Genomic DNA, 72,089 nt, shown 5'->3' on the forward strand with positions numbered 1-72,089 from the left:
CATCATCTGGAACTAGCTATTTTCCCCTTCAGCATTTCTGTACCAGTCAGTGTGTGTGCTCTAGAAAAACAGAACCAACAAGAATAACATGCACTTCAAAAGGAGAACTCATGGATTAGCTTACAAGATACAGGATGGGCAGTGCAAACATAGCTGTCTGCAAGCTAGAGCATTGGAGAACCAGGTAGCTTCTCTGTCCGTGATATAGGCTGGGTTCACATGTCCTCAGAGGACAGCCAAACAGTAGATTCACGTGCAAGCCAGTGAGCAGCAAGAGGAGCCTGGCAGAAAGCATGCACCAGAGAACAGCATGAGCAACCAGACAAAAGGAAAAAAAATAAAATCTCTGGATTTTCCTTGAGTTTTCATTTTCTTTTTCAAATTTTTGTTTATTTTTATTTATTTATTTGAGAGTGACAGACAGAGAGCAAAAGGGGGAGAGAGAGAGAGAATGGTCACACCAAGGCATCCAGCCACTGCAAATGAACTCCAGATGAATGCACCACCTAGTGCATCTGGCTTATGTGGGAACTGAGGAATTGAGCCTCGAACCGGGGTCCTTAGACTTCACAGGCAAGGGTTTAACTGCTAAGCCATCTCTCCAGCCCTCTCCTTGAGTTTTCTTATATACAGTCTCCCACCAAAAAGGCCACTCATGCTGGAGTAAGGACCTCCTCACTTCTTTAATCCTTCCTGGAAACACTCTGACAGAGAGCTGCCTGAGACATGAAGCTCTCACTTGATTCCTAGTCTGATGAAGTTGAAAATGGAGGCTAACCATCACAGCTTCCTTTGAACAAAACAAACTTTCACTCTGTGGAATTTTCTAATTCTAGTAACATCATGTTGGCGGTCACAGAATTTCAAATTTAAGAGCACTTTAAGTTTCAAAATTTGAGATTAGGCATGTCACATCGCTTCCCTGCATGTGCTATAGTGAGAATCGGAGGAACATACGACCAACATTCACGGCAGGAAAGAGGTTAATCTGTGCACTAGGGACATTCACACTGCCACCAGAGCCCCTTCGGGTGATGCCCAGGGCTGAGAAAGCCCCTGTCCCCTCATCTGTTAATGTTATTCCCTGCCTATGGCAATGTCCGGACAACCTTCTCAGGGCTCTGAGAGGCCCTGCTTCTGACAACACACTGGTCAGATGCCATCTGGGGTTTCCTGGGGCACTATCAGGAGACGCACCAGCTGAGAAGCAGATGCTGGGTGTGCCCATGTAAGACTTTCCTGGTAGTCAAGCAGAGTCCCTCTTGGAGCACTAAGACTTGGTAGGCTGATACCAGAAGGTTCCATATGATATCCAGAGAAGGAGCCAGCTGCTCTGAGGAAGACAGGTCATTTCATTTCACCATGTTGCTTCATTGCAAGTGACAATGGGCTATAGTTGGCAGAAGATGACACGATCCAGTCCCTGGAGGCCTGAGCATCTTGTATGGCTGTGGTGGTAGCTTCCTTGGAGGCAGACTCTGGCATTCTAAGAGGCTCTTAAAAGTTTTCTGTCCCTTGCTGGAATCCCATGGAACCTCGTCTCTCTCTGCATTAGCGCTCAGCTTCTTAAACTGTGCACGGAGATCCCATAAAGGGTCATGTAACTGAACATGAGGGAGGGTTGCCAAAAGTTGAGCACTGGGGATATGGCTCAGAGGGTCAGAGTGTTTGCTGTGAAAGCATGAGGACCTGAGTTCAATCCACAGCAGCCACATAAAAAGGTGGGCACGGCTGTGTATGCCTGTAACCCAAGGGCTGCCAGGCGTGGAGATGGGAGGCTGATCAAGGCTCCCTGGTCAGCCAGTCTAACTGAAGGACAGTGAGCTCCTAATCTTTCAGTAGTTGAGGGTGTGTTCTTGAAGGTGAGGGGGGACGCCAGCCTCCTCTGGCCTCTGTTATGTTTCTTGGCTATGGACGAGTAGTTTTGCTCTTCCATGCCTCTTCCACAGTGATGTGTTGTCATCGTCCTAAAAGCAAGAAGGTATGGACTAGAATGTCCAAAATCCTGAGCTGAAAGAAAACCTTTCTCTCTGAGAAGTCGATTATCTCACGGATTATGCTACAGTGACAGAAGACTACCTAGCACGGGGAATTTATCTAATAGGGAGGCATCTATCAGAACAGCCATTCAGTTGCTACACAGTGACCATAAAGGACCAGAGGTTCCGGTTTTCCAGGTGTATTTTACTTGGATGGACAATCAGAGCTGTGCCCATCCACTGGGCAAGTGGGAACTCCGACACTGCACTCAGTTGGATATGGGATGGAGGTGTGATTTGGGGTATAGGACAGCTGGATGCTAAGATGGGGATGGATTCCTTGCTTAAAGGATTCCCTAACTTTCACTCTCAGAAAAGAGGTATATGGAGGTACGGAAAGAATTCCTGGGCTTCTTCTATACACCAAGTGCCCTAACTTCTTAATGACACTCAAACATGTAGGCACCCAGTTAATAACCCTGAGGGATAGATACTATTGCTGATCATTCTAGAGGTAAAAAAAACTGGGGGTCCAAGAGGTTCTTTTGCCCTGTGTGGGATCCCCAAGATCATTGTGTTTCCACTGTTGCGTCTTGTCACTCCTGGAGTATGTGGGAAGACGTTCCAAAGTTACTCAACTGAAGCTGTGATGCTGGAAGCCTCCCAGCTTTCCCTGAGTCGTTTCTTTGCTTGCTGGTGGGTGGACCTCCTTTATCCTGGGTCTCTGTCTTTGTGGAACAGAGAATCTCATAGCCTTGGTATGTTCTCCATGAAGTTCAGGGCCAAAGCCCATCAGCATTGGTAATTCTCCCCATAAAGTTCAAAGCCAGGCTGTGCTCAGGTTTTCCTCCCACATCAGGATTCAACTGTCCTGCGAAGACCACTCTTGGGGAAGGAGATGTTTCTGAGTGACAGATCCCTTTAGCTGCACATCTAAGTCCACGTTATCTCACCAGCACTGCTTGTAGTAGAGGTGGCATCTTAACATTAATCACGAGTCTCCTGCTTTTACCTCCTGATGGAAACCTAAGAGAAGTGTTATGTTGAGTCTTCAAAAGCCCCACATTTAAGTTTGCATATTTGTCTAAGACTTTCACCCAAACTCTTACGTGCAAACTTGACAGATTGTCCGGGGACCCATGGGAGATGGTGAACTACTCTCTCAGGAGAGAGGAGCCCAATGTGTCAAAGATGGTGAGGGTCTTGTGAGAGGTCAGAGAAAACAGGTTGACAGCCAAAGCCTGCCTGCTACTCCGAGAAATGAGAGACCCAAAAGCCAGTGAGATTGCTCAGCAAGGCAAGGGTTTGGGATTTTCTTCCCCAGAAATTATAAGGGGAGGCAACAGGAGATCTGTTTCTTTCCTTAAGATATATCCTGTCCAGGGCTGGAGAGATGGCTTAGCAGTTAAGCTCTTGCCTGTGAAGTCTAAGGACCCCAGTTCCAGGCTCGGTTCCCCAGGACCCATGTAAGCTAGATGCACAAGGGTGCGTGCATCTGGAGGTTGTTTGCTGTGGCTGGAGGCCCTGGCGCGCCCATTCTCTCTTTCTATCTGCTTCTTTCTCTGTCTGTCACTCTCAAATAAATAAGTAAAAATAAAATTTAAGAAAAAAAAAAAAGATATCCTGTCTATAGGGTCTCTGGCTGGAGCCAGGAAGAATTCTCTCCTTCCCCTTCCCTCCTTCTGGCCCCAGAGAGTCCTGAATCAAAGGCGACCTCAGGCCTAGCTTGTACTTCTCTTGATTGGTGTCCCCTCCCGCCATCAGGTTTCCCTCTTTGTATTTTCAGAGCTGGGGCTTTAGGTTAATCTGAAAGTCTGCTGGAGACTCACTGCCTTCCCTTAAACATGCTGCTCACCTTTCAGACCAGAGCCTCCTCTATGCCTGGGAAGCCTGCGAGGTCCGTCCTCACCCAGCTGGCTAACGAGCCCTCACATCGGTGGCTCTTTCACAAATGTCCAAGCCAGAAGGCTCTGCCAGCCCCCAGCGCTCCCTCCGCACTCCACTAAGACCACTCTCCACAGGCCCGGAAGTGAGGGTCGAAGGTGAGGAAGTGGCAGAAGTAACAAATTCAACAGCTGCGTGGCTGGAGGATGGGCACAGGGTACCCAGAATGCTCCAGACCTCAGAGTGCTGGGCATGGGGCGCCCACAGGTACGACTCAAAGATGGTCTGGGAGCAAGAGTGTGCGTGGAGTGGAGGAGGGAGGAGTTCAGAGCTCAGTGTGCAAGACTCCAGGCATCAACTACAGAGGAAGTCATCCCCTCAGGGGAGAGCGATCAGTCAGTCATCATCTGAAGTCACTGCGCTTATTACCTGTTACTGTCCCTCAATGGAACCTGTGAAGGACCCTTACATTGTGTGATGGCTAAGTTGTCAGCTTGATCTTGTTTGGTAATCCACAGACATCCATTTCAGGTGGGTCTCCGAGGTTGCTTCCAAGAAGGGGGTAACTGAAGGAGGAAGTCCTTTCCCCAGAGCAGGCGGCCCTTCTCAGAGGGGGACTTCATATAAGGAAGCTCTGGGTGAAAAGAGCCCCTTCCTTCCACCAGGCTGCCAGAGCTGCTTGCTGCCTTCCAGTGTGGACTGAAAACCAGCCGGGACTGAAGACCCATGTACACTGAAAATCAGGAAGCCTCCAGGCCTTCAGTGCGGGACTGGGGCTGCTGAGCTTCTGGCCATGTGAACTGAGCAGCTACCAGGTTCCTTGATTCTCGGGCCTGCAACCACTATTGGACTGCTGTAAGATAATCCAATAAATTCCCTTTTAATATAATTCATTCTATCAGCTCTGTTCCTCTAGAAAACCCCGACACACTGAGAATGATTCGGAGCTTACCTTCATGTCACAAAGCAACACTTGCTTATAATTTCTCCCCATTTGGCCCCTTTGATGGGTCTTGTTCCTGGTTGTCACGCACCTGTAGCTAGAGGTCACCCTGAGCCTGGGCAGGTGTTATGGGCTCAGCTGTCAAAGGAAGAAGGGACAACTCCTAATTTCTTACACATCGCCTAGACCGGGCCCTTTGAGGGGCACCATGCATTTCCCACATGTGGTGGCCCATGGAGGGTGCTGGTGCTCAGGGCATAAGGGGCGCTCTCTGAAGGACTGACGTGAGCAATAGGAGTGATGGAAATGGCTGTCACTCCAGAAGCTCCCGTAGGACACTTCTCCAGAGTCAGAGCACGGGAGGGGGCTCATGAAGTGGAGGGCCTGATTCTTAGCACTGAGCTCTTAGAGAGCTACCGAATCACTGGCGGAGGAAGGAAAAGAGAGACCTAAAGTCTAAAGATGAGAAGGTGCACCATGGGGCAGTCTTGGAGAAAGGTGGTTTGAAGATGACCTCTGAGCGGTTCAGTGTCGAGTGTCCCTGGAGCGAGCAGCTGAGGGAGAAAGGACCTCCACCCATCATCAAGGATGTGAGGATGAGACGCTCTGTTGAGATCATTAATGATGGAATGACTACCTCTGGATTGTGCAGGCCTAACTGCTCCTGAAGAGACCCATGTGGGAAAAGACAAGGGAAGCAAGAGCAGAGCAGGGAGAGCTAGTGAGGTCAGGGGCCACCAGGATGTGAGGAATTGGTGAGGCAGGGTTGACTGCAGCAGTGCTCTGAGAAAAAGCATCTTCCCAAAGAACAGACGTGACTAGGACAGGGCCAGGGAGAAGGGTGGGGAAAAGAAGCCTGAGGAAACTCACTCCCTGCACAGGATTTAACAGCGAATTGCAGCTCCAGAGAAATGTGCATTAGAGACAGTCACATGGGCATGGATTCCAAACTCTGCTCGTAAGCCTTAAGTTCACTGATTACCCATCTTTCTCATGGCTATCCAGTGCATCGTTACAGGCTTGGCCTCAGGTAACATTTGTTTTCTCACTCATTTCTAACATTCAGAAATCCAAAATTAACCTGTGAACTGGGTTTTGATTCTTTTAGAGGTTCAAAGGGAGAATCCATCCCGTTCTCAGCCTCAAGGTAACTGCCAGCATTCCTTGGTCTGTGGCTACATGCCTCATTTCTGTCTCTGTGGTGCGCTCCCTTGTCTGTTTTCAGTCCTCTGCATCTGAACAATCTAGAACAATCCCCTACCTCAAAAATCTCTAACATAATAATGCCTGGAACAATAGTTTTGCATATAAATTAACACAAGCTCACTGGTCTGTTTTCAGTCATCTGCATCTGAATAATCTAGAACGATCCTCTACCTCAAAATCCCTAACATACCAAATGAGCCAATGGGTGCAACAGTGTCATGTTATGGGGAAACCAACCACTCTCTAATTGGATTGGAGGCCCGCTCCATGGCAGGCAATCCACCCCTGATACTGAAAACCTACAACAGGAATAGTCATGAGCCCTAGGGGTGTAACGTCTGCTGGTGTCTGGCTAAATGTATGTACTATGCTCACCAAACTACCCAGCAAGCACTTTTCTTAATGTTCATACCCATATATTAATGCTACTCTCACTTTTGGTTAGAGAAGCTTTTCTTTTCAAATGGCATTGATCTTGGGATGACTCAGAAGGCACCATGATGCCGAGAAGTGACAGAGGAATGCTCAGCACTGAAACATCTCTATCACACCTTCCAAGGCCTAGGGTCCATTGCAGAAGATGTGGCAGAAAGAATGCAAGAGCCAAAGGAAGGCCAGGGTGCCTTACAACGTGATCCTCCAGACACAAAATGGCCTGGATATCCATGACCTCACAGTACCTGACACTACCTACATAAGACTATCATAATATGAGGAAAAGATCATGATATCAAAATAAATGAGAGATTGATTGAGAGGGGGAGGAGGTATGATGGGGAGTGGAGTTTCAAAAGGGAAAGTGGGGACAGGGAGGGTATTACCATGGGTAATTATTTACAATTATGGAAATTGTCAATAAATGATAAATTTTTAAAAAGAAGAAAAGGAGCCGGGCACATGCCTTTAATCCCAGCACTCGGGAGGCAGAGGCAGGAGTATTGCCGAGAGTTTGAGGCCACCCTGAAACTACATAGTTAATTCCAGGTCAGCCTGGACCAGAGTGAGACCCTGCCTCGAAAAATAAAAACAACAACAATAAAATAACAAAAATAAAAGAGGAAAAGGGCTAGAGGGGGATGGCTTAGCAGTTAAGGAGTTTGCCTGCAAAACCAAAGGATCCTGGTTTGATTCCCCAGAACCCATGTTATCCAGATATACAAGGGGGAGCATGCATCTGGAGTTCATTTTCAGTGGCTGGAGGCCCTGGTGGGCCAATTTTTTTTTTCCCTTTTTCTCTGTCAAATAAATAAGTACATATTTTTTTTTAAAAAGGAGAAAAAAATCCCGAACATAATAATACCCAGAACAATAGCTTTGCATATAAATTAACATTAGTGTGGTCCAAGGATTAAGACTTTCTCAGACTAGCACATCAGGTAATGAGAACAGCTTTCTGAGAAACTCACAGGGAGCGGCAGTTTGATTTAGGAAGAGCCACCAGGCAAGGGTGGTAGTTGAACTCAAATCTATAAAGCCCTTGCAAAACAACGCATTTGCGTATGCAAATAATTGCTTGGTGTTCTTAGTTCCTTTAATTCACAAAACCCTTAAAAGGCTCATGAAAGTTTTTGAGCTGGTTGACCCTCACCTATGGATATAGCCCTCGAGAATCTCAAAAAAATGGCCAGGCCCCAAACCAATCCAGTAGGGAGCTATGATGGTGGTCTCCTACACTTTGGGGCTATTAAATCTTTCCAGATACTTCTAATATTCAGTAGGTGTGAACCATAAGACAGGCAGCCTTTAACATCCCACTCAGGTGACATCATTGCATGACTCAGCAGAAGCAGAGTCAAGGTCTCAATTCTGGCTTCATATCAGCATCCCTTAGGGTGAGGCCATTGAGAGAGCAGATTTCTGTCCCCTCATTTACTTTAGTTTTCTCATTGACTTTAGCTTGATGGGGACTTTTTGACTCCTACGTTTTCCTGGGTGATTTCTGTAGGCAGCCCTGGTTGAAAATCTGTATTACAGAAAAGGAGCTTCGTGCCGTATATGTGACCCAAGACAAGCCTCTGCCCAATGGGGTTCCGTGAAGACAGAAGGCTGGACACCTCTGCTGCAGATGCTCTTCCCCAGGACAACTCAGTGTACCTGGGAAGAGGTTCCGGACCAGCAATGTCTAAACCACTGTGGTGGTTTGAGTAAGATGGTCCCCATATGCTCATGGGTTTTGAATACTTGGTTCCTAGCTGGTAGCAATTTGGGAAGGTTGTGGACCCTTGCTGAAGGAGGTGTGGCACTGGAGTAGACTTTGATGGCTATTAGACTGGTTCATGGGCGTTCGTAGCAAGCTCGCTGGGACTGCTTCCTTTCCCTGTTGTTGTGACAAGATGTGGCGTCATCTTCTTCTCTGCCACACTTTCCCTGTCACAGTGAAGCCTCCTCAAGACTGTAAGCTGAGATGAACCCTTGTCTCCCATCAGCTGCTTTTGGTCAGGTGTCTAATCTCTGCAATGAGAAGGCAGCTGCTACAATGACAGAGAACTTGTCCTAGGAGACTGGGGTAGTTGTTTCTTGGGAAATTTTGATCAATTCACAAATTTTCTAACACACAAGATTTTTTTTTTTTTTTTTTTTTAGCTAAGGTTTGCCTTCCCAATGATTAAGGCATAGATTAGGTAGCCTTTCAAAATGTCCTATAACCCCTTAAGTTTATCAAAACTGATACCAAAACATTCCTTGATAGGTTCCTTTGCCATTTAAATAAGGAACATAAAAAGAATTAAAATAACCTGATGGTTTCGGGATTGTGGAAAATGTCATTTACTGGTAATGAAAATTACAGGAAGCCTTGCCGACACTGCACCCTCCCCAAGACTAACATGAGAGCATGTTTTTACTTCTGATGCAATAATTAAGTTTGCCCAAGAAAACGTTTCTCTGTGCACGCCTCCGGGCAGAGGCTAAATGAAGCCTTTAACTCCCTGATAAACGTGATCTTCTCTGTTTACCTAACCTTGTTGGGGGAGAAAGGATCCCCGAGTGGCTTAACTGTGAGTAGCAATGTACTGGGTGGCTCTAGAGAAGGGATCTGAGGATCTTTCCAAAGGACCAGCTCAGGACATGAATGAGGATTGGGATGACCTCCAGAGCTAGGAGAAGCCACCATTCTGGAACCAGAGCCCAGAGGTCAAGGAGCCAGGATGGAAATAACAGCTCAGCCCAGTGTGGTGGCACACGCCTTTCATCCCAGCACTCAGGAGGCCGAGGTAGGAGGATCGCCGTGAATTCGAGGCTACCCTGAGACTACATCGTGAATTGCAGGTCGGCCTGGCCTAGAGTGAGACCCTACCTGGAAAAACAAAACAAAACACCTCAATAGATGGCCTGGGGATGAAGCCACAGACAGGCTTAACACTGAGCACAGAGTACCTGTGTCTGCACTATGCAGGCCCTGCTGATCCTCCACACAGCACCCAGGGCTCCTTGCACTTAGGAAGGTGATGTTTTAGGACAGATAGATCTTAACATAGGAGTCTTCTTTGGAAAACTAACTTAGGCTTGCTGAGGTGGGTGGGGGGAGAGGGGAACTAGGCAGTGTGTAATGAAGTATTAAATTTGGCCTAAATTTGTATCCATACTTGGATGACAAAGTATGGCCCAAAGAGCCATCTGTACACAGCGAACTGTAAACAGCCTAGATGTGCAAATAAAATGTTACCTCACCTAACAACTTCACCAAACAGCCGGGTCTAAGCTAGCAGCTGAATTTCTAGCCAATCAGAGAATGGAAACTACATAACCAACAAACCTTTGTCATATGAAGCAAATATGAATACAGCCAATCAAGTTGTTCCTCTGGGCTGTTTCCATTTCTCTGCATGTAAACATGGCTGGCAGATGTGGTGTAGCAAAGCATTCTGAGCCATCTTTGGACTGAGGGCTGTTAAGTCCTACAAATTTTTTAGTTTTCCTGCCTTTTAAAAATTATTGTTTTGATTGATTGATTGATTGATTTGAGAGAGAGAGAATGAATGGGCGCACCAGGGCTTCCAGCCACTGCTAATGAACTACAGACATATGGGTCATCTTGTGCATCTGGCTTACATGGGTCCTGGGGATTTGAACCAAGGTCCTTTGGCTTTGCAGGCAACTTCCTTAACCACTAAGCCATCTCTCCAGCCTTTTTCTGCCTTTTTTTTTCTTTGCTTCAAGTAAACTTTGTTAGAATTAACTGGTTTCAGATTTTTGTTGTTGTTGTTGTTATTTGCTCATTTTTGACACAGCATGACTTGTTAAAAACAATTGGAATGCTGGGCGTGGTGGCGCATGCCTTTAATCCCAGCACTCGGGAGGCAGAAGTAGAAGGATTGTCATGAGTTCGAGGCCACCCTGAGACCCCATAGTGAATTCCAGGTCAGCCTGGGCTAGAGACCCTACCTCGAAAAAAAAAATTGGAAAGGTGGATATTTCAATTCTATTTTGAGAAGCAATTTACCATCATAAAGGCTTTGTGTACAGAGATGTGTAAGTATACATATTGATTTCCTCAGAAGAGTTTTCTCAGACTGATGTTCTCAGCAGCTCAGGCCTCTCCCTACTTGTTCATAGAAATGGCTTTTATGGTGCCCTAAACAAAGTGTGCACATAATTGGATATTGTTAGACCATTAAAATGAAATGGGTAAAGAGACAAAAATGCTAAGGATGCAAAATCATTAAATATGACATGCACGATGCAAGCTATTTTCATCTGGTATTAACTATGTACAAATAAAAGAGGCTAAGTTGAAAAATTATTAGATTTTTTTTCAATACATCGGGGGCTGTAGAGATAGTTTAGCTGTTAATGTGCTTGCCTGTGAGGCTTAAGGACCCAGGTTTGATTCCCTAGAACCCATATAAGCCAGATGCACATGGTGGCACATGCGTCTGGAGTTGGTTTGCAGCAGCTATAAGCCCTGGTGTGCCCATTTTCTCTCTTTTTTAAAATTTATTTAATTTATTTTAAATTATTTATTTATTTAATTGAGAGTGACAGACACAGAGAGAAAGACAGATAGAGGGAGAGAGAAAGAATGGGCACGTCAGGGCTTCCAGCCTCTGCAAATGAACTCCAGACGCATGCACCCCCTTGTGCATCTTGCTGACGTGGGACCTGGGGAACCGAGCCTCGAACCGGGGTCCTTAGGCTTCACAGGCAAGCACTTAACCGCTAAGCCATCTCTCCAGCCCTTTTTTTCCTTATTCTTTCTCTCAAATAAATAAATAAAATATTAAATTTTTTCAATATTATCAACAGCTATAATTTTCCTTTTGGTATTTTAAATCATCTGTGTAATATTATTTTGTAATGAAAAGGGTTGTTCTCATATTTTTAGTAAAGGCTAATTCTATCACAAAACTAATTCTATTTCAGTGGCTAAGTGAAGCCATGACTCAATTATTGTGGCTTCTGCCTTTTTCATCTTTGGTCAAATATTAGTACCTTTCATGTATATGCACAAACACATACACCTTCCACACAGCAGAGAATGTGTGTAGAATTCCCTTGGTTGAGGTGGTGGGTGTATGGAAATGATTTCATCTTCTTTCTCTCTCTGCTGTGTATGCATATGTACACAGGCTTGTCCATGCTAATGTACAACTAGACTGGCCCCTCTCTGAGACTGAATTTTGTGGAATGATGGGTCTTAAGGGGTTTTCCGTGCTATTGAGACGAGATACATGATGCTTGGGCCTTCGATTGGCTATTTATTGCTGTGTAACACGTTTACCTCCCAAACACAGTAGCTTCTCACCATCTACGGGCTACAGTGATTTCGCCATGGCTCAGTTGAATGTTTCTGACTCAAGGCGTCTCAGCAGGCTGCCATCACGCTTCCTGGAGAAGAAGAAGCTTCTAGGCTCCCTCCTTTGAGGGGCGGCAGGATTCAGTTTCTAGTTGGCAGTTCGTTGCCACTTGGGCCTGTCTCTCTTAGGACAGCTTGAGGCAGCATTCTTCCTTCGGAGCCAGCACTCCCCACGACAGAAGGCACAAGCAAATGAACAAGATAGAATGGTTTCTTTTGGTAACCAAACCTTGAGAAAATTATTCTCTTATATGCTGCTCTCCAGGTCCACCACACATTCAAGGGGAGGGGTGTACACACGCTCATGAATGCTAGCAGGCAGGTACCTACAGCTAATCCATTTCACATGCTTTTTTCATTTTGTTTCTTTTTTAAAATCAATTCTGTCCTTACTACATTATATATATTTTATTGACAACTTCTACAGACAACAAACCATGGTATTTCCTTCCCCTCCCCTTACCTCCCCTCCCCCATTTTCTCCTTCATAGCTCTGCTCTCCATCATATTCCCTCCCTCTGTCAATTAGTCTCTCTTTTAATTTGATGTCATCATCTTTCTCTCATATTATGAGGGTCTTGTGTGAGTATTGCTAGACACTGTGAGGTCTTAGATATTGAAGCCAAATTCTGTCTGGACAGTTGTATGTAAGGAGTGGTACCCTTCCTTTGGCTCTTCCATTCTTTCTGCCACCTCTTCTGCAATGGTCCCTGAGACTTGGAGGGTGTGAGATGTTTCAGTGCTGGGCACTCCTCCATCCCTTCTTCTCAGCACTATGTTACTTTTGGGTCATCCCAATGATCACCACCATCTGAAAAGAGAAGCTTCTCTAACCAGAAGTGAGAGTAACATTAATATATATGAGTATGAACATTAAGTAGTGCTTTCAGGGCAATTTGGTGAGAGTAATATATGCATTTATCCAGACAAGAGCAGGTTTTATACCCCTAAGGCTCATGACCTCTCCTGCCATAGGCTTTTGATTAGGTTTTCAGTACCAGGCATGTATTCCCTCCCATAGAGTGGGCCTTCAGTCCAATTAGAGAGCAGTTGGTTTCCCCCAGGGCATACAGCCACTATTGCACTCATTCAGACATCTGGCTTGTCTGGCCAAACTTGAGGTTTCCGGTGTCCATTGTTTATGCCACTGATGACCTCTGTCTCCCAGAAGACTGCACACAGTGCAGCTTTTTCCAGCTTTCAGTTTGTGAGGCTACAAAGAGAAGGTTTGATGCTAGGCACCACCTTGATTTCTCAGTGTCTGTCCTTACTATCTATCCATCTTACTATCTAAAGACAGTGAAGTGAGGCTGGGAAGAGAAGTGAAAGAGCTATTTCCCTAAACGGATGGATTTTTGGTAGAATATTTTGGTAGAATATTCAATAATATCCATTCTTGCTTTTTATGATTCCTGTATTACCTCTTTCTATGAAACGTCAATGTATTATCTCTCCAACTTCATGTTTTAAAGTTCCCTTGGAAGCCAGGTGTGGTGGCTCACGCCTTTAATCCCAGCACTCGGGAGACAGAGGTAGGAGGATTACTGTGAGTTCAAGGCCACTCTGAGGCTACATGGTGAATTCCAGGTCAGCCTGGGCTAGAGTGAGACCCTACCTCAAAAAACAGCACACACACACAAATAAATAGATAAATAAATAAAGTTCCCTTGGGTTGTTTTACGATTTCTCCATCAAGCCTTCATACCTCTCTTTTAAGCTGTAATTTCAAAGAGGTGACTTTCGGTCTTAGTGACATTATGGATAGAGCCTAGCTTCACTTGCTCGGATGACATAATGCTCCAGGTAGGTATGTCATACTTGCCCTCTGCGTGGCTCTTTATCTTTTGTTTTCTTTCAATATCTTGCACAGATGTCACACTAGTTTCTTCCTGGTCTTTGCCTATATTTGAGAGAATCCTTTCTTCTTCTCAACTGGTTTTTGAATGACAGGCAGCAGGCAACAGTTTGATGTCGGCTTCTTGAATACGAACTCAGTGTCATTATCATCTCCCCCTGAAATTTCTCCATGTGCTAGGTTAGGTGATTCCCTCAGACATTGGTCAAAGGCCTCAATGGCCCAGGGTGCACATAGGATTGATCGATATGTCAATCATTATCTATATGATCCTGTGGTTCCTTTCCTTCTGGGTGGCCAAAATCAGTACCTGGAGATTTTCTGGCCTTCCCTGTTGGCTTCCCCTGAGCTACTCACACGCTTCAATGCCTCATGTCCATGTGTTTCTGCATGGTCTTTTACATCGACCTCCTTCCTGCCCTCGTTGCTTAGCGCTTTCTGTGTTCCCAGCAGTGTCAATCTAAAGAGGAGACTTCCCTTTGCACTCAGGGCTGTGCAGATGGCCTTACCTAGTGTGGCTGAAAGGAGCTCAGCCAGTTTTCTAGTTTCATCACATGTGGTTTTTATTTTTCTATTTTTCTTTCTCCTTCATGTTTCCATAATGGTTTCAGAAGATAAAGTAAGCAGAGACCCATTCCTGTAATAGTTTCCCCCTGGACTTTCTCCCTTGTCCGTCTAGATAATTACCCATCTACCCAAGACGCAAGTTTAAAGAAAGGGCATGACTTGACATAGAGAAAAGGGGAGCACATCCCAATTAGATAAGTAGAGCTCCTGTAACCAACACCCCCTAGGCCTGCTTGGTGTGCACACTGATTGGTGGACTTTTTGTGAACTGAAAGGCAGTGAAGTGAGGCTGGGACAAGAGGAGAAAAAACTGTTTCCCTAAACGGAGGGATTTCTGGTAGAAATGGAACACACTAAAAAAGACGGCGTTGTGTACTTTAAAAAGGGTGAATTTTATGGTATGTTAACTGTATTTACACATGACATCAAAAACCTCCACAAAGTGGTTTATGATGCTTAGGGATCAAAAAGAGAGGACTCCCCCCAATGAGAGACTCGTGAAAGGACTCCCCATGAAATTCTCTAACATTTTTTTGACTTCATGATGGCAGATTGCCTTTGCTTGTTCCTGGCCTCTCCCTTGTACGTTACAGTTTGTATCAGCTGCATGTTCCTCTCCAGGAGGGTCTGAGGGAAAAAGAGCAGTGTCTGGTGATGATTGCTCTCACAGCCAAGTATTCCATGACAGAAGATAGAGAGCCAAGAACCAGACACGGGAAGTTGCCATGGCAACAGAAGAGCAGGATTGTGAAAATAAGAGACAAAGGAATTGTCTGGGGAAGCATTTCAGGATAGCCGGGCACTGGGGTATCTGACCCATAGGGCCTCAGCTTTCAGGGCTCCAGGAGTCCCTGTGCGTAAGAGGTGGTGCACCAGATAAACTCCACTGGTCAGTTTTACCTTTTGTCTCATGGTGGGGGCAATAAGAAATAGTATCTGCAAATTTCCTTAATCTTAGTCTCCCTTTCTCCCTGTGGTAGCTGGTCTCCAGAGATGGCTCCCCAGTAAATCATACATCTAGATCTTCACATTTCCCTCTAATCTGAACTAAGCTTGAATTCTGTAGAAAGCCCAACTCTTGTGAAGCCACCAGGATGTGTGGGGGCACAGGGCACCAGGTGACGAGGCCATGTGTGGAAAGGGACCACCAGTCAGCCGTAATCTCCCCAGCCATCTCAGTCCAGGAACCAGGCACGAGGATGAAAAGACCGTCTCAAAGTCCAGCCTAGATGTAGCCACTGGCCTCTGATGGTGTGCGGCTGCAGAACATGACAGAGAACCACTCTGCTGAGCCCAGTCAGCCCACAGAACCATGGAAGAGCATGACACATTGCCTTAAGTGTCTACAGCTGGGGACAGTTACTTCAGAGAAATAGATAATTAGAACATTAACCCAGCAAGCCACATGAGGGCCACTCCGTAGATACTGGGGCCACTTCCGCTGGTTGGGACAAGATGGGAGCTGTGAACAGGCCCCCCGCCCCCTGCCCGAGTGGTTTTAATAGTTCTACCACATCTGAGATGCCCAGTGATGCCGGACCTCACTACATTTCACACTTGTCCTGACCTGAGAGGTTCAGAGATTTAACAGTTTTTCTGAGTTATTCTGGGCTTGCTTATTACCTATGTCTTCTGACTTCAGCCCACCCAGCGATGGGCAGTGCTCAAGCCTCTACTGTTTGTCTAGAGCCGAGTTTCCTTTCTACCATACTGAATTTGGAAATGCTCTACTCATGGCCTTTACAGGACTCAAGGAAACCCCACAGAGGGGCCTGGGAAAGATCTGGAAAGGAAAAAGGAATCTGGATCCAACAGAACCCCCAGGCCAGACTGGAACCCACCATCAGTCCCTGGCTCTCCCTGCCTGTTGACTTGGGACTCTGGGTGTTTTATTACCAGTGGCCCAAGGCCAAGGCTGCAAGTAAGTGTTTATGCTGGCAAAAAGGGGCAGCATTTCCTGGGCTGCCTTTCAGGGGAGAAAAGTCATGTTTAAGGTTTATTCTTTTTGTATGGTATCCATTTTCTCCTCATGCCATGCCAGGGTCAAAACAGAGCTGAGCTGGCTTCTTGGGATGAAAATTCCACTCTCACCCCCATCCTTGACCCTCAGAAGACACAACAGCTGGCTTCATTACTGAAGCTTCTTTCCCCCAACACAGGCTCTGTGGGTTTCTCATGGATGTGCACGGGGACGGTGGGGTAGGGTCTGAGTTTCAAGGCCAGGATCATAGGCAGGCACTAGTATGCGACATTTTTGGTGCGTATACTGTGATTTCCCAAGTTCCTAGTGTGTCCTGGGGTCTCCAGCCAGTGTCACTGAGCATGCTCACCATGTTGGGTCCTGTGTTAGCCAAGGCCACCTCCACAAGGTCAAGAATTGCAGGAGGGATGGAGAGATGGCTTAGCAGTTAAGGCACTTGCCTGCGAAGCCTAAGGACCTAGGTTCAATTCTCCAGGTCCTACATTAGCCAGATGCACAATTGTGGTGCATGCATCCGGAGTTTGTTTGCAGTGGCTGGAGGCCCTGGCTTGTCCATTCTCTCTTTCTCTCTCCCTCCGTCCCTCTGTCTCTAACAAATAAAATGATTTAAAAAAAAAACCCGAATTGCAGGAGATAACGTGATGACTTGAGCAGGAAGTGATAACCAGTCTATAATCCTTTTAAAATATCACTTAAGGGCTGGAGAGATGGCTTAGTGGTAAAGCACTTGCCTGTGAAGCCTAAGGACCCCGGTTCGAGGCTCGAGTCTCCAGGACCCACATTAGCCAGATGCACAAGGGGGCTCATGTGTCTGGAGTTCATTTGCAGTGGCTGGAGGCCCTGGCGCACCCATTCTCTCTCTCTCTATCTATCTGCCTCTTTCTCTCTCCGTTACTCTCCAATAAATAAATAAAAATGAAAAAAATTAAATATCACTTAAGTCATCACACACACACAACACACCACACCCAACAATCACCTTGAGAAATGCACATCTGAATGACTTGAATATGTAGTCCAAATTGGATTCCTTTGTGTGTTTTGACAGCTAAAGAGGGCAGCTAGCAGCTTTCACACACAACTGGACCCTCAGAGCTTGGCACTCGAACCATTGGCTCACCCTTGACCTGTGTTTCTCCTGGGATAATGATCTGGAACAGAGAACCCAGTGACAGCCAGCGGAGGCTGGGGGTCAGCTAGGAGGGAACCCATGTCTGCCCGGGCAGTTCCCAGAGTGCCCTTTGCACCACCCAGGCAGTGCTGCTTCTCGGCTCTCACACATGGTTTTCAGCTCTGCCTCCCACTCCACAGGAAGGCTGGAAAAACAGAGGCACCGAAAGTAAAGGCAGTGAGCTGAGCGCAGGGTAAAGAGCAAGAGGCCAGGCCAGACCCCAGGAGGGACTCCAGCTGAGAACGCACACAGGCTGTGGCAGCAAGGAGGCTTAGGCAAGGGGACACTCAGACCCTGAGGGGGCTGTCCTGTCAGGTCTGGGAGACTTAAATCTTGAGCAAATGACAGAGGTTCCACACGAAGGAAGTCACAGAACTGTTTTGAGCTCATCTCTTCGGTAACACACACAGATAAGAACTCTTACATTGCTTGTTCTAAGGCAAATCATGTCAGGTGAAAAATGCCTTACAAGATGTATTCGTGAACTATTGTGCCCATCATCAGCATCAGGTAGGGTCTGAGGAAACCCCTAATATCAGTCCTTCACAGTCTACCTGTCAAGTGCACGAGCAGGTAGATTGTAGCTGGTGACCCTGTTGTACTTGCCTTAATTGGGTGTGCAGCCAGCCCAGGCGACAGCAGACAGGCATCAAGATCTCCCTTGCCCACGTTTTTTCTCCTGCTCCCTCTATGCCTCCATCAGAGGGCACAGGGCAGCCTGCAGGGCTTGTGTGCCTCCCACGTATGCCCCTGTGAGATTGCTGTCTATCCCATGACACAGTGAGCTCCACTATGTGGGAAACTGGCATGTTTTTTTTTTTTTTTCCCATGGAGCACCTGGCATGACCCCTGCCAGTGCCCATGAAATATCTGTGTACTGTTAAATGGGAGCAAAGAGATAGGTGAGGGCTGGACCAGCCAGGAAGACATTGTTAAAGAATTCATTGTCCATGGGCTGGAGAGATGGCTTAGTGGTCAAGGTACATGCCTGAGAAGCCTAAGGACCCAGGTTCAATTCTCCAGGTCCCATGTAAGCCAGATGCACATGGTGTCACATGTGTTTGGAGTTCATTTGCAGTGGCTAGAAGCCCTGGCATGCTCATTCTCACTTACTCTCTCTCTCCTTCTCTTTCTGACTGTAACAAGTAAATGAAAATAAAATCTTTAAAAAATTTTTTTGTTTATTTTTATTTATTTATTTGAAAGAGACAGAGAGGCAGATGGAGAGAGAGAATGGGTGCACCAGGGCCTCCAGCCACTGCAAATGAACTCCAGACACGTGCGCCCCCTTGTGCATCTGGCTAACATGGGTCCTGGGGAATCGAACCTCGAACCAGGGTCCTTAGGCTTCACAGGCAAGCGCTTAACCGCTAAGCCATCTCTCCAGTCCAATAAAATCTTTTTTTAAAAAAAGAATTCATTGCCCTTGACTGCCTCCAGTGGAAGAGTGCCTTTTTGTCCTTACTCCTCACATAACTGAGGAAGACTCAGATTGAGAGGTCCATGGGGAAACCCCTCCATCTTAGACTACTGTGACAATAACACATTCATCTGCCTAAACCTGCTTGGCTTGATGTTCCCTCAAAGATATGTGTTGCTATATGTCTATATGCTCTTCATGTCTATCTGGCCCAGATGCATTTCTTGAAGCCCTAAGCCCTAGGGTGGTGGTTTGGCCTTTGGGACGTACTCAGCATTCCATGAGATGACGAGAGTAGAACTTCTCTGCTGGTACTAGGATCCTTATGACAGATGCAGCTGTCTCCATGTAAGGACAGCCACAAGGCAGCTCTCTGCAAACTGGGAAGGAAATTAGAACCTTATCCAGCATCTTGCTTTCTGACATCTCAGCTCCTAGAACTAGAGAAATAAATGGTTATACTTTAGGCTGCCTGAACTATGATACATTGTCCCAGTACCTGGAACTGACAGGCATTCTCTGAAAAATTGACTCAGATGCCTTCACTTCCCTGGATGTGACCCTAGATGCCACTTTCAAAGTCCCCTTCTTCTCCTACCCTAGTAGGAGTCAGTGTCTCTACGTGAGAGGGACACTGTATGGTCAGAGGGGTGGTTCTGGTTTCTGACAGTTGTTGGATCTTTGGTGACAAGTATGTTATACAAGAAACAGACTCTGCATCCTGCAAAGCCGTCTCTTCCCTGGAACTAGGACAGGCTTATGAAGGGCTAAAGAAAAGGGGCCACCACCACCCCCTCCCTGTCCTGCATGTGGGGTCCCTGCCCTGGGTTGGCCCGAACCCAAATGATGAACATGTGGGATCGAGTGACCAGACCATGCCTGGCCTTCCATGCTGACCCCACGTGGAGTATGTTGGGGTGCAGTGGTCTCCACCCCCACATGGCCTCTGGGGGAAGGAACTGTAACTAGAGTGCTCCGGGCTGGGGCCACAGAGTTGGTGGAGCCTGGGCGAGGTTTGGGGAGGACATAATCTGGGCCTCAGGGGTACCAGGTTGCTGTCCAAACCCAGGAAGATGGTTTCAGAAGCTCTGAAGATAAGGCATGCTCCTGAGACTCAGCAGACATCGGTGGAACCTCACTGGTGGCTACAGGGTTGGCAACCTTGAGGCCCTGGCCCTGGACAGGTTTCCTACATTCATCTGTCTGCTCCAGTGTCCCCCAGTTTGAACTCAGGCATCCTTAACCGTTCTCCACATAGGAATAACATGTGGAACTCTAGAAAGCCACAGGCTATAAAGCTGGTAGATGTAGCAGAGTTAAAACCTTCTCTGGGGCTGGAGAGATGGCTTCACAGTTAAGCTCTTGCCTGTGAAGCCTAAGGATCCCGGTTTGAGGCTTGACTCCCCAGGACCCATATTAGCCAGATGCACAAGGGGGTGCACGCGTCTGGAGTTTGTTTGCAGTGGCTGGAGGCCCTGGTGTGCCCATTTTCTCTCTCTCTCTTTCTCTCTATCTGCCTCTTTCTTTCTCTGTCCCTCTCAAATAAATAAATAAAAATAACCAAAAAAAATTAAACAAAAAAAACCTTCTCTGGTTATTTGAGTGTGGAGCTAGGATTGAGAACCCCATGATCAAGAAATTTCTGAGTGGGGGAAGCAAACTTCACATGCCACAGCCTATTAGGTGGAAGAGACTACCCCAAAGCCCTTTCTTTTTACCTCAGAATACAAGGCCCCATTTGTTAGCCTTTTTCTTTTCAAATCAATGGTCTTTTGCAGAATTAAGTGTATGTGGGGTTCAGGGAGTAATAAAGACCCACTGTTGGATTTTCTTTTCCGCTGTGGAGGCAGGTAGATGTTCTGCTGAGTTCTGGGCACTGACTAGAGGGAGAAGGCCAGCTCACTGACCAGCTGAGTCGAGGGTGTGAGAAGAGAAGTTTTGGCTCCCTTCCAAGAGCTCTTCAGGGGAGTGCCACCTTTAGACAGTAATGTCAGATGGGTAGGCTAGATAGATGATAGGTAGAGAGATGGATGATAGGGAAATAGAAAGATAAAAATGTAAATGCTTTCCCACTTGTAAAAGGGTTACCTAAGTAATCAATAAATCCATCCAAACTGAGAATTCAAGTCACACACCCAACCTGCGAGCCATCCCCGCTGATCAACACAGCACACTATAGGCGACTCACTGCTCACCCATGTGAGTGCATGGCTCACTCGAGCAGAAACTTCCCGCCACTGGCCAGCATGTCGAGAGACAATCAGACCTTATGTCACTAGCCTGAGAAAGTTCTAATTATGAAGTATGGCTTCCAATAGATGCGTATGGCTTTCACACCACTGTAAGTAAAAAAGTCTCAAATTGAACCATCTCAAGTCAAGGACGTATGTGTGTGTGTGTGTGTGTGTGTGTGTGTGTGTGTCTGTCTGTCTGTCTGTCTGTCTTGCAGTAATTTGAAAAGTGTGGGCACATTTATATGTACAATGATACAATGCTGAAAACTACTGACTTCTATAGCAATAAAGGAAGGAGGTTGGACTTGGTAATGGAAATTTTTTATTGATATAGGTTAAGGTATGGAGCCAGAGAATTTATGAATCTATCTATCTATCTATCTACTATCTATCTATCTATCTATCTATCTATCTATCTATCTATCTATCTATCATCTATCTAAATATATCCTATCTATCATCTATCTCTCTATATAAATGTCATATGAAGCCAAAGGAAGGGTAGGACTCCTTACAACAGGCTCTTCCAGACACAAAATGCCCTGGATATCCATGACCTCACAGTGCCTGACACTACCTACACAAGACCATCATAATAAGAGGAAAAGATGATAACATCAAAATAAAAGAGAGACTGATTGAGAGGGGGAAGGGATACCATGGAGAGTGGAGTTTTAAAGGGGAAAGTGGGGGGAGGGAGGGAATTATCATGGGATATTGTTTACAATTATGGAAGTTGTCAATAAAAAATATTTTAAAAAATAAATGTCACATGAAGTATAAGATGAAGGAATTGGGATATAACTTTAAAGTACTGAAATCTTCCAGGTACTCATGATATTATAATTATATTTTTGATTTCTGAGTATTTCCTAGAGTTTTCTATAATCATGCATTAATTTGCAATCAGAAAAGAAATTTAAAAAAAATATCACTTTGGTAGCAAGTGGATTTTTCCCTTGGAAACAATTTCCACATTTAACAAATTAAAAGGTCAAGTGCTTAGCAATTTTATTTTGGATCAAAAAAAACTGTAAACATTTTTTTATTTATTTGGAGGCAGGGAAAGAGAAAGAAAGAGAGGGAAAAATATCAGAGCTCTAGCCACTGCAAATGAACTCAAGATGCATGCACCATTTTGTGCATCTGGCTTTATGTGGGTACTGGGGAATTGAACCTGGGTCATTAGGCTTCACAGGCAAGTGCCTTGACAGCTGAACTATCTCTCCAGCCCAGAAGACAAATTTTTAGCATGTATTAAATGTTTCATGTAATTCTTTTATGTGTAAACAATAATTACTGCATATCACAAATTAAAATTTAAATAGATACCCCTTTAATTTATCTACCAGCCTTATGTGGAAAACATAGCTAGGCACAAGCTGGGTGGGCACTTTCCAGCCAGGCTCCCCAAGTGGGCTTGGGCCATAATTCTGAATGTTGTGAAAGACTGATGCCAATGTTTTTAAAGCCCCAAGAGATCAAAACACTGAAAAGATAATTCTGGGAAAAAGTTCTTTAAATGACATTTATTTAAATTTTCAAGAGGATTTATTTGAGAAACATATAAACCATGACAGGACACTTTATAGGCCATTTTATGATGCAGCCAATAATAATACCCCTGTTTTATGAACATAAACAGGTATAAGAGTTGCATGAGAGATGAACCACATTCATAGAGAAAGATCAAAAAGCAAAATTCATAAGCATGTATCAATACAGCTGGTCATTGTTTGATATGCACCCAGGTTGATCACTGCCAGAGTGAACTACTGTGAAAACAACCTTCTCCTCTGTCTTCTCCGATGGACCCCCAAACCTCAGGGAGTCACCTCACACTACTGAAAGTGCACCGGCCCCTTCCCCAATAGCCAGGCTTTCTACCCTCCCCTCGGGGGAATTGTGGTTTTCAAGGTTTTGCTTTTTAGGATTTCAACATTTGGAATTTAGTATTTTAGGATGGAAAGCAGTTTTATTTTATTTTTTTGGTTTTTCGAGGTAGGGTCTCACTCTAGTCCAGGCTGACCTGGAACTCACTCTGTAGTCTCAGGGTGGCCTCGAACTCATGGTGATCCTCCTACCTCTGCCTCCCAAGTGCCACCATTCCTGGCTATTTTTTCTTTCTTTCTTTCTTTTTTTAATTATTTACTTGAGAAAGAGGCAGAGGGAGAGAGATAGAGAGAAAGAGAGAATGGGTGCACCAGGGCCTCCAACCATTGGAAACAAACTCCAGCTGCATGGGCTACCTTGTGCATCCAGCTTACATAGGTCCTGGGGAATTGAACAGGGGTCCTTTGGCTTTGCAGGCAAAGGCCTTAACCACTAAGCAATTTCCCCAGCTCTAGGATGCAAAGTTTTTATAACTAGATTTTAAGGAGTTTGACCATTCAGAATAACAGAATTAAGGCATTTGAGATTATGTCTTTGGAGACTATGGTCAAAAGCAGTCTTAAGAGGGCCCAAGATGCTCTTCCCCCTGATCCACGGGGAACCATTCCATCCATGCGGTGGAGCCTTCTCAAGTCCCTCTACTGCTAACTTTACTCTTTAGAGCAGGGATTCTTAAACTTTTCTAACCTGTGACTTCTTCTTGCCCAGGAAATTTTTACATGACCCCAGGCATAGAGTCATATAAAATAGGTATACAAAACGAATACTTACTGATATTAAATCATAATTCGATTTTTAAATTGAATCTTTATCTTTGTGTGTGTATGGTGTGTGTGTGTGTATGGTGTGTGTGTGTGTGTGTGTGTGTGTGTGTGTTCCTTTATGTGAATGCAGGTATGTGCATGGTCTGACATGTGAGGAGGTCATGGAACAATCTCAGATGTTGGGCCTTGTCTTCTACCTTGTTTGAGGCAAGGTCTCTTTCTTTGTTGCTCACGGCTACATATGCCAGGCTAGCTAGCTCGCACGTTTCTGGAGAGTCTCACGTCTTACCCTTCTGTCTTATCATAGGCACGCAGGTGTTACTGATGCATTCACCTATTCCCAGCTTACGTGAGTGCTGGGAATCTGAGCTCAGGTTCTCATGCTTGTGCAACAAGTTTTATACCCATTGAACTGTCTCCCCGCCCCAGGGGATTTAATGTCAAACAATGCTTTTTCTATCATAAAGTCCATTGATCTTTAATTTGACAAAATCTATGATATTAAACAAGTATCTGCCTTAGTGGCACGTGCCTTTAATCCCAGCACTCTGAAGGCAGAGGTAGGAGGGTCACTGTGACTTTGAGACTGGCCTGGAACTACTGAGTGAGTCCAGGGTCAGCCTGGGTCAGAGTGAGACCCTACCTCGAAACAATAACAACAAAAACAAACCACAAAATTTGAACTTCTAGTGAATCGGACATATTAAATTCTATAATGACTATGATATAAGAACTATCAACAAAGTTATCAATGCAGGTTCTCCTTGTAAAGGGGAATCAGACCTACAGGTGAGGACCATGGTGTGCAGCACATAAAAACTCTAGAGAAAATGCTATTCACTCACTGGGATAAAATGTTTTTCCTTCTGAGGGAAAAGGTAAGAGGGGCAGGAAGTCGAAGGCATGTGCAGAGAATGTCTTCTCTATTTCAAACTGGTAATAAAAATATTTAAATCATGGCTTTAGGGCACCCTTGTGGAAAGGAACACCTTTCCACAAGTATATTGGTTGCCTAATTCTTTAGTAACGTGTACAGTTTTCAAGTAATAAAGCCTAGTTATAAAATGATTTAATAGTGGCTATCTGTCCTTCTATTCACCCTTGGGGACTAGATCTGTTTCAGGACCACAGGGACACTTTTCCACACAGTTTCTAGGGAATCACCTTTTATTTTGGATGTACCCTCTATAAAGGAATCATCGAGAATTTTGTCACCATACAACCGGTATCATAGTACTCATGTGGCTGAAACGAATGCCCTTTCTGCTGCTGTATTTGAGGATCTTCAGTGCAGGGGCTACTGAGGAAAGTTTCGACTGCTCTGTTTAAACACTTGTGACTTGCGTGTCTGCTTTTTGTTTGAATTGTTCTATTGTTAGCTGTACTGGTGACAACCTTCTTTTATTGGCCACTCCAATCCATCTCCTTTGAGACTCCTGACCACATAAATACTTTTTAAAGTTCTCCCATCAATGTGGTGGTTTGAATTAGGTGTCACTCATAGTCATGTGTTCTGAATGCTGGGTCCCCAGCTGGTGGCAATTTGGGAATTGGGGCCTCCTGGAAGTGTGTTGTTTGGGGGCGGGCTCATGGGTGCCATAGCCAGCTTCCCCCTGCCAGTGTCTGGCACACTCTCCTGCTGCTGTTGTCCACCTGATGCTGGCCAGGTGGCGATGTTCAGCCTCTGCTCATGCCACATTTCCCCCCGCCATTACATTGTGGAGCTTCTCCTGGAGTCTGTGAGCCAAAATGAACTCTTTCCTCCCACAGGCTGCTTTTGGTTGGGTGCTTTGTGCCAGCCACCCAGAGCTGACTACAACAACCCACTTCCCGTATGATAGGGGAAACAAAGACTTCACTGAGTTGGTGATACTGAGTTTTCTCTTTCGCCTTCTCTTCAAACCATGATGCCATAGGAGTTTTGTGTCTGGGAAGTGTTTTCGTCTGTATGAAAAACAGCATCCCAACGGCTATGACTATTCCTCAAGCTAATTCCAAGGCACGCAAATGGAATGCATCTAGTGCAGAGTGAACGGTTGGCAAAGGTTCTCTCTGATCTACACTCTTGTCAGTCTTAACTGTGCTCCATCCAAAGGAGAAAGCCGTGTGGGCTCAGTCGTGACAAAACCAAAAGTAGGTGGACACAACCCAGGGGCGCGAAGAGGAGAAGCATTGTGACCGAAGCATGATTGTGGTAACCACAGCAGGTGTTGATCCAGGGACAGTGGAGGTTCATCCTCATCACACATCCGCCGCACTTCCTTCCTGCAGGGATGGGAACATGGCACCCTGTCTGTTGGGCAGATTTTACAATGCTGGAGATACGTGCTAGGCTGAGAATTTCCCAGTTTCCATCCCGGAGGAACAAAGCAGGCCCGCAGGCGTGGCATTGAAGCGATTAGAGAGAATCGGAACAGTCTCACTTGTCACACTGATGAAATTCACACCTCCTCAAGTTGTATGGAAGAGCCAGTACCACAGCACAAAGTCCACCATGGCCATTTGTAGAACATATTGATGTCACACCTAGGATGGCTATGATGGAATGCCAGTGACAAAGTCTCTGTAATTCTTAGAGCTTTTCAAACTTGGTGGCAGAGCAGAATGTGTACCTTTTGGAGAAGAAGTCCTTCTCACTTCTGAAGAATTACAGATCTTCTTTGCCTGAGCACAAGTCCATGTGTGTTCCTCAACTGCCATGCCTTCAGGTGATGGGATAATGTAGAACATGCCATTTTCACTGTCAGCACTCAGAGCTCTTTATCATAACTAGGAGAGCCCAGTGTTCTGGTTTGAGACCTGACCTGAAACAGTTTTTCTCCTCCTTGGATAACTCTATCATGAGCCCTGCGGTCCAGAGCAAGTGGCAAGCAAACCCTGATAGCAAGGGCTGGAGTGAGGGACCAGCTCTGTTGCCTTTCCCTCCACCTTGCTGGACAAACACCCAACCAGAAGCAGCTTATGGGAGGAAAGCTTACAGAATCCAGGGAAGTTCCATCAGGGCAGAAAAAGCGGGCTCACTTCCATAGATCATAGCAGAGAAGCAAAACCAAGCAGCCAGCAAACAGGAACAGCCAGAGCTCCAACCTCTCTCAACACACCTTAGGGCTAGACTTCAGGTTCTTGACACCTCCTCCAGAAGGGTGCTGGAGACTCAAGTTGAAAGCTTAATCAAACATGTCTCAGGCTGGGCTGGAGAGATGGCTTAGCAGTTCAGGCACTTGCCTACAAAGCCTAAGGAGCCATGTTCAAGTCTCCAGATCCTATGTAAGCCAGATGCACAAAGATGAGGCAAACACAAGATTGCACATGCCCACTAGGTGGCGCAAGAGTCTGGAGTTCAACTACAGTGGCTGAGGCCCTGGCAGACCAATTCTCTCTCTCCCTAAAAAAAAAAAAAGATATCTCAGGCTATAGGGGACATGCATTCACATTCAAACTACCACAAGTGCCCACCCATGTGTCTCTTCATGGGCACACTCACCTTGGCTCTCTCTTACTCAGGTACCCCACAGATTCTGCTATTAAACAGTTCTCTAGTATACATAAAATGTTATCAGTCATTAAAGAAAAAAAGTAAATTTGCATGCCAATGAGATTAATGTGCTTGTTCACTTTTACATAAAGAGTTAGATCTTGGTTGAATATTAGACAACTGTACTGTGCGCTCAGAACCGGAGCTTCCGTGCCGTTGCCTGATACTACACAGGTGAATGCTAGTGGAAACACTCTGGATTCATCACGGGCTTGATCTTGAATTAATTTCTAGTTGTTGTACATTTAGAATTTTTTTTTTTTATAGAGTGTGAGCGAGCGAGAGAGAGAGAGACAGACAGAAAGAGACAGAGAAAATTGGCACATCAGAGCCTCAGCCATGGCAATCAAACTCCAGATGCTTGTGCCACCTCGTGGGCATGTGCCACCTGGCACTTGCCTCAGTTTTGTGCATCTGGCTTAAGTGGGATCAGAAGAGTCAAACACGGTTCCTTAAACTTCACAGGCAAGCGCTTTAACTGCTAAGCCACTTATTTCTCCAGCCCCATCTAGAAGCTTCTTACTGTTGCCAAAATTTTCACAACCCCCACCCACATTCAGCTGTGTGATATCATATGAGTTCCAGACTAAACTATGGCTGTTTTTAACATATGCACTAATTTCATACAGTTACAGTAATTTTGTTTGTGTGCCATGCTAGTATTCTTTTTTTTAATAAAAAATATTTATTTATTTATTTGACAGAGAAAGGTGGGTTGGGGGAGAGAGAAAGAGAGAGAATGGGCGCTACAGGGCCTCCAGCCACTGTAAATGAACCTCAGACACTTCGCCCCCTCGTGCATCTGGCTAACGTGTGTCCTGGGAAATCAAACCTCAGTCCTTTGGCTTTGCTGGCAAACATCTTAACCACTAAGCCATTCTTCCAGCCCCATGCTAGTTTTCTTAGTGGGCATTGTATTGTTTTTCCTTAATGTGGGGAGAGATAATTGCTTAGTTTTGAACATGATGGGCTTGAAATTCAGCAAAGGACAGTGTCTCAAAAAAAAAAAAAAAAAGATGGTGGGGTGTGGTGGCGTACACGCCTTTAATCCCAGCACTCGGGAGGCAGAGGTAGGAGGATTGCCATGAGTTTGAGGCCACCCTGAGACAACATTTGGGCTGGAGTGACAACCTACCTCAAAAGACCAAAAAATAAATAAATAAAAATAAGATGGCAAGCAATTAAGGAAGATACTTAGCATTGACCTCTGACCTCACATGCACCCATACATGTGAACATGCATAAATAAACCCAGCACACACACATACACACACACACCCAAAACTTACTTCTTACTATTTTCTTTCTTTCTCCAAGACCCTTCACAAAAACAAATCCTGAAACGTACTTGGGAATCAAGAAAATTAAGTGAAATAAGAACATGGCAGAAATTATTAAACATACTGGCACAAATTAATGAACAAAAAAAGTTCTTTGCTTGTAAAAGAAAAATAAAGATTCAGTTCATTCAAACAAGGAAAGCTCTGTGGTGAAACCTACGTTTTCCATGTGATTTCAACACCTCCGAATGTTAGGAAGGAGTAGCTTGGTGCATACATGCCTTCTCCAGGGGTGGGATAACCAAAGGGGCTTTTCCCAGGGCACGATGGAATCCTCTCAAAAGTGGCAGGAGATAGAGGGTGTCGTTTTCACTTACTAGATGGAGCAACTGGCAATTAAGTGATGAGGCTCTGCCTTGGTCTGATGCCCTGAGTTTTCCAGCATAGGACTCTGCCTCCATAGTGGGACAATCTCATCAAAATTTTAGAGAAGATCCACTTTTCAAAGGTCTGAACTCACCACAGTTCAGGTCTGTGTGAACCTGGCATTGACCATGGACTTTCGCCAGGGCCTGCCACTGAGATCACACTGACTGCTTTGGTAAGGGCTGTGAAGCTTTCGTGGCATCTTTGAAGTCATGCTTGGGGGGGGGGTCCCTTCACATGACTACTTCTTTGTCAAAGACTGATTCTAATACTTGTCTTGCTTTAGCACGAGAGAAGATATAAAGTTCATAGACCCTGACCATATTGAACCACCTACGTAGTCTCCAATAGATGGAGCCCAGCTGCAGAAGGTTATGTCCCTGGGGACAGATTTTGAGTCCAAACCTGAAGTCTGTTCAGAGTCAGCTCCAGCTTGCTGGTACTGGCTGCTGTCTCTCTGCTGCAGATAGAGATGACCAGTCTCCTACTGGAGACAAGGTAGGTCCTTGACTAATCAGCTGTGCTTGAATCTCCTTCACAAATTGGTAACCTCAGGTGAGTGGTTTGACCTCCTAGATTCAGCCTGTTTCTCTACCCAGTAGGAGGAGGATTGTGTGCTTTCCTGAAACTTGCATTGTTATAAAGACCAATTAGACAAAGAAGATGGTGAATAGCCAGTTCTCATTTCATCGTAGACTCCATCCTTCATCCCCTCCTTTTATGAATGGGAGGACCATGGAAAGACAGCCTGTTCCCAGAGGTGCATAGCATTCTTCTTTGATCAGGAGAATCCAGCTAGAGAAATCAGCTTAAAATGAAGTCACTTCTGTGGTGGAACCATGCTCAAGGGCCTTTGGTTTCCCTTGAGCCAACGCTAAGACCAAGTGGGGACAAGAGAGGCGTAACTCTCACAAGGATCAACATTCATGGTCTGGACAACAACCCACAACCTAATCTTCATGTACTCACTAAATTCGTTGAAAAGTGACATCCTGATGACAACCAGGAGGATGGTGTAGCAAGTTCAAGTGACAGACCCCCACAGTTCTGTGTTGAATGGAAGAGTCTCATTGTCACCTGGCACTAGCCAGAAGGAAATGCCCATGCCAGGCATGCTATGTCCAGTGTTCCTGACTCTTGCCTGACTCTCCATCCAGTCTATAGACCTCTGCCAAGGACTGAAGTCATGGCTACTTCCCCTTCCAAGCCTGCCGTGGCTGTGCCAGGGGCCGGGCATTAGGCTCCCTTTTACTTACTTGTAGGGGATGAATTATGCCAGGGTTAAGTTAACCATCATTTGGAGATTATTTTTGGAGACAGAAAAGTCTTTAGCAGCAGGCCTTGGAGGTTACACAATGACTGTTCGCATGAGACTCTTGGATATTCAAACAGACCTGCCAAAGTGAGGTCGTCACTAAATGGTGCTCTGGGGACAGCCTTTGGCACATTTTGTGGCAAGCGTGCTGTTGCCTCAGCCAGAAGTAGGGCCTGTTTCATGGTGGCGAGACTCACCCTCATTTATGTTGGGATGGCCTCAGGGGCTGACTGATGGAAAGGTTGGAGCAAGATCCAAGGGCACACACTGCCACACTCGTGTTATCTCAACACACAAGGGACTCAGTGTTAAGGAGACCAGGCCCTGGACATTTCAACAGCCAGCTCTGTCTTCATCCTCTGCTGTAATGTGCTGTCTGGTCTCTGGGCTCCCAGCACCAGCTTCCACATGTCTCGTGTTCTGCCATTTTGATGAGTCGAGTCTAATACTACTCAGAGGTCTACCATGGGCGAGTGTTGCCTTGGACACACTCATGGGGATATGTGAAGACCCCAAGGGTCATCCAAACTAAAGAACAAGACTTGAGGGCTGAAGAGATGGCTTAGCAGTTAAATGCTTGCCTGTGAAGCCTAAGGACCCTGGTTCGAGGCTCAGTTTCCCCAGGACCCATGTTAGTCAGAAGCACAAGGGGGCGCACGCATCTGGAGTCTGTTTGCAGTGGCTGGAAGCCCTGATGTGCCCATTCTCTCTCTCTCTCTATCTGCCTCTATTTCTCTGTGTCAAATAAATAAATAAAAATATCTTTTAAAAAAGAAGAAGACTTGATCCTTTCAACTTCTGTAGAGATTTAAGGTTTGAAAGGGCCTTGATACAATCTGGACCAATGACTATCTAACTAGATTGACTGATTCTATCCTGGGAGAATTACACTGTGTCTGTGTGAGTTTTCTACGGCTTTGTTGTAGTTACCTTCTCTTTGCCGGGACAAACACCCAACCGGAAGCAGCTCATTGGAGGAAAGGGTTGATGACAGGCACCTAGTTTCGAGGGGAAGCTTCACCGTGGTGGGAGAAGCAGGCTCACTTCTTCATACATCTGCAACAGAGAGACAGCAGCCAGTACCAGGGAGCAGGACCTGTCTCCTAACACACCTTAAGGCTGTACTCAAGACCTGCTTCCCGAGATACACGTCCTCCAGCAGGCCTCTACCCACTGGAGATGAGGTAGGAACTCTAATCAAAAATACCGGAGGCTATGGCACCATTTACACTCAAACCATCACAGGCTGCCATGACAAAATGCCACCCACAGAGTGCTGAAACAACATAAATTTACTTTCTCTTAGCTTTGGAAACCAGAAGCCTGAGATCAAGGTGTCAGCAGGGCCAGCTCCTTCTGAGGCCCATTTCTTGGCTTGTGGATGGCCTCTTCCCCTATGTCTCCAGTCTTCCCTCTGTGTGTGGCTGTGTTCTAATCGCTTTTATAAGGACGTTAGTCATATTAGACAAGGGTCTACCGTCGTGCATTAGTCATGTTCTCCAGAAGTACAGAGCCAAAAGAACACATATAAGAGAGGATTTTATTTGATCAGGGGCCCGGAGAGTCCCAAAAGTAGCTGTATGCAGGCACTGTGTGCAGTCACTGCTCCAAGAAGCGGGCAGTGTCAGGAGGAAGGAGGTCCATGGTTAATGTAGCCCCCGTGCAAGGCTGAAGATCTAGAAGCTCCCAGGAGAGGAACTGATGCAAGTCTGAGGAGCCTGGAGTCTGGTGTCCATGGGTAAGAGTGGCAGCAGAGCAGCAGGAAATCCACTGAAGAAGAGGCAGAAGTGTGGGCAGGGGCACTTCTCCCTGCTCCCCGTCTTTCTTTCCCCAGGCCAGCCTCTTAGTGCTGTTCCCATTCAGGGCAGGTCCTTCCCAATCTCAGTTTCCTGACTGCCCCACACCTAAGCCAATCATGTCTAGTAACACTTCCACAGACACACCTAGAGGCGTCCATTGCCAAAGTAGCTGAGTTGACAACCAAAATCAACCATCACACCTAGTGATATAATCTGAACTCAGTCACCTCTTTCAAAGCCATGTTGCCCAAAACACTGGATTCAAGGTTCTGTGTACGAATTTGAAGGAGCACAGTCACAACAATGTCAAAACCTGGTACATAAAGGTAAGTGAACACATTTAAGTAAAAAAAAAAAAAAAAAAAAAAAAAAAGGTGGGCCTACAAAGCCAAAGGACCCAGGTTTGATTCCTCAGGACCCACGTAAGCCCACACAAGGTGGCACATGAGTCTGAAATTCGTTTGCAGAGGCTGGAGGCCCTGGAATGTCCATTCTCTCTCTCCCTCTTTCTGTCTCTCAAGTAAATAAATAAAAATAACATTTTTTTTTTAAAAAAAGTACTTAACCCAGCACTTGAGAGGCTGAGGTAAGATGATTGCTATAAGTTTGAGGCTGGTCTGGGCTAGAGACCAAAAATAAATAAATAAACAAACAAACAAATAAACCAAAAACAAGTACTTAAATTCCCATGTATGACAGCATTTGATCTTTGATAAAATTTTATTTTCTTAAAATTGTCTCTGGTGGGAAGGCACTATGGTGCTGAAAAGTGACAGAGGAGGGTTCAGTACTGCAATATCTCTATCACAACTTCCAAGGCTCAGGGTCCATTGTAGAAGAGGTGGCAGAAAGAATGTAAGAGCCAAAGGAAGGGTAGGACTCCTTACAACGTGCTCCTCCAGACACAAAATGTCCTGGATATCCATGACCTCACAATGCCTGACACTACCTATGAAGACCATCTTAATAGGAGGAAAAGATCAGGACATCAAAATAAAAGAGAGACTGATTGAGAAGGGGAGGGGATATGATGGAGAGTGGAATTTCAAAGGGGCAAATGGGGGGAGGGAGGGAATTACCATGGGATATTGTTTACAATCATGGAAGTTGTCAATAAAAAAAATGCCTTTGATGGGGTTGAGGAGATGGCTTGGTGGGTAGAGTTTGCCCTACAAGCATGAGGATCTGAGTTTGAATCTGCAGCGCTCAAGCAAAATCAAGGTGTGGTGGCATATCCCTGGAATCCCAGTGCTGGACAGACAGGAGGAACCCTGGGCCTTGCTGGCTAGCTTTTCTAGCCAAATTGGTCAGCTCTAGATGACCTTGTCTCAAAAGCTAAAAAGGAAGATAATTGAGGGGGACACTGATGTTGACTTCTGGCATCCACATGCACACCATACATACACACCTACATACATGGGCACACATACACACCTACACACACAGGCAGCCACACAATATGAACAAGTACACATGCATGTGCATGCAATAGCAAAATGCCACTGGTCAGGGCCCACCACAGGGATTTGACATTCCTACTAATGGCTACAACTCATACTTTTTGAAGTGTAGAAATAGAAAGATCTATTTCATGATGGATCTAAGGGTCTCAGCAGATACTGATTGAGGTTAAGGAGAGATGGTTTTCATGTCTGTAAAATCACCAAATTAAGCCAAGTGGCATAGAAACCTGACTCTAAAGTTTTGAAATGATGCTCCCAGCATTTTGCCAACTGATTTTCTAAAATAGCAGATAAAATGTAGTCAATCACTCACTTATAGAAGTCTTCATTGTTTTCCTTGATAGACTATACAGCCATTTCTTGGGACAGAATAAAACTGCATTAACATGATATTTTTGTCATAGGAGTTTTCAATATCTTCCTCTAGCTTGCATTTTCCCAGCTTTTAAAAATTATTTTGATTTATTTTTATAAAAAGGTTGCACACATAGAATCCCTCTCCCGTGCCCCAATTAGACTGAGGGTTTTTGGTGGGGTTATTGGTATTCATTTTAAGGAGGATAGGAGAAAGCTAGCTCCTTTTAGGCCGTTTCAATTAAAGATCGAGGCCCAGAGAGAACCAGGAGATGCCACCCACATGCCACCTGGCACTGACTGACGCAAGAACAGAGCTCTTGGCAGGAATGGAACTCATGTCTGGTGGAGACTGATCTATAGCATTCCATGCTGCCCACGGTCTAGTGTGCTACCCAGACTAATGGCCCAAATGGGCTGGCCCTGGTGGGCTGGCTCTGGGATTCCCCTTCCACATCTACAAATCAATAGGGTCTTCCCCTTGCCTATACCTGTCACAAGCTTACCCCTGCTCCAGTGCCCTCCTCTCTGCTTTTCTGGCTGTGCTGGGTTCTGCTTTCCCTCACCCAGCCTGGCCAGGTAGTAGTTGTGGGGAGAGCATAACATGATTTCTTGGTCTAGGGAGCACTTCTGCTTGCCTCTGCTTCTGCTTTGTAGCTTGGGGTAACTTCTCACTTTGATTACATGCCTCAGTTTCCTCTGGCCTCCTAGTCTACCACGTGCATATTTCCCTTACACACGCATCTAAACGCGGGTGCTTTCACTGACTCTAGTTCTGCTCCATGTGTAATTTTTTAAACTTGGTGTAACCGTGAGTGGAACTTTCTTCCTTTCTCCGCTGGATTTCTGGTCTCTGCTTTGATATTTCCTCCCTCATTCTTCCTTGAGCCTCACCATTTGCCCTCTTAGCTCTCCTCCACAGGAGAGCGCACGGCAGATGCATGGGTGTTCTTTCTGAATCTCCCTACACAGACACCTGAGCTCTATCTTCCACATGCCTGCGGCGCCACCTCAGACTTTCCTTGAAAGCCTCAGTTTAACTTCCCTCCATGTGCTTGCAGCTCTGCTCTACTTTTTCCAAAAAAAACCCCTCAATTCTCTTAAATAAACCTTATAAACTACGCAGTGTTTCCACATGAGACCTTGTTTCCTACTTCCCACGTGTTTATGACTCTGTTCAGTTTCCTTCCTGGATCCCAATCTCCCTCAAACAAACCCCGCAATTTGTGACTTCTCCCTTAAACGCCACATTTGCGATTTCTCCCTAAATAAAGTCAGTAAGCCGTAATTTATCCTTTTTGAGTCCATCTTTATCAATTCGTAGGACAGAACCCAAACTTGAAGTTTATAAATTTGGTGGAACCCTCTTGAGCCCCCAAATCCTGCATCAATTGTGGGGACCAAGAGGCTTCAGCGAGTCTCTGCATAGATAGGGGAAATGAAACATGGTGTCTCAGGCTATTCCCAGGCACCCTGCGGCTCTTACAGTCTTTCTGCCCCCTCTTCCACAATGCTCCCTGAGACTTGGTAGGCAAGATAGACATCTGATTTAGTGTTACTTTCTCTGTAGACTCTGGATGTCGGTTTTTATGAGGTTTGAGTGACGACAGTGTCTGTCACTTTTTCCCTGGAACTAGTGTTCATGCTTCCCAGCTTTTATATTTGTCACTTATAGTGGCGTCCCCGAATACCCATACCACAGGAGACAAGCTTAGCATGGTTTAATAAGACTTGTATAAGACGCTCTTCTTTTTCCGTTTGTTTGTTTTACAAAGGTAGGGCTTCACTCGAGCCCAGGCTGTCCCAGAACAGACTCTGTAGTCCCAGGCTAGCCTTGAACTCACAGTGATCCTCCTACCTCTGCCTTCTGAGTCCTGGGATTAAAGGTGTGCGGCACCACACCCAGTTCTAGTTTTTAATAATAAGTCAGTCTCCTTTGCTTTGGGTCAGATTCCTGCTTCATTTTGCCTGGGCATGCTAAGCACGCAAGGGGTGGCTGTCTACCTGGCCTATCTCATTCTCCTTCACAGCTGATGACACAGAGACAGGCCACTGTCCTAATCCTGTAGTCACTTGGATTCCTGGAACTGCAAAAGCCTCCTGGGACAGACTACACCACGGATAAGGATAATTATCCACGTGCGGGAGGAGGCACCCTGGAGCAGAAGTAATTATCTGGTAGGAATCAGATTGATCCCCTTAGGGATGACAGTGATGGTGACGCTGGTCACTTTGCAGAGGCAGAAGTGAGGCACTGCTGAAGGAGCGAGAGAACTCCCTGACTCCACTGTTCCCGTGTGCTGACTGCTGCCTTTGTCCTGGTCCTCCCTGTCTTCCAACCTCATGTCAGTATCCCACAGATGAGCTTGAGAGCACTGGCCCTTGTATTTGTATGTATATGTATGAATATGTATATGTATGTATTGTATGTGTACATAAATGTACATAAATGATATATATTAGACATACATACATTGCATATATGCACATATACATACGTCATATATATATATATATACACACACACACATACACACATCACACATACACACACATACATATACACCATATATGTATCTATTTATATATGTGTGTATATATACATTCACATTGTAGAAGATAGCGTCAGGTCGCTGGGCTGGACTTCCAAACCACATACAGTTTATAGGAGGAAGGATTTATTTGAAGCTTTCGGATCCAGGGGAAGTTCCACAATGGTGGGAGAAGCTGGCCCCCTTTCACAGTCCCTGCAGAGAGAAAGACCACGCCCAGCACCATAAGCCAGCGCTCTCCAGAAACCCAGCAGAACTCGGATCACCCTCCGCATGCCTTAGGCTGGATCAGTAACACCCGAGGGCTGGACCCCAGGATCTGCCCACAGTGATGTGGCTGGAAATCTAAAGGGTAAGCTTTAATAAGCTCTAGAGTCTACTGGGAGACATCCATTTATATCTAATGTGTGTGTGTGAGCACAATATTCAAGTTTAGAAATTTTTCAGGCTATTATTTCCCTATTGTATCTTATTTTATCCTTTGACTTCAATTATTCTGTGCCTTTAGGTTTTAAACTTATTTCCCTTAAACCTTATACAATTGAGTATATTTTGACTTCTTTCTACTTATATTGGTCACCCTCATACTGCAACCATCCTGGCAAGATCAGAATATGTTCTAAAGAAACACTTGTGCCTCGCCCTTTGGCTAGTAGACTGTTGAGACAATGGACTCCAAGCAATTACAACTTCCCTAGGGAATTCCATGTTGGGAAAGAGAAAGGAACCCGCCTCCCAGGATGGTGTGTAGTTCTGGAAACTTCTTCCCAAGAAGATCACATTGGATAAATTTCTTTTCTTTCCTTTTTTTTTTTTCCTTTTCACTATTACTTGTCTCATTAATTGGCCTATTGATAACTGTTAATCAAGTCAGGGACCAGGATTTTTGATGTTGTTGTTTTGGGGTGTGTGTGTGTGTGTGTGTGCACATGTGTGTTCCTATGTGTTAGTGTGTTAAAGCCAGAAGTTGATATCAGGTGTCTTCTTCAATCTCCCTGCACCTTGTTTTGTGAGACATTGTCTCACTAAGCCTAGAGCTCACTGAGTCAGTTAGATCAGCGAGCTAGCAATTCCCAAGGGTTCTCCTGACTCTGATTTCACAAGGCTAACATACAGACCGCTGTGCTCATCTTTTTTTTACACGGGTTCTGGGGATTCAAACTCAGGCCCTCATGCTTACACAGCAAGTGTGTTGGCCACTGAACTACTTTCTTATCCCAGGACCCAAACTTTGACCCCAACAATTCTGACAAGTCCTGACTAAGAGCAAAGACACATCTTGGGTGACAAGCAGTAAGTTGACCCCCAGGTGGAGAGGAAAGATTGAACAGTCACATGAAGTGTCTGAAATCACTTTATTCCGGGGTCTTTTCTCATCTTTCCACTTCAGCTGCCATCTGTTGCTTTCTACCTACCTTCAGTCAAGCAGAGAAATGAGTGTTTGAACTCTTTCTCTTGGGCTGTCAGGGGAGTCTCACCCTCGTGAAGTTGCTCTCAATTGGTCTACTTAAGGCATTGCCTTCTATTGGACCTGGAGGCTGTCCTGAGCCCCTGGGGTTTTGTTGAAGCAGCTGGGGTCTATGTGATTTGGAAGACAGGCCTTGTCAATTTGGAAGCTCTGTTGAGCAAATTTGGAATTCTTTTGAACTGTTAGAGCATTTGCCATATGACCAGGAAGATTGAACTGTATCTCTGGAGCTTTTCTGAGACATTGAGGTCCTCTTGAACGATTTAGAAAACAAAGAAACAGATAAGCATGGTGGCGCACTCCTTTAATTCCAGCACTGGGGAGGCAGAGGTAGGAGGATCCCTGTGAGTTGGAGGCCACCCTGAGACTACACAGTGAATTCCAGGTCAGCCTGAGCTGAGACCCTATCTCAAAAATTTTTAAAATAATAATAATAGGGGCTGGAGAGGTGGCTTAGCGGTTAAGCACTTGCTTGTGAAGCCTAAGGACCCCAGTTTGAGGCTTGATTTCCCCAGGACCCACGTTAGCCAGATGCACAAGGGGGTGCACATGTCTGGAGTTCGTTTGCAGTGGCTGGAAGCTCTGACTAGCTCATTCTCTCTCTCTCTCTCTTTCTCTCTCTGCCTCTTTCTCTCTCTGTCACTCTAAAATAAGTAAATAAATAATAAAAAAGAAAGAAAACAAAACAAAAAAAAAACAAAGATTCTGTGGTCCCTCTTATACTTTGTGGAACCATGAAAAATATTAATTTTGTACTATATTGGTGCCCCCCAGGGAAATTCTAGCTAACTAGTCTTTTGTAACTTTATGATGACTCATCTAAAATGACTTTGAGTCATTTTAATTGTTTCTGTTCATCTTGTGTCTAAAACATCATGGCACAAGTAGCTCACTTCATTTTTACATTTCTTTTGTGACTTATCCCATGCAAAAATTACTGTTCTTTGGCATGTCTAATTTAAAAATCTGTGGGCAATGTTTTGTCTCTGTTTTCTCTCTCTCTCTCTTCCTTTGAAGAAGTTGTTAGGTAAAACATATGAAATTAATAGTCATAGATGTTGCTCGGGACTTGGCTTGCAATTTTCCCTCAGGCTGGATTTCCAACAGGCTTACCTTACCTAATATGCTGAGCTTTCTCCTCCCTCACAGAAAACTTTAAATCCATCCAGATTGACCTAACAAACCATTGGACTCTGGGATGAAACTAGGCTTCACCTCTGCAAGTTTTTGTTTGTTTCTTCGAGTCCATGTATACTAGCCATCATGGGCAGTGGCTACATGGACTGATCTGTGTAGCACCAGGTCAAGTTCATACACCCGCCCCATCAACTTGACGGTGCTCACCATTTTCCCACCTACACTCCACTGGGCTTTTCTGCTTCCCATTCTCTTTGCCCATCCAGTAGGTGCAGGCAAATAGGCCATGGTAAAGTCAAGGGGGAAAGGATGATATTCCAGCAACTCCGCCTAGTCATGCTGCCCACCCCCTACTTTGCCCTGGCTGCCAAGTCTTTCCGCAAGCAAAGAAAAGCATTGTCACATAAAATTCACACCACTCCTACGTGATTCACATCAAGCTGGTCTTTTAAGATGTAAATTTTCTCATAGCAGTCATACTTTTGAGAGCCTAGGTTATAGATTAAGGACTGGTTAGTGTTGTGGAGGAAATGAACAGAGCAACGACATAAATTTAAATCTAGCCTCTGGTGGTTTGAATCAGATGTCCCCCATAAACACATGCGTTTTGAATGGTAAGTCCCCAGCTGGTGGCAATTTGGGAGGTGGAGCCTTGTTGGAGCAGGCGTGTCGGGGGCGGGCTTTGGGGTGTCATAGCCAGCTCCCCTTTGCCAGAGCTCGGCTCACTGCTGCTACTTGCTACTTGCTGTGGCAGAGGCGGTGTTCAGCCTCTGCTCATGCCATGCTTTCCCCTGACATCATGGAGCTTCCCTCAAGACTATAAGCCAAAGTAAACCCTTTCCTCCCGTCCGCTGCTTTTGAGCAGATGTTTTGTCCCAGCAATGTGAAGGTAACACAACGCTAGACCCTTTCCCTTTAACCTGTTCTGTTCCCTGAGCCTTTGGTATGTCTTTGATGCCACAGGCCAGATGTCATGTCTCTTCTCTTTTACATTAATCATTTATTTATCTTTATGTGTCTTTTTACGTCAAAAACTACGTAACAAAGTCTATGGCCCTCAAGTGCTCAAATTTTAAAATCTGTGTATGTTACATTGATGTTAAAAACACCTGGAAATGTATTTAAAACAATAAATTCTCTCTATGACTTTGGCTTGAAAAAAGGAAAATACTTGCTCATGCTTACTACACTAATAGATAGCTGTTTAAAGGGTAACAAAAATGTCAAACTTTAATCCTGCCTTTTAAGTTTTCTTCTAGACTAAAATGAAAAATCTTTTTTATTCTTTGTTTTTTGAAGTAGGGTCTTGCTCTAGCCCAGGCTGACCTGGAATTCACTATGCAGTCTCAGGGTGGCCTTGAACTCACAGCAATCCTCCTACCTCTGCCTCCCGAGTGCTGGGATTAAAGGTGTGCGCCACCACAGCAAGCTAAAAGTCAAGTTTTTCAAAAGACAGTTTCTAAATGCTTATTATGATAGGGCTTAAGTCTTTAACTAATAGTTAATTTTGGGTTATTAGTAAAACGCAGGGCTGTTGATCTGTTTTGCCTGTAATTATAACTGTTGGACGTTTAGGAGACAATATATATGCTTTCTGCTTTTCAGATACAGCTTCCTGGGTTTTCATTTGAAAAGTGTTTTAAATTTTTTAAAAATATCTTATTATTTATTTATTTTAAAGTGAGAGAAGCAGATGAAAGAAAGGAGAATGGGCACGCCAGGGCCTCCAGCCACTGCAAATGAACTCCAAATGCATGCACCACCTTTTACATATGGCATTATGTGGGCACTGAGAAATCAAATTTGGGTCCTTTGGCTTTGCAGGCAAATGTCTTAACTGCTATGTCACCTCTCTAGCCCTCTAATTTTTTGTTTTGTTTTGTTTTTCAAGGTAGAGTCTCACTCTAGCCCAGACTGACCTGGAACTCACTATGTAGTCTCAAGGTGGCCTCCAACTCATGGTGATCCTCTTACCTCTGCCTCCTGAGTGCTGGGATTAAAGTGCACCAACCATGCCTGACCAAAAAAAGTTTTTTAATAACAAGAATAATATAAAGGCACCAGCAAGTTAAAAAATAGACCCCTATTTTTGGTAAAGAAGTTAAAAAGGCTCTATGCTTTTTGGTGAGAAAGGATTGTGTGTGGTAAAATAATATTTTCCCCTAAGGTAATAGGTTATCCAAAATGGAAATAGAGATGATAATGACTTGTAATCTTAAGATACATTGAAAAAAAAGGTTGTGAGCATTAAATTGAAAGAAAGATGACAAATAACAACAACAAAATTCTTAAATGAACCGTATGCAGCGTTTTTCAACTGAGTGTTTGTTTCCTACTTCTTGTGCATATGGCTCTTCTAGTCTTTCTAGATCCCACTTTCCCTTAAATAAACTCCACAATTTGTGCTTTCTCCTTAAATAAACTTACTAACTTATAATTTATCCTTTTGGGGTTCATTAAGTTTATTTTATCAATTCTTTGTTAAAAATAGAACAGGACCCAAAATTGGGGTTCATAAACTTGGGATATACCTCCTAAGCCCCCAAATTCTGCATCGGTAATATTTATTTAAAAAATAGCTTAAGGGCTGAAGGGATGGCTTAGCAGTTAAGGCGTTTGCCTGCAAAGCCAAAGGATCCAGGTTTGATTCCCCAGAGCCCATGTTAGCCAGATGCACAAGGGGGTACAAGCATCTGGAGTTCGTTTGCAGTGGTCGGAGGCCCTGGTGCACCCATTCTCTCTCTTTCTCTGTCAAATAAATAAATAAATAAATATAAAGTATTTTTTAAAATCTTAAAATAAGGATTTTATGTTTCAGCAGTTTACTAAATGAGTGGTTTAAAACCTGCCATTAAATTTTATCCAAATGCTGTTTGTATGTTACCCCAATGAGAAAAGCCTTCACGTGTTTGCTAGAAAACTTACTCCTCTAGTGGATAAAAATTTCAGTCTATTTATAAAATTTGGCCTATTATACAAAATTTTATTGTGCTTATGATCTTCTCTAGACTTGTGTTAAAATAACTGACACTAATAAATTGTTACAAGTGACTAAAGCTTTTAGCTTTTTCAGCCTGACATGCTTTCATTAGTTCTTATAAGTATGACTCCCTTTGGAAAGCATTCATTATTTCTGTACCAACTAAGTTCTGAACATACTGTAAAAAATTAAGTAAAAACTATGAGCCATTTCTATTAAAAACTATTATAAATGATTTTTAAACCTAACTAAAAATTTCAGAATTGGTTAATTTCTCTTATTTTTAATTTATTTTTATTAGATATGGACATATTTAGTATGTAAAAAACACATGTTGGTACCATCCATTCCCTCCTCCCTCTGCCTTTTCTGAAGAGGCCTTCCTCATAGGGGATACTGGTCAACCCCATGGGGATTGTGGGTCATGCATTGTGGGGGCAGCAGTCAGTTATGGGGGAGAGGCAATGTCTGTGCAAAATGTCACAACTTGGGGCTCTAACAGTCTTTCTTCCTCAAAATTCCTTGAGCTGTGCTGGGAGCATTTTAAGTTTACTTCAGTGACGGGCTCTTAGGAGCCTCAGGATCTCTGCTTTGGTGGGTGTTAAGTGTCCTCTGTGTCTATCTCCTTCACCCTTGTGCTGATATCAGGTTCACTAAGAAAGCAACACTCTTGCTCGTTTCCGTAATTCCCCTGTGGTTTCAGCTGGGGCCCAGCTGAAATGCGATGAGTTGTTTACTTTCTCAGGTCCCACTCCCCTCCCGTCTGAAAAAGAGAAGCAGATTCTCCAATGGGGAGTGAAGTCAGCACCAGTTAAATTCTTAATTTTTTCATGTTTAAATGTCCAAGAGATTTCAAATATTGCTTAACATATTCCTAAGTGATAAAATGGGGCTAACCCCATTATAAGGCTAAAGTCTGAGAAAAAAATATTAAAAAAAAAAAAAAATATATATATATATTATTTTAAAAAAGGAAAGATTTTTTTTTTTCTTCACAGTTTAAAGGTGCAGTCCAGCATGGCAAGGAAGGTGTGGGGGGGCAGGAGCTCAGGAAGCTGCTCACACTGCATCATGCAGAGTCATGAATGCTGGTGCTCAGCTCCCTTCCTCTCAGAATGCAGCCTGCGGGATGGTGCTGGCCACATTAGGTGGGTCTTCTTACTTCATTTAACCTAATCTCTAAAATCCCTCATAGGCATTCCCAAACATTTGTTTCCATAGAGAGTCTTTTTTAAAAACAAAGTCAAAATGTAAAGCCTGGTGTGGTGGCACATGCCTTGAATCCTAGCACATGGGATGCAGAGGTAGGAGGAGGATCACTGTGAGCTGGAGGCCAGCCTGAGACTACAGAGGCAGTTCCAGGTTAGCCTGGCCTAGACTGAGACTTTTCCTGTACCATATATATATATATATATATATATATATATATATATATATGTGTGTGTGTGTGTGTGTGTGTGTGTGTGTGTGTGTGTGTGTGTGTATGTGTATGTATGTATGTGTGTATATATATATATAATATTTTTATTTGAGAGAGAGAGAGGGAATGGGTGTGTCAGGGCCTTCAGTCACTACACAGGATCTCCAGATGCATGCACCAACTTGTGCCTCTGGTTTACATGGGCCCTGGGGAACTGAACCTATGTCCTTTGGTTTTGTAGGCAAGTGCACCTTAACCACTAAGCCATCTCTCCAGCCCATAAAATTGAATTTTATCATGGCTAGAGCATGTAACACGAGATCTTCTCTCTGAACAAGTTAAAAATTTTTATTCCGTGACAAATTTTTTTATGTGTATGTGATGCATTTTGACCATAATCCACTCCCAGGATTACAATCACCCCTTCCACCGACCCTCTTCTTCCCGACTAGCCCATCTTCTATTTTGATGTCTCTTTCTTTTCTTGGGTGGAGGCATGATCCCCTGGGTTTCATTTGGGTTTCCTGCATGGGCATGGGTAGAGGGTTGTTTATCAGAGCACTGAGATTCTACCAGCAGCTCTGCCATTGCAGAAAATGTCTCTTACCTTCCCAGCCACCTTCCTACAACTCCTCACAGAAGGTCGGGGGCCTTGTGGCCTCCTCCAGCTTCTGTGACAGAATTGCGATGGGCCCAGTTATTGTGTTGGTCTTGTGCAGGTGTTGACAGTCCCTGTGAAGCTATGAATGGTGACAACCATGTCATTTCTGAACGACAGCATGCTCTAGCTCACCTCCCCATCATCCTGATGCAGGATGTTGGTATTCAGGAGTCCTCCAGGATTAATGAACCCCAAGTTTTGGGTTCTGTCCTATCATTAATAAAGATGGATTTAAGAAGGCTAAATTATGCATTATTACATTTATTTAGGGGGAAATCACAAATTGTGGGGTTTACTTAAGGGAGTTTAGGGTCTAGGAAGGAAGGCTAAACATGTGGGGAATAGGAAACATGCTCTCATACGGAAACACCGTGTAGTTTATAATGTTCACTTGAGAGAAATTGAGGTCTTTAGAAAAAGACTGGAGCAGAGCGCCAAGCACGTGGGAGACAGAACTTAGACAAATAGGCAGAGAGACTCAGGGAGAACGCACATGGCATCTGTTGAGCGCTTTCCTGAAGAGGGAAACTATCCAAGCAGAGAAGAAGAGGTTCAGAAGAGAAATGAGTGACGAGGGGGGTTGCACTCATGGTTACCCTGAGTGTAGACTAAGTATCCAGGTAGCAAGTCCAGAGTTGTTGAGGGCACCCATGTGGTAGATTCAGAGACTGGTAGAAAATCGTGTATGTCATCAAAGTGAGAAGTCACCCCAAAGTATAAAGCAGAGATAAGCAGAGAAGTTTAGATTAAGAAACAGCGCTACGCTCCCCCATCCCCCACCCAGCCAGGCTTAGAAGCTGCTGGAACTGCTTCTCGTTTGCTTTCCTTCAAAGGCGAATGGCAACATTTTCAGAAAAATAAGTTTATACAGGGCTTTCCTTTTCTTGTCATTAAAAATAAATGGAAAATGAAATAAGCAAATGAAAATAAAATATTGCATTTAAATAACATACTATTTTCCATGGTGTTATTTTTTTTTTTAAGTAATTGAATAAATTGTCCTTAAAAGTTGTCAGAGCTGGGCTGTATTCAATCCTAAAGCTGGGAAGCTGAGGTGGGGGGATTGGCATGTGCTCGAGGCCAACATGGGCTATAGAATGAGTTCCAGGTTAATCTGAGCTAGAGTGAAGCCCTGCTTCCAAAAACAAATTTTTTAAGAAGTTAGAATTAATTAAATTGCTTGTTTAACTATAAATGTTCATATGTTCTGTTCATATAAGCAGCAATGAGAGATAGCTTATGAACATCAATGTGAGTTAAGATAAAAGTCAATGCGGGCTAAGATGACACACTTCAGAAAGTCCTTCAAGGCCACGTGCACAAAGGGGTCTTAGGTGTTTCTGAGCTTCCAAGCAGCCCACAAAGCAAGGAACATATGACCGTCTGCCATAACCTGCAGTTCTCTTTATAGAAATAAACTCAGAGTGTGCTCAGGAGGCACATTAAGTTCCTACCACAGAGACTTGAGCCCCATACCCCCATGGCCTCCAATAAAACAGTCACGGTGGAGGTCAGAGGTCAGAGGTCAGCATCCTTTACCAGTTCACAGCAGGAGTGGCTAGCTGTTCGTGACCAGTGCTGCCACTGTGAGGCATGGCGGGGCCATCCCGTAGGCACCTGCAGGACTTGGTCCAGCTTCTCTGCTTCACTCAGTCCTCCACCGAGCGTGTAAGCGTACTCTCAGGGTGCTTTTTAGGTGTCCCTCCCAAATACCTAAGAGTTTGGTGGGCAATGCTCAGCCAGACTCAGGATCCATTCCCTGCAGATTGCTGAGTGGCTACCACTACATTCCCACTATATCCCGAAGAGCCAGTGGTCGGCCTCCCCCACCCTTCCCATGCCTCATCTGTAGATTTGGGTGATGGCTCTCCTGGAGGGAAGGCCTTGGGCCTGCCTGCTCACCAAGGGCTGCTGTAACAAAGTAATACAAGCTGAGGGTCTCACACAAAAGAAAAGCATTCTGAGGACTGGAGGGATTGCTCAGTGGTTAAGGCGCTTGCCTGCAAAGCCAAAGAAGCAGGTTTGATTCCCCAGAAGCCACATAAGCCAGATGCTCAAGGTGGCACATGTGTCTGGAGTTCATGTGCAGTGGCTGGAGGCCCTGACATGCCCATTCTCTCTCTCTCTCTCAATAAGTAAAATAAAAAGAAGGAAAAAAAAATAAAGCATTTTGAAACTCTGGAGGCTGAAAGCCTGAAATCAAGGAGTTGGCAGGGCTGGTCCCAGGCCTCTCTTCATGGTTGACAGATGGCATCGTCCTGCCCATGGGCCATTCTCATATGGTTATTTATATATCCACTGTCCCTTCTACGGATGCCAGTCACACCTAGCTAGGGCCCAGTCTAAAGACTTCACCATAACTTACCTCTGTAAAGTTCCTGTCTCCAAATAAAGTTACTTCCCCAAGTTCTGTGAATTCAAATGCTGTGTGAGTCAGTTTTCCATCACTGTGCCGATGCCTGAGATAATGAGATAATTACTTATAAAAAGAAAGGCTTGATCTCGGCTTTCAGTTTTGGAAGTTTGTGTCACTAATGAGCTGGCCCCATTGCTTTGGGCCTCTTCTGAGGTAGTGCCATGGTGGGATCACGTGGCTAAGCCAGACCACTCACTTTGTGGCCAGACAGTGAAAGAGAAGGAGAGGAAAGATTAGGGTCTCACATTGCCTTTCGAGGGCATGTCCCAATGAACCAAACACCTTCTGCCATGCCCTCCTTGCTACAGCTTCCAACCCTTCCTGATAGGACTACCCTGGGTACCAGGTTTTTAACACATGGGCCGGTGAGGGGCGTTCAACATTTAAACCATACCAGATATCAGGCTGGAGAGATGGCTTAGTGGTTAAGCACTTGCCTGTGAAGCCTAAGGACCCCGGTTCAAGGCTCGATTCCCCAGGACCCACATTAGCCAGATGCACAAGGGGGCGCACACATCTGGAGTTTATTTGCAGTGGCTGGAAGCACTGGCGTGCCCATTCTCTCCCTCTCTCTCTCTCTCTCGCTCTCTCTGCCTCTTTCTCTCTCAGTCTGTCGCTCTCAAATAAATAAATAAAAATAAACAAAAAAAATATTTTAAACTATACCAGATATCAACATAGAGATGTAGGAGGGACACGGTTCAATCCCTAGCACAGTTATGTCTCTGGCTCTTAACACAACATATAGCACAAAAACAAATTGAAGGACAATTTGGAGAATTAATGAATGAAAATAGAAATGGGGATATCGACTTTATCAAGAGGCAAAGGGCCCATGACTTTTATGTTATAGCAAAACTTCTGCGCTGGAAAAATCTAAAATAGGTGTTAGTGAATGCTAATGTTAGTCATAAAAGCCTTGGTAAAGTTTTGTAAAGGATGTCTCACTTTAACTTATGTGGCTTCCTGAGGCACATTCCAAGACAAACCAGTTACAAAAAGTACCTCTCAGTAAATGAACGAGTGGCACCTACACCGAGTCATTACCCAAACACAGTTAAATGTGAGAGGAAGCCTTCCAAACATCATGCCTCTGGCTTCCGACAGCTGCCTTTGATCCGGCACCAATGAGATGCTCAGTTAGCTGTGCGGCCTGGTGATGCGCATAGGTGCGATTCCGCTCTCTGCTCTAACCCCATCGAGGCTGGGGGTGGGAGGCCATCACTACTTCTCCACACCCAATTAAAAAGAGCTATTTTGCTTGTTTGTTTGTTTGTTTTCTGATTAAAAGGGTAATACATGTTATGTGCAGAGATGCCTTAACAATTCTAAAAGTTGAAACAGAAGAAAAGTTTCCCTAAACTTCCAGAAGGCCATGATAGAGACTATTACGATGAAAATGTGGATCATTCTAAACACTTCAACACGAACAGTCACAATTATATATGATGCAAAGTCACCTGGAAGAGATTGTATAATGCACATTTTCATCACTTGAATTTGGAGCCTGATCTCATGGCTATGAAGCACGCTGAAGCCTGCTTGGTTCTCTGCAGAATGCAGCTTTTCCTGGGGACCCCATACTGTCCTGGAGGTTGCACATCATTTCTGCACGTGCCACTGTCAATATCCTACATTTAGCTACAAGCACACCTTCATATGTTCATCACTTGTCTCCTGGCATAACGTTGCGATGTAGAATTGCTGTGTTGACATAAAGGCATGTTATCCGAAATATTTTTTGCCTTCAGAGAACCCTTTAGCGAGGAGGTGTTTGCAATCATTCCCACTCATAGTTCTTGAAACTGTGCTTGCTCCCATCACCAAAACGGATGTCTCACTGGTAGAAGAAAGCTCATTTCTTTTAATAACCTGACCTGTATTTTAGTTACCTGCATTTGTTTTCTCTCTCTCTCTTTTTTTTTTTTTTTTTTTTGAGGTAGGGCCTTGCTCTAGTCCAAGCTGACCTACAATTCACTATGTAGTCTCAGGCTGGCCTTGAACTCACAGCAATCCACCTACCTTTGCCTCCCAAGTGCTGGGATTAAAGGTGTGCACTACCACACCCAGAGATTGTTTCTTCTTTTTTGAGTTACTTTTATTATTTAAATTAGCTTATGAAGCCATAGGTTTGTTTATGCCTTTTTCATAGATGGTTAATTTTGGTTGGCTCTTCCCTTTATTCAATAATGTCTAATTTTAGACATTATGAAGGTAGATGAAAAACAATAAGTTATTTCTTAGGTTTAGTCATTTATTTACCCTGCTTCTCCACTATCCCTTTGATGTTTTCCCATTTATAGATGTGTATTACTCTTTCTTTTTTTTAAAGATTTGATTTTTATTTATTTATTAGAGACAGAGAGAAAGAGAGTGAGAATGGGTACACAGGGCCTCTAGCCACTGCAAATGAACTCCAGATGTACGTGCCCCCTTGTGCATCTGGCTTACGTGGGACCTGGAGAATCAAATCTGGGTCCTTAGGCTTCACAAGTATGTGCCTTAACCACTAAGCCATCTTTCCAGCCTTTTCTTTTTCTTTAGCTTTATATTCTGAGTTCTCTTCCTCTTTATTTTTCAGAATGTCTAAAGAGGTCTTGTCTGGCAACTATAGCTATAACCTCATAGAAGTATTTTCTTAGTACCCTCTTCTTGCTTTAATATAGGTTATTTCTCAAGATGTTGTTGCTGCTCCCAGATTGGGCATTTTTGTTGTTGTTGTTTGGAGGTAGGGTCTCACTCTAGCCAAGGCTGCCCTGGAATTCACTATGTAGTCACAGGGTGCCCTCAGACTCAAGGGGATCCTCCTACTGCTGCTTCCTGAGTGCTGGAATTAAAGTCTAGCATGACCATGCCCAGCTAAGTATTTATGTATTTCTTTTAAAAGAGAGAGAATGTGTGTGAGAGAGAGAATGGGCATACCAGAGCCTCTTGCCACTGCAAATAAACTGGAGAAATACTATTTAGTACATCTGGTTTTACATGAGTACTGGGGAATTGAACCCAGGATGTCAAGCTTTGCAAGCAGAGCACCTTTAAACACCGCATCATCTCTCTAGCTCCCCAAATTAGGGCTTTTATTTACCATTTATTTATCATCTACCTATTTATATTCCCTCTGTATATTTTTTTTCTTATTTCTTTCTTTCCTTCCTTCTATATATAATATTTTGCATCTGAAAATCACCAAAAGGTCCATATGTTAAAAATCCTTGGCCTCTCCTTGTTGCTTTTGGGGACAGGTGGAACCTTTATGAGGTAACATAGCGTCTAATGGGAAGACTGCAGGCCATTGAGTCATGTTGTCAAAGGTATGATGGCACAAGAACCCCATATTCTTCCTTCTTGTCTTTCTTCCTAGACATGACGGGGTGCTGAGTGGTTTTGCTCCACCACATGAAATACCATGACAGACTGAAAGCAACACCCAGCCACACCACCAGCAGCTTAAGTTTCTAAAACTGAGAGTTACAATAAACCTTTCTCTTGATAACGCCGCCTATGTACAAAGCCTGACCAACACCCTGCTTATCCATGTGCCCATCATACTTAGATCCATCCTCCATTGACATCGGCTTCTGAGGAGCAGGTTTGAGGTACCAGTACTGACAGTTGATGTTTCGCTTTCCAGGCTCTATCTAAGTTCAGCCCTTACTAACAGTTGGTAAAGCGATGAAGTGAGAGAAGCTGGAGGATCAGTGACTGGCCTCTCCTGCCCATGATCCTCTGCTTCTTCTTTTGCTCACCTTGGTGACACTTGCCCGTTTTTACAGAATCCTTGATTACTATACTCACTAGGATTTGTGCGTTGCTTCCAACAAGAATAGCATAAAAGCTTCTTAATACAGGATTCTTGTGTTTCGTATCTTTACTCCTGTCCCATTTGGGTTCAAGGCTCCACACCATCAGGACAGGGGTCTCAAATTATTAAGGCCTGTGCTGAATGGTTGAAATCAGGAGCCACTGTCCCTTGCAGGGAGGGAGGAGGAAGTGACTCAAGGAAGAGGGAACAGGTCGTAGGGCTGGGAAGCAAGACTGTTCAGGATCCCCTGCAAACTCACGAGCCATTTAGAACAATCTTCCAGCATCTCTGTTGCTAGAGGTGATCATGTGACCCTGTGACTATGCGGGATGCTGTCAGCCCATTCTTAATGGCCTTACTAGTAAACTCAATTTAATAAATTAAACCTAGCTAGTCTCAACCCATCCACCCTTTAGGGTTGAGAACGAGACACATGCTTTGCACATGCTAGGCAAGCTCTCTGCCACTAAAACCACACTCTTCGACCCTGGTTTTTGTTTTTTAACTTCTGGGGTTTTGGGGGGAGACTTATTACTTATTAGTAATCTAGGCTGAGGATATAGTTCAGTGATGATCTATCCTAGAATGAGAAAGACTTTTGGTATAATCCCTAGCACTGAAAAAAAAAAAAAAAAAGTACTTGGGCTGGAGAGACAGATGACTCAGCCGTTAAAGTTGCTCACTTGCAAAGCCTGTCGGCCTAGGTTCAATTCCCCAGTACCCATGTAAAGCCAGATGCACTAGGTGGTGTACATGTATGGAGTTTTTTGTAGTAGCAGGAAGCCCTGGTGCACCCATACTCACTCTCTCTTTTTATGCAATAAATAAATAATACGAGCCTAAATACCTCCTAAAATACTGACCATAAATCATCACTTTTCCACACCTTTCACTTACTTTCACACAGTTTAACAATTTTTATTGGGAACTTTAATATATGAAGGCACTGCAGTTTGGAGATGTTCCCATCACGCTGTTCTCATTAGTCCCCTGTCCGTGGCCACATTCCTCTGAGAACCCTCTGCCTTCCAGGTAGTCCTTCCTCTGTTCGGTGTTCTCATTCCTTTCGTTGTCCTCCCTCCATGTCAAAGCATGTGTGGGCTCAGAACATTGACGGCCTTCTTGGGACCTGGGTAATCGCTGTGGGGTCACACACCACACATTTTTATCCTTCAGCAGCTCTGAGGTACAGAACGTCATCCCTGGACTTGGGGTGAAGCTGTGGTAGATCACTTGCCTGGCATTCGTGAGGCCTTTGGTTCTATGCCCAGCCATCACCACAGAACATAAAAAAGCACACTAGCATTGCACCCACTTCACTGATGGACTGTTGAGAAGATAGACGCATTGAGAGTTGGTAATTTGCCCACAGCCACACAGGAAGTAGAAAGCAAGGGAGATGGGGTTTGAAGGAAGACAGGCCGCTTCCTGGGATCATCTTCCACAGAAAGACTGAGAAGTGGAAAGTAAACCATAAGTGACTTTTACCATCAAATCCCCAGGATGTGATGACAAGTGATTAAAGGCAAACAAAATATATAGCTAGCTAAACCTACGGGGGAAAGCTGACAGCTGTTTGAGGCGAGAGCTAAGACAATCTTTGTTTTTGCTGACAACCATCTGAAGACCATCTATCCCGCTTCCTCTTGCTCATGGATCAGGTTCAAAACGTACCCCTCTTCTTCCCTGTGTGGGGAAACTTCACAGTGATCAAAGCTGTCACAGGGCACAAGGGGAGCAAGCCCTGCTGTAAGCCAAGCTTCTGTGAGGAGTCCGGTCGTCCCTTTCCAGCCCGGGCTGTTGACATGGTGTCCAGGAATTCTGCTCACCTCCCCTTTGAAGAGCAGTGCCCATGTCACCCGGCCTCATGAGAAGACATACGTACAAATGACTGGGTCTAAGTTTATCTAGAACCCGTGAGACCTCAGCTCCCACATCTGCAAAATAAAGCCACGTTGGCCTCTTCGCAAGTCACTGGGTTATAAAATCAACAGATTGTGCATAGCCCCAGATATGATTTTGTTTGCAGACACTAGGGGGTGGGGTGAAGTCTCACAAAAGGAGAATTCTTTGATCTTTCCAAAGGGGGTGCCCTCTTTTAACTTCATCTCATTACTTACAGCCGCCTGGGGCCAAACACGGTCATATGACATTAAACAGTTGGACCTCAAAGGGAACTTAGACACGAATCCTGTGCTCGGAGCCTCCATGAAATTGACAGTCCTGGGGAAACTAACATCTCACCCACCTCTCACCAGCCTCCCTCGTCTGACAGGAAGCTCACCTTGTCTCTGTTGGAAAGTTGGTGTGGGTAAACTGTGCCACAATAACAGATCACTGAGAGCTCTCAGTGGCTTGCCACCAGAAGCTACCTGAAGGACTCAGGAACCAGAGGGACGCCATGACAGGCTTCAGAGTCACCAGTAGGCCTAAGTTTCTGTTTCCCAGCAAGGTTTAAATAAGAATTTAACAGTTACTGAAAAAAGATCACAAATTGCTTATGCCATGCATTTCTATAGTCTTAAGACAAGTTGCTTAAGTTCCTCAAACACACATAGCCAATCACAATAAAGGTTACCTAATCTGCTTGAACTTCCCCTAGCCCCCTGCCCACCAGCTCTGCTCCCCAGCATCCTAAGCCTATCAGAAAAATACAAGTGCAGTTACTACTTAAATCTACCAATCATGTAACCATTCCCCTACTTCTTTCTTCAAATCCCTGTAAAAACCTGCCCCCCCTGCTGCTCAGGGCTCTTGTACGGATCGGATCCACTGCATTGGTGAAGTCAAGAGTCTGAGCTTAAGCCCGAAATAAAGCTCCTTGCCTTTGCATATGTGTTTGGTTCTCCTTGGTGGTCACTGGGGGCGCCGAGAACTGGGCATAATACTACCATCATGTTCTCATGACATCAGCTGGAGATGCAGATGTTTCTTTAGCGCAGCTCTCCTCCAAATTTAGCCATTCAGACTTCTTTCTTCTTTAGGCCTCCCACCTCAACGTTCAGCAGCCCCTTCCCTGACCTCAGACCAAGAATGAGCCAGGAGGCTAAGCATCTGGAGTTAATTACTTTGCCTCAGAAGTGACGCCTTATTCCCATTCCCATTTCCTTGGTGAGAACCACTTACCTAGCCATGCCTCACTTTAAGAATGAGAATAAGAGAGATGGTTTAGAGGCTCGAGAGATGGCTTAGAGGTTAAGGAGTTTGTCTGCAAAGCCAAAGGATCCAGGTTCAATTCTCCAGGACCCATGTTAGCTAGATGCACAAGTGGCACATGTGTCTGGAGTTCATTTACAATGGCTGGAGGCCCTGGTGCACCCATTCTCTGCCTACCCTCTCTGTAATAAATAAATATAAATAAGTAAAATATTTTTAAAAGAATGAAAACATAGGACCTTAAAGTCAAGGAGGACTAGTTATAGGTGGGCATTACCTCTGTCAGCACAAGGAACAAGGCTTACCTGTGTGTTAGCTAGATTTGGCACTTAGGTATAATGCTACTATTTCTACTGAGGAAGGCATCTGGGAGGGCCCTATCTCAGTTTATCCCAAGGCAAACTCCTTTGCATCACTTCTAACAAATGACCACTGAGTCTTTCTTTAGTGATTTCCAATGATGGAGTCTTACCACCACCTGACTCAGATGTGCCATGCTGAGATATCTTTACTTTTCTGAGATACCTTGATAGGAAAATTCCTTCTTGCTTGGGAGCTTCCTACCTTCCCAGCATGGCCAGTTCCAAGGTTAAGCACTCCTTCCTTACAACACTGTCTCAGTGCACACTCATCTTCCATGATCCTTCAACTGCCGGAGGCCATCAGCATGTCTCTCCATTCCACTTCCGATGTCGTAGGTTCTATAGTCTTAGCTTGCTCTGCCACCCCTCTGGTGATCATTGTCTTGATCACCACTCTTTGTGACCTGCTGCGTTTACTGTGGTACTCAGAAGGGACATCTTTTCTCCATGTTCTGACTATTGCCAAAGAAAGGGCATTGTTCTGAGCACTGGAAGATTCAGCCATGTCATTTGCAATGGACATTAGTTTTCTTAGCGTTCATGGAATATCCTGTGCCTTTAATCCATCCAGAGTTGTTGGGGTTTGAGACCTAAAAGTTACCCCTCTTCCCTTCCAGGGTTGTGTCTAATGGCTTTTAGACAAAAGAGGAATGAAAATCAAAGTGAAAAGGCTTTATTAATAGTTGGCCATGGATCCTAAGACTGACAGAAGACAGGCTTCTTTGATCTAAGCTGACATGGAATTCATTTTGATCTCAGGAGCTGAAGGGTGACCTCAGATCTCCCCATCCTGTATTGAAGACTAGGAATGAGGGGAATCCTGACCTAACTTACTGGAAGGCAAAGAAGATAAAACACACATAAACACAAGTGTGACTACACAGACAGACAGACACGGGCATACCAAGATGGCCAGATGTGTCTACAGAACACAAGTCCTGGGCCCTGGCTCTGTATGCTTAGACAGCTGGGAAGGAAGCCAAAGCCTTGGGATCCTCTACTGGCCTTGAGGGAGGTTGAGAAAAAAAGAACGTGTGAAAGGGACATAATGGGCTTTTCTATAAGTTAAAGCCATGAGTAATATATTTCACTTCCTTATTTAAAGATCTTTTAGATCTCCAAGAAGATCACTGTGGATCATGATTTGCTGATTCAGTAGATTTAGCCCCTTATTTTTTTTTTTTTTTTTTTTTTTACTGCTTACTTCTATGCCCACTAAGTTTGTTGGCATGAGAAGGGAAATTATAGGGGAATGAGACATACATCTTCAAATTTATAACCTGGCCACTACTTCTTGGGTGTCATCCTAGCTATAAATTAATATGGCGTGTAGCACAAGAATCAAAATTGTCTTTTAATGAGCTAGAGAAATGTCTTAGCAGTTAAAACACTTGCCTGCAAAACCTAGTAACTCATGTTCAATTCCTCAGATGCACAAAATGGCACATGCATCTAGAGTTTGTTTGAGGCAGCTGGAGGCCCTGGCATACCCTTTCTCTCTGTCTCTCTTCTCTCTCTGCTTGCAAATACATAAATAAAAAATATTGAAAACAATGTCTTTAAAGGACTGAGGATGTAGTTCAGTGATAGATTGCTTGTTTGTATTTATAATTCCACAAAAGTAGAAGAAAAGAAAATGTCTTTCTATATGTTTTGCTACTTTTACCACAGAAGAGCCTTCCCTAAGAAGACAGGAGGCTGGCTTGCCATGGCTGCTTCTTGGTGATTCACTGTAGCTTGCTTCTCCCCCAAGCATGCCTTTGTCCTCCATTTAAGGGTTCCACTTACTCGCTTTCTAAGATCAGAACCAGCTTCTGTCCTTCAGCATTTACCATTCTCTTATTTTTGAGTGCCCAATAAACATCTGCTCACCTAGTGGTTACTATGCTGACAGATTCTTTTTATTTTTATTTTTTGGTTTTTCAAGGTAGGGTCCCACTTTATCCCAGGCTGGCCTGGGACTCACTATGTAGTCTCAGGGTGGCCTGGGACTCACTGTGATCTTCCTACCTCTGCCTCCCGAGTGCTGGGATTAAAGGCGTGTGCCACCACGCCCTGCTGCTGACAGATTCTGTAAAGTACAAAGGGTCTGTTGTGTAAGAAGAATTCTTTACTTGTATGCTTGAGATTTAATACAAATATAAAGAGTTTTAGGATTTTACAAAAATAGTAGTTTTAGGGGCTAGAGAGTTGGCTCAGCAGTTGAAGGCATTTGTTTGAAAAGGCCTAACAGCCTGGGTTCAATTCTCTAGTACCCAGGAAAGCCAGATGCACAAAGTCGTGCATGCATCTGGAATTTGTTTGCAGTGGCAAGAGGCCGTGGTGTGCCCATACTCACTTTCCATCTCTCTGTATGCCTCTTTCTGTCTGTCTGTCTCTCTCTTCCTCAAATAAATAAATAAATAATAATTTTTTAAATAGTGGTTTTAGTGTTGAACTCTCAGTAGCTTCTGGATTTCTGCTTAGGTATGTTTTGAGTATCTTCATTGTCTGTACACTTAAAACACACCCACCAAGGCTCTGGGAATTTTGCAGATGAGGGGATCGAAAGAATGTCAGAGCCACAGGGTGGGAGGGAATATCCAGATATACCTCCACCCATGACTGACTGCTGCCCTCACAACTCATAACCCACGACCCCATGGTGAATATCAGCAGCCCCACTAAGGAAGGCCCTCAGTGGAGTGGGGACAGGGAGGAAGAAAATGATGAAACCAACATATGATGTGTCCGTGCAAGGTTTCTGCTTAATAAAATAAAATTTTAGGGCTGGAGAGGTGGCTTAGCAGTTAAGGCACTTGTCTGCAAAACCTAAGGACCCAGGTTCAATTCTCCAGGTCCCACATTAGCCAGATGCACATCATGGCACATGTATCTGGAGTTCGTTTGCAGTGGCTAGAGGCCCTGGTGTCCCCATTCTCTCCCTTTCTTTCTCTCCCTCGGTGTCTAATAAACAAATGAATGATTTTAAAAATTTTAAAAATCTCTTTAAAAAAATTTTAAAAATAGTGTTTTTACTCCAAGGGTCAGGGTCCATTGTGGAAGAGGTGGTGGAAAGAATGTAAGAGGCAAAGGAAGGGTAGGACTCCTTACATACAACTGTCCAGACAGAAATTGGCCTTGATATCTAAGACCTCACAGTGCCTAGCAATACCTACACAAGACCCTCATAATAGGAGAAAAGGGTGATGACATCAAATTAAAAGAGAGACTAACGGAGAGAGGGAGAAGATATGTCGGAGAGCAGAGGTATGAAAAGGAAAGCGGGGGAGGGGAGGGAAATACCATGTTTTCTTGTCTGTAAGTATAGAAGTTGGCAATAAAACAATATATCTATTTAAAAAAATAGTGGTTCTAGGGCTGGAAAGATGGTTCAGCAGTTAAGATGTTTGCCTACAAAGCCTAACAACCTAGGTTCGATTACCTACTACCCATGTGAAGACAGATGCACAAAGTCGTGCATGCATCTGAAGTTTGTTTGCAGCAGCTAGAAGCCCTGGCATGCCCATTCTCATTCTCTCTCCCTTTCTCTGCTTGCAAATAAATAGATAAAAATATTAAAACATTTTAAAATAGTGGTTTTATACACTAACAAAGGCTTTCTCTCTAATATAATTTTGCAAGTATAAATTTTAAATTTCCTAGTATATATTATTACAAATGTATTTAGTCAGGGGCTAGAGAGATGGCTTAGTGGTTAAGCACTTGCCTGTGAAGCCCAAGGACCCTGGTTCGAGGCTCGATTCCCCAGGACCCACTTTAGCCAAATGCACAAGGGGGCGCACACATCTGGAGTTCATTTGCAGCGGCTGGAGGTTCTGCCCATTCTCTCTCTCTCTATCTGCCTCTTTCTCACTCTGTCTGTCACTCTCAAATAAATAAATAAAAATAAATAAGCAAATTTTTTAAAATGTATTTAATCAAATTTCCAAGCATTTAATTAAGAGAACAAAACAAATGTATCAAATTATCTTTGGCAACTTAAACGCTCTGGAAACGGGGTTCACGGTAGCTGTTCACGTGTGGATAGCTCCTCTGTTAAGCACAGGGCAGAAGTCCATGGTCCTAGCAGTTTGGCCAGTTCTGGCTAACTGGCTGAGAGTAGAAGTTCAATGTGCCTCTCTGGGCCACAGCACTGACCTGCTAGCTGGGTGTAGTTGGACATACCTAGAATCGCCACAGTTGATCAGGAGGTCGAAGCAGGGATCATGCCATGAGTTTAAGGCCAGCCCGAGATAACACAGTGAAAGGCCAGGCTAACCAGGGCTACCTAGCAAGACCCTGTCCAAAATGCCGAAGTGGAGAGGACTGGCGGAGGGCTCCTTGGATCAAGTGCTTGCTGCTCAAGCCTGAGAGCTGAGTTTGATCCTAGCCCCCACGTACAAAGCCGGGAGCTGTGGAGAGATTCCATAATCCCAGCATGCTGATTGAAGGTGACATGGGGGCCAGAGAAGGAGACTCTCTCAGAAGCCTGGGGGCAGGGCAGTAAAACAACAGCAGCAGCAGAACGGGTCCCCAGAAAGAGAAACCCCGCCTCAATTGAGGTGGCAGGGAATTGTCCTCTGAACACCACCATGGCACACATGCACCTGCCTCCCCATGTGCATCTGGCTTATGTGGGACCTGGAGAATCAAACCTGGGTCCTTAGGCTTCACAGGCATGTGCCTTAACCGCTAAGCCATCTCTCCTGCCCAACTAAACAAGTTTTTCAAAACCCACAAAATGTTAGAAAAAGGAAATGATGGAATAAGGCCCGCCAGTGCTGTTTTTGCCCTGTGGACTTACTATTTTTGCAAAGCTATGTCCAAAATATATGAGAAAACAGCTTAAGGAAGGAGGACTTATTTTGGTCACAGTTTCAGAAGGTTCAATCCATGTTTTCTTGGCCCCATTCATTTGAGAACATCATGAGAGTGTATGGTGGAGATTCTAAAGAGGTTCTTAGCTGGCTGTGGTGGTACACACCTTTAATACCAGAGCTCCAGATGCAGAGGTAGGCGGATTCCTATGAGTTTGAGGGCAGCCTGAGAGTACATAGTGAATTCCAGGTCAGCCTGGGCTAGAGTGAGTCCTTACCTTGAAAAAAAAAAGTCCTTACCTTGAAAAAAGGGGGGGGGGGGGCAGACAGGAAACAAAGAGTGAAACAGGAAAGTGCCAGGAAAGAGATATCCCCCAGGGGTCACCTCCAGTCCAGTGACCTACTTTCCCTAGCTAGGGCATAGCTCCTAACATTTCTACAACCTCCCAAAATAACACACTCAGTTGTGGGAGTAAATGTTCACAACACGAGCCTGTGTGTGTGAGTTCTGTGTTCAGAATCAAGCTAAAACACTCTGTCTCAATTACCGATAGGTACTCGACAGGTAATCAACCAAAACTAAGTAACTTAAAACAACAATCAGCCAGGTATGGTGATGCACACCTTGAATCCCAGCACCCCCCGGAGGCAGAGGTGGGAGGATCGCTGTGAGTTCGAGGCCACCCTGAGACTACAGAGTGAATTCCAGGTCAGCTTAGGCCAGAGCAAGACCCTACCTTGACAAAACAACAGTAACAATCATTCACGATCTTGCAATCTTTGTGGATCATGAATCCAGAAATGGCTTTGCTGGTGGCTCTGGCTCAGCGTCTCTCATGAAGTCATAGAGGATGTTCTTGACATGGAATGAGCGTCGGTTCCTCACTGTTGGAAGGAGGACTTCACTTCATGTCACCCGGACCTCTCCAGAAATCAGCTTGCATATTCTTATTCAAAATAGAATGAGGAGGAAGTCACAATGCCTTTTTATAATCTAAGGTCAGAAATCACAATTTGTTATTTCTGGCACATTCTCTGTTCATGAAAAACCGGTCATTAATTACAGTACATGCTTCACAGGAGGAGAAATCAGTCTCTAGTTTGTTTATTTGTTTAATCTATGTATTTGTGTGTGCGTGTGTGTGTGTGTGTGTGTGTGTGTGTGTGTGAGAGAGAGAGAGAGAGAGAGAGAGAGAGAGAGAGAGAGAGAGAGAGAGAGAGAAACGAGCATGCCAGGGCCTCCAGCCATTGCAAATAAACTCCAAACTTATGTGCTACCATGTATGTCTGGCTTACGTGGGTCCTAGGGAGTAGAACCTGGATCCTTAGGCTTCACAGGCAAGCACCTTAACCATGCAGCCAGTCTCTACTTTAAAAAAAAAAACATTTTATTTACTTATTTATTTACTTACTTACATGTGTGTGTAGGTGAGGGTGAGGTGCTGCACTAAGGTCTCTTGCGGTTACAGAGAATGCAGATGCTTGCACCACTTTTTGTGTCCAGCTTAAATGGGGCAGTTTGGGAATTGATCCTGGTCTGGCATGTTCTGCCGAGTGAGCGCCTTTAGCTGCTGAGCCCTCGGTCTGTAGCTTTTGTGGATGTGTTTCAAGGCCAGCATGCACAGTGCCCAAAGAGGCCACACGTCCTAGAGGATGGGGTTGTAATGGAGCCCCTATCAGCCTGTGCCTGAGTAATGTGGTGGAACAGGGCCTTTGCTGAACTGAGAGATGCAGACCATGTGAGAACTAAATCTTGGATTTTGGAGATGACTTGTGCCCATAGCAGGACCTTGATGATCATGACTCGTGGTGGTTTTGATACATAAAATCTCCATCATGAGCTCCCTAGACTTAAATGGCCTCTTATCTTTATTTACTTTTGCTGTGAGGTTTCATTTTCCATAGTCACCTGGGTTTTTTTTTTTGTTTGTTTGTTTGTTTTTAGCAATTTTATCAAGTGCTAAAAATATTAGCAACCTTCTGACTAGGTGCATGTCATTTCCGAAGACACAGATTCTGGTCTAGGACAGGTCTGTTTGTCTAAATCGCTACAAACCAAACCACTGGCCGAGTTTCTTTTGATAATAAAGTTCTATTTGTTACATCAGGCTTTTAAGCCTCTGCCTTTCAAAATCCAAATTCAAAGATCTAATGGTCTGCAACTTGGAATCTTTCCCAGAAATGATGTATTTAAAAAAATTTCTTATGGCTGGCAGTACCTAAACTATTGTCCTGTCATTATGATAAATTGGCCCAGTCTATACATATTAATTGGAAACTTATGCATGTCTTATCAATATTGCGTTTTAATTAGTAGGGTCATCTTGAGGTTCCATGTACTATGAGATGAGAGATGGATGTGTGCCGCGTTTAGCTAATTAATCATCTTTGGGATGATTAATTAAATACTCTGTGGAATTCTCTGTTTAATTGGTTACTGTGTAGGATCACAGGGCAACTGATTGCTTGACTTCCCTTCTACCTCCTTATTACACGACTTCATAATATTGTACCCATCGTTTGGAAAGATTATTTTTATCTTATCTGTTGTTTCCTGTTTATTCTTTCTTATCCACAGACAGCAGGAGAAATGTAACTATGATTTGTAAATAGACATGTGGTTAATAGAAAAACATAAACATTGACATAAATATTCTTCTACTTAGTAAAAGCAATGAAGCTAAATGTGCATTATTAGCTCTTCCCAGGCCTTCTGTCTGCTGAGTGTGGGGTTGAAACTGTGTCCTAAGCACCCCTGGGTCTCCAGCTTGCTGACTGCAGAACTTGGGACTTTCTCGTCTCTATTATCTTGTGAGCTATTCCTTATAGCAAATCTGTTTTCTTTCTGTATTTGCATACATCCTATTACTTCTGTTTCTCAGGACTGCTCTTCAGTCCCCCTTCTACCCATGAGAACCCTGCGTTCAGGTGGCAAAATGGACAGCAGACATGTGCATCTTCACAACTTGGACAGCTCTCGTGGGTCACACCACCTCTTGCCTGGATGGGTGCAACAGATGTTTGTTTCCTGGTTTTCCCTTGTAGCAGTGACTTCCTCATTGCTGGGACAAAACACAGCTTATGGAAGGAAAGGTTTATTTCCAGCTTACGGTTTCAAGAAGTTTTGTCATGAGTGGGCATGACAGGATCAGACAGGTGGCTGTCACATCATCACATCAGCAGGAAGAGAGAGAGCTGAGTGTGGTGTGCGGGGCTGGGCTATACCCCCTCAAGGCCTGTCCGCCAGGGACACACTTCCTCCAACAAAGCTCCACTTCCTAAAGTCTCTACGACCTTCCCAAACAGTGCCACCAGCTGGGTCAAGCATTGAAACACATGAGCATATGTGAAACAAACCCATTCAAACTAGCACATCCCTGTTTCCTTAAACTCAAGTCTTATCATGCATCTGAACAGTCTTATAATATAATCAGTTTTAAGCCTCTGAGACTTGCCAGTGGCCAGAACAACATCTATACAGTAGTCTCTGAAGCCCTAAATGACCTGAATTACTGAACAGAGCAAAAGTAATTATGGTCCACTTCTCTTTCCCTGAGCATTTACCCCAGCCCTCCTTAGTTCACAGTAGCATATGACAAAATCCTTCCACAACCCCTTCAGCTCACTCTCCTATGACACAATATCCTCATGAGTTCCAATAGACATGATGCCACAGATTCCCTCCAGGCTTTGTAGTTTGTATTCATATACACAGCATCCTAGACCCAAGACTATACTGTGTGATCTGGAACTTGAGCAAAAAGAAATTTAAAAAAAAAAAAAAAAAAAAACTCTAACACGAAGACATAGTCTCACTTCTGCTTCATTGTTAGGGTTTTTTTCTACGAGGGTCCTGAGCCAAGGATGTACAATATACAGAGAGCAGGCAAATGAGAGGCCCCTTAGTCTGTTTCTTCTTCTTTTCATTTTGTTCCATGGAAGGAGCTGTGTGTTTCAGCTTAGTATTTGGAAGAGCTGTCTGACAAAGAATCTTAGTGGAATAGGAACTTCTAAAAGGTAGTGAGTAAGCCCGGTGTGGAGGCACATGCCTTTAATCCCAGCACTCGGAAGGCAGACGTAGGAGGATTGTCATGAGTTCAAGACCACCCTGAGACTTCATAGTGAGTTCCAGATCAGCCTGGGCTAGAGCAATTCCTACCTCAAAAAACCAATAATAATAATATTCATCATCATTTTTAAAGCAGCAAAATGTAGTGAGTGACCTATTTGGGAGGGTCTTCAACTACAAACTGAAGAGTAGACAGTTAGGGGTACTGGAAACAGGGTATGATAGCAGCTGGCCACACTGGGTTAGTCTACTTCTTGTCCTGAATGCCAGGTTTCTCTGTGTTCGCTCCTCCGTCTCCTGGAATCCATCCGTTGAGCTACATGGTGTAATACCCTTGAAACTCCAAGTAAAGCTAAGGACTGCACGGGAACTCTCAGAAAGATGGGTATTCTCACCCGTGTCTGCACAGACAGGAGGGAGAAACATACCTCCCAGCTACATGACATAAGCAGAATGGGTTAGAGGTCAGGCCATTCTCCAAACCAATAAAAAGGGTCTGATATTTCCACCCTTTTTCACAGAGCACCTCCCTCTGAAGACTTCTGCTGGAGGATGGATATTTCAACGTTGTTTTTGGCAGATGTCAACATCATTTCTTCCAGATGTTACCCAAAGGTTCCAGACCCATTTCAATGGCCTGGAAGGGCTCAAATAAGTCATAAGAATTTTAAAAGAGACTAAATTGGTGGTGAGTCTAGCCTGGGTCTTGAACGAGGTTTTATTTGCCGAAGGCTAAAGCCTGTCCCTAATGCTCTACACGCCAAAAATATTATTTGCATTTAAATAAAAATAATCAAATGCTTTTTTGGGTGCTTACATGAATTTTTCCCCCCTCTGTTTAGACTAAAGACAGTGTAGCCCTGTTTTTCAGTTAACCTCGACATCCCCAGCCTTCTGGCTTTACCTCAAATTGAAGAGATAGGGCCAATGGCATTTTTAATTTCTTTTAAAGATTGTTCAGTAAACAAACACGTATTTTCTCCTCCAACATTTTATTTAGCCTGTGATGTTCGGAATAAATAAGAGAGTTGTTTTCTCTCCCCTCCCTCAGAGTGTGTGCCTTTGATGAAATGTCCCATGCCCCTTGAAGTATGCCATTCATTCCAGCTGGACGTGCTGGAGATGCTGAGTTGGAAAAACAGGGTCTCTTTTAGCTTGCCCGCATTCCTACAGAGGTGAACAGGGTAGAAGCCAGGTGTGTTTGGCTGGAAGGAATTTGTTGATGGGGATTAAGACCTAATGTACTTCTTCCTGCAACTTTTAAACTTAGACTAAGAAAGAGTCTGAGGGGCTGGAGAGATGGCTTAGTGGTTAAGGCACTTGCCTGCAAAGCCAAAGGACCTCAGTTCAATTCCCCAGGACTCACGTAAGCCAGATGTACAAGGGGGCTCATGTGTCTGGAGTTCATTTGTAGTGGCTGGAGGCCCTGGCATGCCCATTCTCTCTCTCTCTCTCTCTCTCTTTCTCTCTCACTCTCTCAAATAAATAAAATGGGCAGGAGAGATGGTTTAGCAGTTAAGCACTTGCCTATGAAGCCTAAGAACCATGGTTCAAGGCTCGATTTCCCAGGACCCAGCCACATTAGCCAGATGCACAAGAGGGCACACGTGTCTGGAATTCATTTGCAGAGGCTGGAGGCCTCTCTCTCTCTCTATCTGCCTTTCTCTCTCTGTCTGTTGCTCTCAAATAAATAAATAAAAATAAACAAATAATTTTTTTTAAAAAAAGAAGGAGTCTGATTTTGAAAATCACCACCCAGTCGGAAAGATGGAAGAAATAATTTCTTTGCCACAGGGTCCGGGAAGTTCTGTTTTGAAAATTCACAAGGTCACACGCTGGCATGTCTGTGCATGTTTCGACAGCCACATGTGAGGTCAGCTACAGAAGCCTGCTGTGGCATCTGCCTTCCTCACTGCAGTCCAGGTCTGGCTTTAGAGCAAAAAGGTGGGAAGGTGCTCTACAAGAGAAGAAGTCAATTTCACTGAGTGTGTATGTTTCCATTTGTCGGCTGTTCATCCTTTGGCAGGTGTGTTTTTCTGAAAAAGGGTGCGACAATACCATCCATTCTACAAGCTCTTCTTCAGGGAGACTTTGCCACCCACATTGGGAAAACTGGGGTCCATGTACCCTCCCTTTGAATCGGCAACACGGATTCATTCCTGATTCCTAAAATGCCAGTGCAATCAGACTGACTCTCCTGCAGCTTCCATCTTGTGAGGAAGCCCAAGTGACATGCAAAACCCCTCATAGGTACGGAGGAAAGAAATTTTCAGGGATTTTATTTTTGAATGATTTTTGCTGAGGGTCTGTCACATCATGGCAAGGCCTCCCAGCCGAGGCCCCTACCCTTGTGGCACAGAGAAGCCACCCCAATGTGCTAAGACTAAATCCCAGACCCAGAGAATCCATGAGCTTAACATAGTGATTGTCCTATGACGCCACAGATTGTCAGCAATGATGGCTGGAACATTTTCCTTCATGTGGACAAGTAATTTCTGGAAACACCCACCATCACTGGACCCATGATAGACACTGTGGCTAATGAAATAGAGTCACAGTCCTTGATGACCCAGGAGGAGCCTGATACATGGTCAGATGTGTTATAATGACACGTGGATTAGAACAAGCAGGTGAGAGCATGAGGCAGGGGTGTTGGGGTGTGAGGAGTAGATAGGTGAGCCTTGATGGGGAGAATGTTATTGAATTGGTTTGGGCAGGGCTCTCTAGGGAGAAGGAAGTGGAACAGTTGGTCCTAGGTGTTGGCGGGGGGAGGGAGAGGCACAAGCCAACCTAGGATGGAGAGCAAACTGAGCCCTACCACCCTTGGCTTGAGTTGAGCTTCCACAGTAAGCTATAGCATAGCTAGATCACAAGAGACTGAGGGTGTCAGGCCAAGGAGGGGATACCCCTCAGGCAGGGCATTGTGGAAGATGAGGGGCAGGGAGAAGGTACCCTGGATTTCCCCAGGGGAACCTGAGTGTCTGAGGGTAACTTGAGCCTGTGCCCCAGTCTACTTCCTATCTCTTTATGGCCATGACCTGCTGGGGACTTCTGAGAAAGAATCTCAATGAGTCTCACAGTCCAGACTCACCAACTGGCCACCTGGCTTCAGCCACTGAGACTCTGGGCTCCAGTGGAGCAGCAGCATTTTCTTGACAGCAGTGAGGTGGACATTTTATCGTCTCCTGAGGGACCTTCCTTCCCAAGGGAACAGAAAGGTTGACGTCTGAGGTTGCTCACCTGCTCCCTAGGACATTCTTGTAACCAGGAGTCTGGGGACCCTGTTACCCTCCCAGCTCCCTGTGGTAAGCCATAGAGTCAGCTGAGGCTGCCCAAGCTCTCCCTTTGTGGCCTCAATCCAAGACCCCTGGGGCTTCTTCAGTTTGCTGCTGAATCTGGGGACCCAGACAGTGGCTGAGACCAAAGGGATGTCTTGAGACAGCTTTGCATTGAGCTCTAGGGTACTATGCCATCTGGAAGTCACCTGTACCTGATTGAGTGGCAGTGAAATTGCACAGGACTGTTTCTGTGGCTTTAAGGGAAGGTTATGAGTGAGTCCATGCTGCCTGAGCTCCTCTCTCACCAGGCTTTGTGAAAGTTCTCCACTGCTGCATACTGGGCAACGAGGCCCACCTCAGTGAACCTAGACTTGCACATTCTAGGAGCCTGAGGCTGCATAAGACCGACTGGGAAAGCCCTTGGGAGACATTGCACTGGGCAGAACTTAGTGACTGTTTGCTGCATTCTTGCCCTTCTTGTTGCCCAACATCAAGTCCACATGGAATTCTAATCATCTCCATCTCATGCATAGGTAATGGGCCTGTGTGTCAGTTACTTTCTTGTTGCTGAGAGAGAACATCTGACCAGAAGCAGTTTAGAGAAAAACAAGCATTTGACTTGGCTTTCAGTCCTAGAGATAGTGCCTACATTGGCAGGGAAAGCATGGCAGGAGCATTTAACCAGCATCATATCATCACTCTAGCAGGGAGGACTTAGAGACAGATGGGGGCTGGGCACTAGCACTTTAAAGCTCAGCCCCAGTGACACACTTCCTCCAGCAAAGCTCCAACCCCCCCAACGGTTTTTTTTATATATATAAAATTATTTATTTATTTATTTATTTGAGAACGACAGACACAGAGAGAAAGACAGATAGAGGGAGAGAGAGAATGGGCACACCAGGGCTTCCAGCCTCTGCAAACGAACTCCAGACGCGTGCGCCCCCTTGTGCATCTGGCTAACGTGGGACCTGGGGAACTGAGCCTCGAACCGGGGTCCTTAGGCTTCACAGGCAAGCGCTTAACCGCTAGGCCATCTCTCCAGCCACCCCCCCCAAAGGTTTTACAACCTTCCCAAACAATGCCACTGACTATGGGTTGAGTATTAAAATACATGAGGCTATGGGGTGGTGCATTTTATAAGCAAACCACCACAGAGCCTGAAGAGATTTTGTAGGGGTTGGGATTGGGGATGGGGAGACTGCCTAATGGGGACAGAGTTTCAGTGTGGGATGACAGGACAGTTCTGGAGACCGATGGGGTGATGGTTCCATGATGCTATGAACAGACTTCACACCATTGCACCATATATTTAAAAATGGATGAAATGGTAAATGTGACATAGCATGAATGTAACCATAATTAACAGATTGCTCCCTAAAGGAGGAAGGCTTCAGGTCTTCTCTTGGCACCAGGACCTTCATCTAAGCTGAGTCATTGGTGTCATTACTCTGCTGCTATTGTCCCCTGTCTGTTGTCTGTGAGAACTTGCTTTCCCTAGGGCCCTGGAACTCCACCCCCCACCCTTGTTCCTTCTCACTGTCACATTGCAAAGGGTCTTGCCTTGTTCAGGGTGTTCCTCCTAATTACCTTGGCAAGGATGTCTTTCCCTGTTGACCTCAGGATCTGACCTGAATTACGTGCTCTGATGACTTCTGAGTCCTCCCAGTTAAGACTGTATTGATATTGCCTCATTTGCTTCCCCACTCAGAAGCCGGGTCCTTCTGAGACCAGCACTGACGACACGTCATGGCTGGGGCTCCAGCTCTTCAAGCCAGGAACTGGCTTAGTGTTCACCACCGGCCCCAGCAGCAGCAACCAAACCAGGTGGTGGCCTTGGGAAATGGCCTAAAACCATTTCTGGCAACAGAGGTTTCAATGGGATGTAGCCCATTGAGGGCCACCAGGAGAGTGGCAGAGGGGACAGGCTTTCGGTAGGGAAGCTGTCTTCCTAACCAGGGGCCAGGACTGTGAGCTGAGGTTGTCTCTTCCAGTGGTCAGACTTCCAGTTCTATGTCCCTCCATGCGCTTAGAGGACTGAGGACGGCACAGGCAGGGCATGATTATGGGTGCTGGGTGAACAGGGTAAAAGAATTGGCCGGGCGTGGTGGCGCACGCCTTTAATCCCAGCACTCGGGAGGCAGAGGTAGGAGGATCGCTGTGAGTTCAAGGCCACCCTGAGACACCATAGTGAATTCCAGGTCAGCCTGGGCTAGAGTGAGACCCTACCTCAAAAAGCAAAAAAAAAAAAGAAAGGAGTGAAGTGGGCCCTTCTCCCAGGGTCTTGTGACTGGTATAATCTGACATCTTGCCCAGCTGGGCGGCAGGGCCCAGAGCTTGGTGGCAACTGTCTTTTCCAAGTGGCCACCACAGAGTCCTTGTCCCCTGGTATTTCTTTATAGTGATGTCACCGTAGCTGTACAGTAGAGATAAGGAGCTGCACTCAGAAAGGGTGGCCTCCGTATGCTGGGGTTGTTCGGGGCTGGCCTGGAGAAAGGCTATGTGGATCTTGGCTGTTGTAATTACGACTCTGTTTCCGGCATCTCTTTTAAGAGGTCAGCGGGGAAGTTTTAAATTACCATTCTGTAAATGAGTGGGTAGAGGCTCGTGTGATTAGCTACCTTGGGGATAAAGCCAGGCTATTGTCACCTCAGGTTAACCCACTTAACATGGACGAGAGGGAGGGAGACAGCCTAGCTGGAGGTGCACAGGGGCCTAAATCCGTAGGCTTTCTGTGACTCTCCTGCCATGCACATGACATTGATCCCATGAATAGCAAAGGCTGGGCTTTGGTCTGGGGAGTGTTTAGGGGCTGTGGACAGCATCCTCCCTGCCCCGAGGCTGGCAAGCTGGAGCATTGCAAAGGGAGCCGAGTCCTCAGAGCCAGAAGATAAACATATTAACTGAACTTTCCATCTGTCATTTCAGAGAGTCCTTTACTGCCTAGCTGTGGTTGGAAAAGTTAAGTCCTTGTAATTTAGAGTCAACATTTCTCGCGGAATCGTGTTAGACAAGTTGGCGGCACCCGCGGCCTCTCAGAGTCACCTACAATCAAAACAAGTTCACCGTGGCATGCTGTCAACCACACGGCTCATGGCCGGACTGGCTATCCTGTGTTGGGCACAGGGTAGGTCTGGGCATACTAGGTCATGGCCATGGCGAATCGCTAATGGAGGAACATTAAGGGCCAAGTGACATCCACTGGTGCAGACTGTCCTGGTGGCTGGCAGGCCAAGATCCAAGTGTCCACAGAGCTGGTATCTCCTGAGGCCTGGCTCCTTGGCCTGTAGACGTTGCCCTTCTCAGTGTGAGTCTACAAAATCATTCCTCTTTGTAAGCCCATGGGATGAGGACCCACGTAGAGGACCCCAGTCTGACAACCACCTCTTTAAAGGTCCTGTGTGGCGGTGCAAGGGACAGGGGATGACACTTTCGACATCTGAATTTTACGGGGACACAGTTCAGCCATAACACCCTATCCATCGTAGATGGACTCATTTTCACTCTCTCCATGAGAAAGTTGTTTTATTGACAGGATTTTGCAAAGGGGGAAACTTGAGGCTCTATTAAAACAACTAGTTGTCCTTCAGCCCTGAGACCAGCATAGCCAGGGCCCTGGCCCCATTGTGGGCTTTCTGGTTCCTTATCTTGCATCGCATTCAGCCCAGCCCCAGGCCAATAATGTTCTGAGTACTGTACAGCCTCTGGGACTCCCCGAAGCCCCATGTGGGTGACCAGGAGCTGCAGCTAAAAGCAGAAATGAACTGCCAAAGAAATGTGAAGCTAGGCATGCTGAGTGCACGCCTTTAATCTCAGCACTCAGGAGGCTGAGGTAGAAAGATCACCGTGAGTTTGAGACCAACTCATTGCAGATCAGCCTGGGCTAGAGTGAGATGCTAACTCGAAAAACAAGCAAACAAAAAAAGAAAGAAAGAAATGTGAGTTCTGGGCACCAAGTTCTCTGTCTGTAAGGTGACCAAACAGAGCTCTAAGGCTCATTGGCCAGCTAGTTTACTCTAATTGGTGACCTGAGGCCAATGAGAGACTGTTTAAAAGATGGATGGTATTCCTGAGGAACAACACCTAAGGTCATCCTCTGGTCCACACACACACACACACACACACACACACACACATATGCATATGCACTCTCACATACATATACATCACACATACAAATATGCATGCACACATACACATGCAAAAACTATAACCATTAAAATTACAACAGGCTGCCCCTCAAACCAGGGAGACCCGAACCTAGACTTCAAGTACATACTGGTGTTATATAACAAACTCAAAGTTCCTGTATTTTTTTTTTTCTTCAAAATTTGTAGAGAACTTTTTATTTATTTATTTGCGAGAAAGAGAAAGAGAAGGCAGATAGGGAACTAGAATGGGTGCACCAGGGCCTCTAGCCCCTGTAAACAAACTGCAGACGCATACGCTGCCTTGTGCATCTGGCTTTACGTGGGTACTGGGGAACTGAGCCTGGGTCCTTTGGCTTAGCTGGCAAGTGCCTTACCACGAAGCCATCTCTCCGGCTCTCAAAGTTCCTATTTTGAGGTAGGGAAATTGAGGCACATAACACAACCATGGCTTATCCAATATCATGCACTGACTAGACAATGAGGAGGGAACTAGAGTTCAGATCTGCTGTCCCCGATCAGTGCCTTCCCTGTGCCCCATGAGCTATGCATGGACCCCTTGTTACGTATTCTAGCAGGGACAACAGAGAAGGGTATGGGGAACACTTGGACAGAACCTGGTGGCCCTAAACACTCACTTCCCTAATGGGCTTCCCTCTATCTTGCATCCACCCTTACATGAGGGTCAATCAGCTTCAATGTCTTGGCCCAGGACAACAGTAAACAAAATGCCAAGAAGAGAGCCCAAGGTATTTGGCTCTAGCACCAGGACAGTTCCTGAGACTCAGAGTTGATGTTCAGTTCCATGAGAACTTTGGGGTCACCTCTGGGATTCTAATTCTGGCCACTAGGTTATCTATGGACCCTACACAGAAGCCCTGATGCCAGAGTACTGACTGGAGATGCTTCTAAGAGGTGTTCCATCTGGACTGAGTCCAGAGGTCCTATTTCCCAAGAGGAGGACACACACTCTCTCACACCCTTCGTGTCAGCTACCAAGGCCCCCCACATATCTGCCCTCCACTTCCTCTGAGTAGTGAGAAGAAAATATTAGTGTGGCTACCCTGGGGGGTCTCGGGTCTTCTGGTCCTCAGTGTGAGGCATTGCCCTGATGCCTGGGTCCTTCTCTTCCTCCACGTCCTTAGGAAGCCACATGGGGAAGGCAGAGTGGGGCCTAGGAACTACAAGTTCCTGTCCTGCCTATTTCAGCTCTCTGTTTTGGGGGGCTGATGAAGTCTTCCTCTCTGACCAAGAACCTCCAAGCAAGAAAAAAGAACTTGGGCTGGAGAGATGGCTTAGCAGTTAAGGAGCTTGCCTGCAAAGCCAAAGGACCCAGGTTTGATTCCCCATAACCCATGTAAGCCAGATGTACAAGGTGGCATATGCATCTGAAGTGCATTTGCAGAGTCTGGAGGCCCTGGTACATCTATTCTCCCTCCCTCTCTCTCTTTTTCTCTTTATTTGCCTCTTCATCTCTCAAATGAATAAATATAAAACATTTACTAAAACATAGAAACACCCCCCAGAAAAAAGAGAAAAGAACTCTTCTCAACAAAACATGACTTTTCTTGGTAGCCTAGGATAGCCAGCTGTGCCCTTCCTGGGGGGTCAGGCACCAAATCCAAGGATCACGGAAGATGAGTTCCTTGTTGTGGGTAGAATTTTAAAGTGACCTAGAGATTCCTGTCCCAGGTGGGCATGCTGTATAATCTCCATTTCTTGAATATGGGCAAGATGCAGTGTTACTCTCGTGATTAAGATAGATTGTCTGACTAAAGGGGTTATGCAGATATGATATGATTCTCAGTAATTGAACTGGGAGCATTCCAGGTCTAGCCACTTGCATTCTACATAGGGCTAGTGGGGACCAGATTCCCTACTTGGTGTCCTTGCTATGGACTCGTAACCTAGGTGTGGAGAATGAACATGACATTTGGAGCTGCTGAAATTGACCAGCCAACTGTTAAGGCAGCATGGT

At 45.0% G+C, this 72,089-nt stretch overlaps 1 pseudogene; it reads right to left on the minus strand.

The window, feature by feature from the left end:
* Positions 1 to 24,770: 24,770 nt before the first annotated feature.
* Positions 24,771 to 26,533, minus strand: LOC101614585 (annotated as a pseudogene).
* Between the last annotated feature and the right edge of the window lie 45,556 nt (positions 26,534 to 72,089).

Source organism: Jaculus jaculus, chromosome 18 (genome assembly GCF_020740685.1).
Source record: "Jaculus jaculus isolate mJacJac1 chromosome 18, mJacJac1.mat.Y.cur, whole genome shotgun sequence".
Classification (NCBI taxonomy): Eukaryota; Metazoa; Chordata; class Mammalia; order Rodentia; family Dipodidae; genus Jaculus; species Jaculus jaculus.